General features: G+C 37.6%; 3 protein-coding genes and 1 long non-coding RNA gene across 8 annotated transcripts; 2 read left to right on the top strand and 2 right to left on the bottom strand.

Annotated features, from left to right (window-relative positions):
- Positions 1 to 1,542: 1,542 nt before the first annotated feature.
- LOC103716696 (autophagy-related protein 18c) lies at positions 1,543 to 10,616 on the bottom strand. 3 transcript variants are annotated; one of them, XR_005511173.1, is made up of 6 exons: positions 10,481 to 10,616; positions 6,730 to 7,593; positions 5,709 to 5,967; positions 5,187 to 5,415; positions 4,764 to 4,887; positions 1,543 to 1,808 (listed from the first exon to the last, which is right to left on the bottom strand). XR_005511173.1 is itself a non-coding variant. In XM_008804797.3 (5 exons), exons 2-5 carry the CDS (start codon positions 7,489 to 7,491, stop codon positions 1,721 to 1,723), a joined length of 1,233 nt encoding a protein of 410 aa, XP_008803019.1. In that variant the 5' UTR covers positions 7,492 to 7,593; positions 10,481 to 10,616; the 3' UTR covers positions 1,543 to 1,720. The 3 variants fall into 3 exon arrangements, 2 of the variants coding, with proteins under 2 accessions (XP_008803019.1, XP_038980811.1); XM_008804797.3 differs by lacking the exon at positions 5,187 to 5,415; XM_039124883.1 differs by lacking the exon at positions 5,187 to 5,415 and having other exon boundaries at positions 6,730 to 7,608; positions 10,481 to 10,609.
- A 7,935-nt stretch (positions 10,617 to 18,551) lies between these two features.
- Positions 18,552 to 20,967, bottom strand: LOC103716695. Its single transcript, XR_605570.4, has 2 exons — positions 19,627 to 20,967; positions 18,552 to 19,214 (listed from the first exon to the last, which is right to left on the bottom strand). It is a non-coding gene; the product is annotated as an uncharacterized LOC103716695 (long non-coding RNA).
- Positions 20,968 to 27,898: 6,931 nt separating this feature from the next.
- LOC103716692 lies at positions 27,899 to 36,487 on the top strand. 3 transcript variants are annotated; one of them, XM_039124884.1, is made up of 6 exons: positions 27,899 to 28,195; positions 33,355 to 33,531; positions 33,929 to 34,048; positions 34,333 to 34,512; positions 35,157 to 35,321; positions 35,461 to 35,695. In XM_039124884.1, the coding sequence occupies exons 1-6, from the start codon at positions 27,965 to 27,967 to the stop codon at positions 35,620 to 35,622; spliced, it is 1,035 nt and encodes a 344-aa protein (XP_038980812.1). In that variant the 5' UTR covers positions 27,899 to 27,964; the 3' UTR covers positions 35,623 to 35,695. The 3 variants fall into 3 exon arrangements, with proteins under 3 accessions (XP_038980812.1, XP_038980813.1, XP_008803017.2); XM_039124885.1 differs by having other exon boundaries at positions 27,900 to 28,195; positions 35,457 to 35,612; XM_008804795.3 differs by lacking the exon at positions 35,461 to 35,695 and adding an exon at positions 35,702 to 36,487 and having other exon boundaries at positions 27,903 to 28,195.
- Positions 36,488 to 42,955: 6,468 nt separating this feature from the next.
- On the top strand, positions 42,956 to 45,257 carry LOC103716691. Its single transcript, XM_008804794.4, has one exon. It carries the CDS (start codon positions 43,935 to 43,937, stop codon positions 44,859 to 44,861), a length of 927 nt encoding a protein of 308 aa, XP_008803016.1. The 5' UTR covers positions 42,956 to 43,934; the 3' UTR covers positions 44,862 to 45,257.
- Positions 45,258 to 51,754: the final 6,497 nt, after the last annotated feature.

A 51,754-nucleotide genomic window follows, 5' to 3' on the forward strand; every position in this document is an offset into this window, starting at 1 on the left:
CTATTTTCGACCGGTGGAAATTGAACTTTCTCATGTTTTATATGAGTTTTTTCTTTTCTATAAAATATGGAAATCTTATCCCTATGGAAAAGTTACTTTTCCAATTTCTTTTTCTTTAAAAAAACCAACCAGATATGAGGTATTTCTTCACTTTTTTGTTGGCCATATTTTTCTGCTTGCTCCTACAATCCAAACGAGTCCTTAGTTCCATAGAAGTAAAAGAGCCCATTAATTTCCAATCAACTAAAGGAATTCAACTTACCCTTTAAAATGGTTTTGCCGGCACGTAACAAACCAATAAACAAGAGTGTGGCAAGCATAGAGCAGGCCATAGATTATTGGATTCAAAAAAGCTAAACAACAGCACCGCCACCAACACCCTGCTGCCCCAAAGAAATCACCTCGGCCTAAAGGCAGGCAGAAACAAAAGATAAATTTAGGAGGAAAAGGCAAAAAAAAAAAAAAAAAAGCCGGAAAGTATTTTTTTAGGTTTCTTAGTTTTGTATAAGTACTCAAAATTTCTTCGACGAATAACTAATGTGGGATTAAATACACGCTTGTACAAGTCTTCACATACTCTCCCCATTTAAGTCTTAACGTCCTCGTCAGACTAAACGTTCAAATCCATTCAAATCTAATCACAACCGCCACAATTGATTCATGGTCAACCTCCATGAACCCATATTATAGTATCTCCCAGCCACATAGTTTATGGGCCGAGTTCACTCTGATACCATTATTCATATGACTTCCCCCAAAAAAGATAGCAAGAAGATTTTTTTTGTTTATTTATTTCTTAGTCCTGAATAAGTACCCAAGATCTTCTCGGCAAATAACCGACATGGGACTAAACACAGACTCGCACAGATTCTTACACATAGATTCACAATATAATTGATAATTTTTTAAAAAAATGTGAAAGCTACCAAGGTAAAACTCCACCTTGTTTTTTGTTGTTGAGTAAACTACAACTTTTATTTCAGATAAGCTAACCAGACTGAATGCAGTCCAAATCCTGATAAGGCTCATAAACTTTGATACCAGACCCTGAACTACTATACAATTGAGTTAGATCAGGTCTAGTACACTTTTTTGCTAGAAAACAACATATGCCCGAAAAGATTTAATGGGTTCTAACCAAAAAAAAAAAGATTTGAAGGGTCTACCATCTTTGAACCTGTTCTCATCCCACATGCCCCTGGGTCTGGATTGGGCACATGTAGGTCCCAAATAAGGTCCGGATCCAGGAGTCTTAGCGACAGCCACCTTATTACCATAAAGTAGTGCAGTTGGAGTTGGCCACTTAGGCCCTTTTCAAGTACAAGCGTCCATTTGAACAGCCACTATTCGCTGCAAGTCTTGTCTACTTCAAGGTGAAAGCTAACTCGCAACTTGCTTGAAGAATTCTGAAAACCTACCCACACAGGCTGTACCACATTATCATAGTCACTCCAATTTGGATCAAAATCTCGGCGTAACTACAGCGCATCATACGACGTAGGATGGTACCTTATCATCTGAATTATTTAGAACATGAATAGATGGACCTAGAATATAATCAATTGATGGGCTCTTCATACTTCAGTTGCTAAAGTAAAACTTCCAAGTAAACTGCAACACATATCTACAGATGGGCATATAGACAAATTTCATCTCATAATTACATTCAGTGAATTGGGCTGAGTTTGCTCTACAATTTTCATGAGGCAATGGGTATTGGTCAGTGTTTGCCAGCCTTCAGAAACCGGTTGTATTCTTGCTGCACCATCTCTCCTCCATTCACAAGATCAAAGCTGCACCTGTAGAAGCTGGAAAAGAAACAACAAAAAATTATAAGATATACTGAAGTAGGACGAAAAGATACAAAGACCATTTAAAATACAGTAGGTAATGGCTTTCCATTTGGAGTCATTTGTCGTTTATATTAAGATATTTATTGGGTTAAAGAACAAAATCACCGAGGCAATGGCTTTCCATTGGACTCGGGGCAAACTCGGCACCCCCTAGCAAAATGTTGTCATGCAAATCAAAAAACATCAGAAATTCTAAAACATAAGAATACAAAGTCAATTAAATTGTAGTCTACTGCATGCAAGAACAACAAAAATAACCTCAGCTGTTGGGGAATGGCTTATCAGTCATGTCTGCATTAAAATTTATGCAAGTTCACATCTGCTTTTGTTAGCCGTATACTTTCCCCCACTGCAGCAATGCTTCCTAGTTTGTGTATATCATAGTGCGCCCACTCTATATATTCACTCTATGCATATCCAACATTTAATACTATGAGTTCCTGGTGCATCAAGTTCTTCTTGGTCCCATCTGTGGCATCAGTTCCCTACAACGGAAGAACTTCTGTTGTTCCACCTAATCGTAGTAGTTGAAAGGCTTGCATGACCCTCTATCATTGAGTACTAATAGAAGTAGCGCAAAAGTAACAGGCTATCATCTGCTAACCATATTCTATAGCCCTTTATCTAATGCAAACTCTCTTTCATCGTGGGGCTAAGCCAACTGCCAGACATCGCACATGATCCTACACCATGAGAAGGGGCTCCAAAGGTGAGTACCTTTTTTTCTGATGGAGGTAAATGTCTTCTTTATGTCTCTCAAATGTTCATAAAGATATAATGGGAGTGCACCAATACAGAAAGTATAGTTAGATATAGACATAATCAAAATGAAAAGTAAAAAATTAAAAATAAAGAAATGAATTGCATCATCACTTCGGCCCAACACTTTATAATTGTCCAATTTGTCGTAATTGATCAAACCACTTTATATTATGGTGCACTAACTAAAGACCTCCACAAGATATCACAACCATCCATAAAATCCACCTCCCCACCACCCCAACCAAAAACTCTGATAAGCAACAGATTCATAATGCGTGTCTTATTTAGTTCTGAATATAACACTTTGAGATAGGAGCCCCCAATTGACAGTAATACCTCATTTATGCAGTTAGGCGCAGGGAACAAAGAAATATACAGACAGCTCATTCTAGGGGAAAAAAGCATTGGCTCTTAAAAATGATTGCCATTATTATATCCAAACTATCCTCCACCTAAACTTCTTGGACTACACCAAGATCACATTTCAGACATGGCTTGGGTAACCCTGTATTGCATGCTCATCACATGCGCCTAAAGCCACCTGATTAACTACAACTCACCTCTATTTTCCTTATTAACCATATTACATCCTAATAATTTCGTGCACATAGGAGCATTTCCAAAAACTTTTGACCCTCTGGCATGAAGATTCATTCAATGGAATCAACAAGATCATCTTTTGCCAAGAGCAAAAATGTGTTGTAGGTACTATTTTACTTTATGGAATTCTGCTAAGGGCAAAAGATGTTCCAGCAACAGAGAAGAGGGCCTATGCCAGCTGTCAGCTAGCTATCAAAATCAACCAGCAGATTCAATGTCATAAAAAGGGTTATTAGGTACTATTTTACTTTATGGAATTCTGCTAAGGGCAAAAGATGTTCCAGCAACAGAGAAGAGGGCCTATGCCAGGTATCAGCTAGCTATCAAAATCAACCAGCAGATTCATTGTCATAAAAAAGGTTATTGGCACCCTCTGCACGGCTTCTGGCAAACACATCTTGTACATTCAGGTTTATTAACCTAAAGCAAGGGAAAATCTCAGCTTAAAAAAAAATTTAAGATAGATGGAAACTAACTACAGGTCATATAGCATCTGCACATAGACATGAAAAACACCTATATCACCTAACATAACTTTCATAAGTTTCCTGAAGTTCTGATTAAATTATATGCATTTTTGTTGACTCTTGATGCTTTATTTAGAATAAAACCCAATGACTAGTGCTTCATTTGATATATGGTTGTTTGCCCCCTTTTTTTGGTTGAACTGGGACTTGTCGAAACCAAACCAAAATACCAGAGTTAAGGATCAAAGTTTTGTCTCTTGTATCAACACAAGAGACTTTACCCACTTGCATCATTGGCAACCCACATGGTTTGTTTTCGTTCCAACATTATCTGTATAGCAGTTTAGCAATGATTGAGAAACAGAATGAATCCCTTTAGTTTGCATTAGTTTGTACAGGGATGTAATTCCACTTCTCTTCCCATGCTTCTTGTCAATAAGGTGAGGCAAGCATACCAAATCTCCCACATCCAGTAAGCTAAAACTAAGATAAACTTTCTGTGTATCAGTTGGTTTTGGCTTTAAGATCATGCTGGTTGACTTTCTCTTTGGAACAGGAGTGGGTGGCTGTGACACAAGTAATGTTGATTCATAACTACGATCAGGAGTCGACGATATTTGTTAAGAAATTTCGACTTAAACTATATACCATAACCTGAAGAAACCAGATCCTAGAGAGGGTAACCAGATCACATGGATAACTTTGTGAGAAATTCCTTGAATATAGATTTCTATGTACTGAGAGAAAGTAAAGCTTCAATGAAATACCAGAAGAGATGTTGCAAAATTTAGAATATGGATCACTCACAGAAGATTTGGATTTTTGGTTATTGTTAGCACCATAATTTTGGTCTTACAGAGATAACAATACATGTAACTTATTTGATGAAAGTTATTTTTTTGAAATGATAAATCTAAGAGTTCTTTTTCTTTTCTTTTTTAAGAGGAAATGTGTCAAGGACCCAAGAGGATTCATAAAATCTAATAGTTCAAATGGCCTCATAGAACTTAAAAGGTGCTTATATTGACATAAGAAATAATTTGCTAAGCTAAAACGAAAATAAAGGGAAAAAGATCTGCACCTGCCATCCATGCCAACAATTACAACAGTGTTATGAGCTCCAAATGCAGCAATATAGCGTGTGGCTTCTGGTAGGTGAAATTGTGCAAATGACCACTCAGAACTAAAATACTTTGGCAATACCCCTGAAAATTTTCAGTACTCATGAGATAACTATCCTTTCTCACAGAAAGACTGCATGCTTATACAGTAATAATGAGCAACATCAAATAGAGATACTGACAAATAGCTAAAACTGGCTGTCACATTTCAAATATCCTATTAGAAAGAAAATCAATTCTGTGCAGCTCATGAATCAAGTTTTTTTTTTTTCTTTTTTGTTTTTGTGAAACAGTTTGTCTTCTTCTGAAATCACAGATTAGAAAATATAGAAATGGGTCAACTGAACAGTAATCGCTAATTGGTTGACAAGAAAAAAGTATACCTGACTTATGAAAGATGCAGATTTGGAAGTTGGAATCGGGCCAACTTAGAAATATCTCTACACTACTGAAGCAATAAACAGTTGAAGGTACTTTATCATACTGGGTTTGAAATATGATATTTGAGATATTTTTACAGGCACCGCCATTTCCGGTGAATACCGCTAAGACAATGGGTCAGGTTGAGCACATTAATCTTACAAGAAGATCATCAGAATAGGGTCTGCTTTCCTATAACAAAAGAAAGGATTAAGGATAAATGCATACACATTTTCCTATACATTAATGTAAAAGAAGTCAAGACCAAGTTTACTGATGTGAACAAGAATTGCATCTTTGTGGGGAAATTTTTTACTGAACAAGCTTTTCTTAAAACATCCTAGCTGTACAACATCAGAAAAATATCTCAAAGAAATGGTAAGAAACCAGAGTATGGTTCAAGAAATTCTACATTTTCTTCCCCGCCAGTTTTGTAGATAAAAAAGAAAATGAATATATCATACAGCAATATTATCTCTTCTAACCTTTCATAAAGGATAATGACGAGCCAGGGTTAGCACCAGTGTTTGGAGATATGAGGGCATCAAGAGAACTTGAAGAGTTCTGATGGACCATTCCTGGGCCTTGACCAAAAGTTTGATGGTTCGATGCATCCTCTCCTACTACTCGAACTCTAAGACTGAATATATGAACAGTCCCTTTGTCACTAGAAACTGCTAACCACTGTACATTGGGAGAGAGAGCAATGCTGTATATTTCAGCTTTATCAGCTCCCCTCCGAACCTACACCATCACCAAATATGAGTTAAATAAATTAAAAGAAAGTGCATGATGATAGCAACAAATAATTCAAGTAGGAAGATGTTAGGAAAAAGAAACAACTTTTGCTATATATCATAGTCTATCTCTAGTTTAATGGCAAGCAGCAAGAGGAAGAGGAAGATATAACATTGAAGTCCTTTATAGTCACAGATATATACATTGAGATATTGACTGCCCCATTAAAACCAACAATTACAAATATTTGCTCAAGACAGCAGCCAAACTTAATGTAAATTCTGACTTCAAAACTGTGAGTAAAGCCCATCATGTACATAAAATATATAGTTGGCTTATGCTTATCAGGCCTTGTCCAAATTATATACAGGCCTGTTACTGAACTAGTATTTACTTGGGGCCTCAGGTTGAGCCTGAGCATACACCTTCCCTAGTCTGGCCCATATTTTCACAAGTAAAGCACTCATTTGAGCTATGATTTAAGGGTGCTAAAGTGAGCTTGCAACTTAAATAAGTCTAGTCCTGGACTTTTCCAATAAAAGAGTCATTAACAAGACACTGAGAGATTCTTAAGGAGAAGCAGAGGACTCTAGTTGAAGGCTTTCTCATGCTTTGATCAATTATATGATGCGATCATACATGAATTTTAACAAATCTAATGATTCAAAAAGCAATTTCTATATAAATTAATCAGGAGATATCAAAAAAAAAAAGGAGAAAAAAGAAGAAAAAAGAGGATCGATTCATAGCCAATACATGGCAGTCTACCTCTTGTAGGCGGGTTCCATCCATCGTGTTAAATATCCTTATTAGTGTGCCCTTTACACTTGCTGTTGCAAGAAGAAGCCCATCCATAGTCAAGGTCAAGCAAGCAACATGAGAATCATGTGCACTGATAAACTTAGTCACCTTCAGACCAAAGTGTTCAATACGAACTTGCCCACTGTGAAGACCAGGGCAAGCCAGAACAGAGGTATTTGAATGATGTGAAAGGCAACAAAGCCCCTTCGGATTTGATAAAGTCTCAATCTGGTGAAGCAGCTTTAGATCTAAAAAGTTGTAGACATATATCTTGCGCTCAAGAACCACAACAATGCGGTCTCGCCTCAATTTTACAGCCCTGACATCAGATCTGAATGCAAATTCACCAATGCACCGACTTTGATGATCATCCCAGATCATCACTTTGTTTGGTGGGTACTGTGAGTTGGCTCCACCACCAACAAGAGCTAGAATATTGCACCGAAACAGCATTTCAACTATTCCAAAACCCCCATTCTTCAATTCCCTTCTAAAGGTTTCCTTGAAAGGCTCACAATTATAGATCCTAAAACCAGAGCTTGTGCCAGCAGCAAAGCACCCGTAGTCCTGATTCCACGACACGGACAACAACTCAGTTTCATCATCATTAGTAATATTCACTTGAGGTTGAACAAATGCTACAGGTGATTGCTGGGAATGTGGTGATTCCAGTGCGCCAAGCCTCATGGGTGGGAGTACTTCTTGAGATGTTGAGACCGTCGAGCTCATGAGGACTGAAATGATTCTCACCAGTGATGGACCCGGCCAAAGACCATCGAAAAAAAATACAATCTAGAACTCCTCAGAGGCTGCCTAAGGTAGACAAAATTCCTGCAGCATCAAGATCTAGAAGATTTTACATATAATTATAGACCATTTCTCCACATTCAGTAATGGCCCTTGCATTAAATCATTTATAATAAGATGCAATCTGCAGTTTAGATTCAATAGTAGATACATAGATATATAGACAATACAAAGTTAATAAATTAATTTTAAATAGAAAAGTCACTTAATCAACACATAGCAAGATGGTCTTGAGGGTGACTTGAAATTTTGAAGGAGAAAATACCCAGCTACTATATTATAAGTTAAGGAAAAAAGCTTTTCTAGAAACCCAAAACAAATATGCTAATGATCATGCTAAATAGCAGTTGCAACTACGTTCAAATTTGTTTGATCCTGCAAAGACAGAAATAATTTCATACATGACTTTCCTGAGTACCGTGTTATCTTAATACAAATAACGAAAGATAAACATGGTTATGAAAGAGGTTGTATGACAATATGGTAGGTGGCTTTGTCAATATATGTTGAAAAGTCTCAAGGCACACTAGCATTGTGCAGTGATGGGAGCGCCATTAACTAACCTCCACTTAGTGCATTAGCTAAAGATCAATCTCGGCAAATGACTAGATATGCGGATGCAACTTATGGTGGTCTTTTTGCATTGATAGCCTGTTCCAACAGTTCATGGTTGACTCAAAATGAAAGCTGCCCTTACGAAACTGGGCTTCAGTTGACTCATAACTATTGCTTGGCTTTAGCTCAAAAGGTATAATTGAACTGATTGACTTCATCTTGGATTTATTTCAATGATAAGATTCAATTAGCAATCATAGATTCTTTCAAGGACTTCTGATGATCAAGAATAAGTGAAGCCGATAAAAGATAATTCAACAATATTCATCTTACTATATACATATCAGAGCTTGGAGTCAGCACCTAGGGAATAATCACGCAAAACCAACTTAGCCAACAGAAGGGAGGGAAGGAAAAAGAAAAAGAAAGAACTTTTTATTGTCACTTCACTATTACCTAAAGAGCACAGCAATTACTAATAACTATGATGCTTGTGCCTCTTAGGGCTTGTTTGGTTTGCGGGAAAAGGAGGAAAAGTGTGGTCAACGGGAAAGTATTGAGATGCCTCTTGTTTGGTTGGAGTTTTCAAATGAGAGAAATAGAAAATTATATTTTCATGGGAATATGATTCCAACGTTTCATGGAAAAGTCTTTCCTATGAAAAACATGGAAAAGTTACTTTTCCATAAGCCGGAAATCACTCCATTTTTATTTTTTTCTAAAAAAGCCCTTCAGCATTAAAGAGGCATTAAAGACCTAATTTTTATTAAGGGTATAACAGGAATTACACATAACTTTCTCAGAAAAGTGGATGGTCAACCAAACATAAGCACTCTGAAAATCTATCACTTTTTCATTGTCAACCAAACATGCCAAAAGTACTTTTTCAGGCATCCTCTTCCCAAAAATCTGCTTTCCACGTACATATTCTTAGGAGGAAAAATGCTTCCCGCAAACCAAACGAGCCCTTAGAGTTTGATCTACAATAAGAGTCAGGTTCAACTTGTAACAACAACTACAGTCTAAACATCAAAAGTCCAGTTAAAGTTAAAATGTCAACCCAGAGGTACAGGTGGCTTGTTATGAGACCCAAAAAAAATGCTTTTATTACCCGGGCTTTAAAATATGGTCTAAAGCACAGAAACAAGATTACTAGATGAGGGCTGCTGAGTTTGTCTACTTTGACTCATACTAAAAGCCCAAGTAACAGTTGTTCTTTCATCTGACAAAAAAGGAGATCTAGCTTGATACTGTAACTGTTAATGAGGGTCTAGGTCGTATTAGGATAGGCCTTGGAGGATTGTAAGTTGATAACTAATAGCTTGAGCATGTAATGTGTTAGGAGAGTTTTAAGTCAATACAAGGAAAGAACTTAGAACTCAGAAGTGACAAGGCTGACCAAGAACTCTTAGTTCATCTAACTTACTAGGTAACTATTTCTGAGCATATTTAAATTTACTTCAAGAATCAATTTGGTGGTTTTATGCATAATTTGTGACAACCTTCAATAAAATTTTAGATAAGATAATAATTCCAGTGCTGAATCCAATAAGTACTGCTTCTTCCATCACTTATAGTCTTATTATTTCAATTATCCTTTCCACTAAAAATCAAATTAAGAGACTTGTAAAATCTGGTGGACTCCTCTGCACGCCATCCAGTTTCTTAAGCGAATAGAAGGTAGGATTAGAATTCATTAATGCTACAAGGTTGACAAATATCATGATTTGACAGATCAATGTGCATGGGATTGATCGCATATTTCTTTTCATAGAAAAAGATCAAAAGAATACGGCATCAAGCAAATCAAACTCTTCCATGACCCTTTAGAAAGCAATAAACTTCAATGAATCATCTGCTCTTTGCTTTGCAAGCTTACGAACTCAGGGATAACACCAATGAACAGAATAATTGAACTGACGCACGATGGCATGAACATGTATCCAAATTTGACAAAAAAAAAGTGATAGCTAACAGTAACCTTAAACGAAGGAAAACAAATGCGTCAAAACCCACCAAATATCCAAAAGTTATCTAATAGCTCCACGTAAACTGACCGAAGAATCCTAATCTCAGAGGAAAAAAAATCAAAAGCGAAGCGAAGAAATCGTCATTTTCCTGAAAAACTCCAAGACAGCTAAAAAATAAGATCAAAATGAAAACCTTGAGCGTCTGAAATGCAAAAATTAAGAAACAAGTATTGAAAAAAAAAAATCCAAAAGGAGATCTCACGGTGGCAAATTCGAAAAAATACCTAAAGATTTAAATGAATGCAGCATCCTCTGATCCAAAATTCCACCAAAATTAAACGAAGAAAGAGGAAAAATACAGCGAAGAGAGGGGAAGTTCTGAGTACCTGAGAAGCTCCACGGATCTCCAGCCCTTTTCCCAGAAGCGAAGGAAAGGATCCAAGCCCCGAGAAATAATACCAAGGAGGGCTCAGGATTTATATAAAAATTTCCCCACTCTCTCTCTCCCTCCCCGAGAAAAGGTCCTCCCTCTCTCCCTATATACCACGGAACGTAGCCCCGGAGAAAGGCAACAGCACTGGCGGTATCGTGTACCTTAGTTCCGTAGATCAGACGGTCCGCCTTCCGCTACCTGCGTGATTGATGAAGACGTGGTCGAATCGGTACCGTCAGAAGTGCTATGATTTGTGATGTGGTTCCGGTCACCACCCAGTGAGAGGTAATGACCGTATGAGGTGACACGTGGAAGGAGGTGATCATCTCAAAGTCCGGTCCAACGGACACACCTGTAACAGCCGGGAATTAGTTTCGGGTCTGAGACCCGTAACGGAATCTAACCCTTAATTAACGCAGTCCAGGCTGCCCCTTGTTAGAAAGTATGGGCAAGACTGGATCGGCCAAACTATTTCGTTGTCGCTACGGGATTATTGGATGGACCATGTTCATCAGCTCAACAATAGATCAGCCCAACTATAGAGCAACATGGATAAGAAAAAAATATACATATTTTCTACACTGCATGCACCATGCGATCATGCACGCCATCAATCACAATCGTTAATTTTTATGAATCTCATTTATCAAGTATGAATTCCGATGCATCACTATAGAAATGCGCTATTGTATTCCATGCAAGAATAATTTCTATACCACGTTATTCATGGCTTGTGTGTGTCGGACCAATCCACCACTAAGCTGGTGGTTTTGATCCAACTAATAATTTTAACAGGTAGGGATGTAGGCTACCATGCCTTAATAAGTTATCCTCATGTTGCTGAGAGCTATGATTCGAAGTTTGTCTCATTTTGTTTGTACAAAAAAACAAAAAGTGAGTATGATAATTGGACCATCAAGGTCTTTTTTGAGCTAAAGAGCCGCCATGAATGACATCCATTAATTGTGTTGATAACTCCAAGTTGAATTTAGAGTCCAAGCTGTTAGATGGGCGGTTTATGGATCTGTGATTAGAATCATGGAATATGGGTGGGAGCAGTATCCTCGAAGTTGCCCTGTGTCATTGTCTGTTCTTTTGCTATTCCTAGTCCAAGGATGGATATATGAGACTACCAATTAACCTTATGCAAAGGAAATACGTACATAGACTCTTTGATCATGTGGGAGGAAGCACTCTTAGTCAAACATCTTCATTTCATAAATCAGTTTTAGATGCTACTAGGACTGCAAGTAGGTCGGATTGGATCGAGGATAAGCACAACATAAATCCAATTGATCTTTAAATCAGGTCTAGAAGTTGAATCCAAACTTAATCCAATTCCATCTATGGTGGATCTGTTCGAGTATACATTAATTTTATCAGTTCATCATATTTTCATGAAATTAGGTTTAACAATAATCCTAACACAAACTATAATAACTATATATAAATTGGTTACCTAGTTATATCATTGCATATTATATAATAAAATAATAGCATTAACTACTTTGAAATATGGTCCTCAAGTATAGCAAAATAACTCGTTTTCTACGTGAAACCTTACTTTTTCTAATATCCAATAATATTGGTGTGAGTATAGAGATTGGTTTTGGGTTTGGATTTTGAATCTAGTAAATATATTTTGGATTTAGACATGAGTACTATGGCCAAATCCAGCCTGCTAGCACCCCCAATTACAGCTATTAAAATGACACCTAAGCTTAGTGCTAGTTTAAACCAGCTGTTAAGATGGCTTTTGAATTACTAATGGCTAACTTATTTCCACGGCTGCCTTTAGATTGGCAATTGAGTCGGTTATATATGCTTTGCATAAGCTAAGCTAGTTTCCTTAGTAGAACAAGCCTGCTTGCAGGATCTTAAGTTGAGCCTGTGCTATTCATGAACATACGTTTCTTTTTCTATGCATCAGCTTAGTTACACGTGATGATGGTATTCACATCAGTGCAGGTGCAATTGCATCAACACATTGTTCAACGGCAGATGTCCAACTTAATGTGCATGCCGGCATAATCTAGATGACGCTTCCATTTAAGAAAGTAGATGGTCATGTATTCAGCCAAAGCAATTTTAGGGTAACTCGAAGATATCGCTAAGGTGAGGGATGCTGTGGCCTTTGAGGCTAAGCATGTATTCAGGGAGGCTAACGGGGCGGCTGACTGGGTAGCTGCATATGCAGCACACCATTCAGGATACGCCCTGTGGGCAGGAGAGCGGGAGTTGCCATCGGCACTTCGCGAGATTTTGTATTTTGATGTTCTTGGGTGCATTCGGACACGTGTTGTTTGAAGCACCCGTTTTAAGCAAAAAAAAAAAAAAAAAAAGGAAAAGTCACTTAGGTGTCTTGCACCAATAACTTTACTTCATTAAGCCCATCATGGGAGTTCTGTGCAACCTCTGATAAATATCATCAAAATATGGATTGGTAATCAAATAAGAAGGTCCACAAGTGCATATCGTGCCATCAAACAATGTGCACCGTGTATGGCACAAAATACACTCATGGACTAATTTATTTGATGGTTGTTCATCTTCTGATGATAGCTATTGAGAGCTGCACAGTACTCTATGATGTAGTCCATGCGCCGTAGAGAATCTGTGCTTGAAAATGGCACACTTCACGATGTCAGAGAATATACCACACCACACCACACGGAGTGACTAGAATGGTATGCTTTACTTAAAATCTTTTTTGTCCTTCTAGCACTTTGGTTTTGCAAAAATAGAACGAGCATTGGACGTGTGATGACTGAGGCTGATTCAAAAGGATGGCTATCCGTATGCTTCTCCTGGTCTGCTTGTGGATAAAGATGACAAACAACAAAAGTGTGTGTATATATATATATATGTCGTTATGAAAGACAGACGAAAGTTCTTTGCAGTCCATCAGAAATCCAAAACCTCGTTCTCGCTCCAAAGTAGCCATTTCCAAAGACCAAACACAACCGTATCCTCTTGTTTTACGCCAAAATCTGTAAACTTCAATGAAATTGTCCGGTTCTTAGTGGATTGCACCAAAGGCATACCCTCTTCCAAGTTTATATGCAAAGCCAAGTAACGAAACTTCTCTAGCTTTGGAACATCCCAAGCCAAGTCCCAAAATGGGTAACTCCTTGACATGCCCTTGCTCCAATTCCTCAACTGAGGGTGTACTGGTACTGAGATCAGATGGGAGCCTTCTCAAGCTCAAGAAGGGAGTCCATGCACGTGTGGTCATGGAAGCTCATGCAGGCCATAGGTTGGTACGTTGCTGCTCTGACCGGACAGTCGTGATGGGCTCCGTTCAGCTCGAGAGCAACCGGCTCTACTTCTTGGTGCCCGAGGGCTCCGAGAGATGCCAAGAGACCTACGAGAAGTTCTGGCGGGTGGGAGAGTCCAAGGGGTTGATGCCGCAGAAGAGAAGAAAGGAGGGAAACGATGGAGTAATGCATCTGGGCCAGGCTTGGGTGCCTGAGGCTACCGAGCTGAAGAAATATCCTTGGGAGCCAGCGTTGAAGACTATAGAAGAGGTTACCTCGCAATCATTGAGCGACCATGCACAGGAGTCTTTTCCAGCGGTAAAAGTGAATTAATTCACCGAGGAATCCGAAGCTTCTTTTCTGCAGCAGTTTCATTGATCTTTTGTTGCACCTTTAGCAAGGTTATATGATTAGATGGTGGATTTGACTCCATTCTTCTTGCCAAGAATGTGGCAGTGCATACTCGACATTACTCTGAAAGACCAGAAATGGGGGTGGAACCTTTTTTCCATCTTCCGTCGTCATTTTGAGAGGAATGTGGAATCTTTGCTTCGGCCTATTTTCAATATTTTCAGCCTTCATCAGTTTCGATTTCTTTGTATTATCTTGTAACTTACTTAATTTCTTCTGTTTAGTTTGTTTTCCTGTTCTTACCAAGTATTGATCAAATCAGATTTATATATGGAGAGAGATAACATTACTTAGATAAATTGAAAAGTCTATTTTGCTTATTTGTACTACATAAAATCACACTCCAATCCCTGCCAAGCTAGGCCCGATGAACTTAATTTGGATTGTCGTGGAAGATAATAATAGCCGCTCTAATGATTTTGGGAGTCATCATGCCCCTCTTTTAGAAATTAAAGATTCTAGATTTAAATTTGGGTGATGTATCTCCTGATGTGGGAATCTTAATAATTATAGTACGAATAGACCTCCCACTCGTTCTCTCTCTAAATAAAATTAAAAAAATAAAATAGCCACTCTATAACTTACCTTTTTTCGATTTTTTATAAATTCTAGATTTATACAATAGAGACCTCCCTCGCGTACTATTATCTATTTATCTTCATTTCAAAAAATTATAAAGAATTGCATATTTTTTTCTTGCAAAAAGTTTGCTTTTCCAGAAATTTAGTGGCTGCCCTACCATTGTGAGTTGCAAATCGGGATCCTTCGTACTAGAATAGGTGTGCTAATATACTGTGATAAGTCTAATATATTGACTAAAAACTAAATATCTTTTAAACACAAAAATCTCAGATACCAAGTTGAGTTTGGTGATTGTATGTGAGGCTTGAGAACCATTTCATCTTTGTTGAAGAGACTTAGGGGTTTAATTTGGAGCGATGCATAGTTCACCCTTCATTTATTTCCAGCCAGCTTAGCAGCATGTTGTTTTGCTAACCTAATCTTATATACTTTACTCCTAATTACAAAACAACTGCCATTACTTTTATATAACGCATAACTAAAATCCCTCAAAAACTTTTTCAAGAAAAATTCAAGTCTTAAATCTACTTGTATATTAAAACAAAACTACAATAAATAAATTGGCAAGGGCACAAAAACATGGATTTCTCTGTCCAAAGGTAAAGATATCAAGCTCAAATTGGATGAAGATATAGGGTGGATAAAGGATCTCCGACAAGCTCTAGAGATATCTTCCCGCTAAACAATGAAAGAGAAGAAGTGAAAAAAAAACATCCAGATCATGCTCTTACAAAAACTTATGCTCCTTCTTTTGTTTTTATTCTTTTTAAATATAATAAATATAATTTTTGATAGAGGTTGCATTGCTTAACCCATTTGACTCATTTAACTTGATTCAAGTCATTATAGATTGTATTTGGTTACCTGTTTAATAAGGTAAGCAAATCCAGGCTTAGATTTTGACCACTTAATAAAAAGGTTACGTTTGCATTAACAGATTTTTGACCTATTCTGTATCTGACCCGACCCATACCTGGTTTGAGCAAATATGATTGTCATCCCTAATTACTACTAGGCTACCAGAATGGGAAGATGAGCATCATGGTGGTGCGAGGCTCACACAACTGCTGCCACATGTTCATGCTTGATTGAATGATAGGGAGAGGCCGCATGTTACAATAAAACTAGTAGTTAATAGATAGTGGTATTTCCCAATGTTAAATTTTCTATTCACAAAATAATAAAATATTATGTATTTTGTTATATTTAATAATTATACTATAATTTATTATTTTAGAAATAATAAAACTAGTACTAGTTATATTTTTTCCCTCTGGAACAAAGCAATAAATTAGCCACAAAAGTTGAAATGCTTCAGCAATATCAACAGCATTATCTCAGGACAGAATATTTTGGAAATTGGACTGGTGGTAATCAATCTCCAGCCATATCTCCCACCTTCACCCTTATTTCAAAGACAGAGACAGGCCACCACATCCTGTCTCTTTGGGCCCATCTCCCTTGATAGCCGTATGGCGGGCAGCCTGACTTCATACAAAGACAGATCTCACACACTCGGAACCACTGCTTAACCCTCTGCTCCATGGACTGGAAATCCTCTTATATGACCCAAGTTGGAATTCCCCGGTCCATTAATGAAAGCCCTCCCACCTGCTTTGCCCAACCAATCAAATGCTTCGCAATGGATAAGTGACATGTCTTTTTCAACTCATTCCCTAAAACCATACACTTAATTTCAGGAAACTTCCGGCTTCAAGTGGCACATATATCGAAAACTTTTGAAAACCCACGGCAGCACCTGCTCATACAGTGTCTGTTCTTGCACAGGCATTAAACTCAGTTCTACCAACACATATATCTATGCTTACGCATCAGCCTCATGATGGCTTAGCTCTCCTTTTATTGATTGCTGTAAGAGAATTCTTTGTCTATACTTCATTCCATGTAGAAGAGACGCCATGGGGACTGGTATTTGGTGAAGTTTCTTTGTTGCTTTGTTGGTTTCTTTTCTTAAGCTTCTAGTTATAAAATCGTATTATACATTACCTTTTTTTTTTGTTTTGAGGAATAACGGAGGATGCATTCTTTTATTAATCAATGTAGAATGTAGAAAGCTGGGAAGAGAGAAATAAGGACATGAGGTTTTACTGAAGTTTAAGAAAACACCCATCAGATAACGACTCAGTTCGCTAGATGGAGCCTGAGCGACAACACCAACCCTCAACATACAATGTCAATCCTCAACTACCACATCAGCTTTGTGAACAGAGCATTGCTATGACAGGAAATTTTTTTTTTTTTTTTTGAGGGAAGGGGAGGCTGAGCCGCCCAATTTATTGAATCTGTAAGTGAAGTATAAATGCACAATGCGAATGCAAAAGGAGAATAAGTGACAATCAATGAGAAAAAGTAGATGAAATAGCAAGTAATATGATGAAGAGAAGATCGCACCCGACTGATGGTTGGGAGTTAAGTTCAACTTCATGTTGGTAGTAATACTCTTAACAAAATCTTTCAACTATTCTTTTTAGCTTATAGTTAAGAAATATTTATATATTAATAAAATCTTGCCAACTAGTCTTAGTTCAGCTTGTTCGAAGTTGGAAGAATTTATATATTATTATAACTTTACCAGCCAATCTTAGCTTAGCTTGTTAGAATCCCCTTCCACTTAGGCAAGATCGAGATTTTGAATCTTGGTAGCGACATCTCCATCATACTTTCCGAAAAATAATTATAAGTAAAGACGCACATCTTGTGCTAAGCTGGGTGCATGATAAACAAGGCCCGCATGTCTGCTCTTTTGAGACTTGTGCTCACCTTATTCCTTAAGCTTACTTCGACTGGATCATGGTTTAAATTTAAATACGTGGATTTGGAAAAAAGGAAATCTCCTGTATCTCCCATGAGGAAAACTTTTGCAGAGAATAAAGGAGGTTCCATAGAATCAAATCTTCGTAGCTGCCTCCAGAATACACCGTCTCTCCAAATGCAAAACACTTTAATATGCTGATTAGTTGTCCTGAAGGTTCAAGCAGTGCTCTTTTGCGTTGCGTGTGGCCCAACGAACTTTGATATCTCTCCCAGTTCTGGAGAAAATTACAAGTTGCAAGCAGTTGAATTGTGGACTAATCTGCAGGGATTTCATTTCATGACCAACCTCAACATTCGAGCAGAGAGATTTGTAAATGGGTTCTATGAGAACTTAAGGAGCAGAAGGCAGGAGGCTCACTGGAAACCAAGCCAAAGGTTCTACCAAACTCAGAGATGTCGCTGTTGAAAGCAAGCTAGCGCACCACTCGATAACATCCAGAAGCTATTAGTAGCTATCACTGCAGAAGATAAGTTGATGGAGTACCCGACGTTCTAGTACCCCGGACGTGATTATTTGCATTTATTCAGGTGAAATGTGGTTCCATTTAGATCAAATTTAATCTAGTCCCACTTAGCCATCCAATCTATCTCTAAACGAGTTTCTTACCACCAGGATGAAAATGTAGAGCTTTTACAGATCTCAGAACTTATTATTCATATACAAGCACCATGATACCTGAAAATAACTGTTATAACCATTTGAACAGTAAGTCATGTTTGAGATTTGCAGAACTTCTACATATTAAATGAATAGGAAAAAAGGTGAGATTAAAGAACCCAAGTTTGAGACACAATTGTTCGCATGACATCTGGCTCGAAAAACAGTGCACAATGAGTGGGGGAGTTTGATAGAATTCTAGTTTAGATGATATCACCTGAAAATACTCTTGCCGAGCCCCTGAATGGGTTATAATATATAGCTGAAAAAAACCCATGGACTGTAAACGTAGAAAATCCTTAAAGTACAAGGCAAAACATGGGCTAATAAACCCTCCTCTTCCAGAGAAGCTTCCATATATAAATGGCATGCCTTTTATATAGGCACCCTATCTCCACCAGGCTTTTCATAGAGACCTCATCCATACTTGGCAGTCCCTTACCCTAAATGACCCCATTTCTTATCTAAAAAGCAGAATAGTAGAATACAAAACATGGTCTCCAAGAAACTAAGCTAATCTCTTTTCAATTAGACAGACACCCAACAGCATACTGCAATTAAAAAATATACTTGTACACGGGCTTTAAAGGGAACCTGATACATTATACAGCACGTACTCTCAGCATAAAGTAAAATAACCTGTTGATCTGTACTTTCACCACATAATTTACACAAGAAATCAACCCTTTGTGTTCTCAACTTTCAAGGCAATGTTCAAGAGAGAGCAATGGCAAGTGAGGGGCGCATCGGCAGGAGTGCATCCATGTATAGATATGTGAAAGAAAAGCATTTTTCATCAAATCTCAAAGAACTTTACGCAGCATAGGTATCAGCCAAAAAACAAGGGAATCAGCTCAAGATCAACAAAGTCATAGCCCTGAGGTGATGGTACTTTCACTGTAGATTAGAGCAGTAACTCGGTCCTTCCTCAACCTTTTCCAGACCTGCAGTTGAAGAAATACTAATGTTGGACCTTTAAAAAGCCTACAAAGGTGAGACTAAAATAAAAAAGAGAGCACTTGTTTTGATGACTTCTAGCCCGGAAAAGCCCCAACCCCCTTCTTCTCTTCCCACCCTCTTCAAAACACACATATCCAAGGCTTCTCTTCCCACCCTCTTCAAAACACCCATATCCAAGGCTTCTCTTCCCACCCTCTTCAACACAAATTTTCAGGGTGGGACAGATACAAGAAGTGGCTGCCAGTTTCTATTTTGAAATCCGAAAATAGAGGGGGAATTGAGGGTTCCCCACATATGTTACTATAAAAGAAATGCAAAAAAGGTCACTAGCAACAAAAGTAGAGAATACTTCAATAAATTTCTAGTTCCAAGCTACCACAGTCCTATGTCACTTACAACAAAATAAAGACGCGAAACACACCCAGGTGGGGAAGCAAGACTTCTTTTTAAACTCTTTGCTGACTTCCTGGGAGGTTGCCTGTGAGCTTGACTGAGATTAGAGAAGAGTATAATATCATTCCTTTAATAAGAAATAGGGTATTCCAGAGAGAGCCTGTAGAAAGAATTGGATTCATGCTATACATAACTTCGAACAAAAGGCATGTAATTAGAATCCATAAAGTTAAGAATCAGCTGGACCCTCCAGTAAAAATGAGTAAGATCTTTGGGTTTCTTCTTGTGGCAAAGGAAAAGAGAGTCACCAACCACTTGTTAACCTTCTTAGTCCTTGGATGCCTAATCCAGGAACCTAGTTCCTCTTGTAAGATCTCATTTTACATCTCTCTCTCTCTCTCTCTCTCTCTCTCTCCTTGTAATACATTTTCTTTCCCTCCTCCTTGTAAATGTCTTTTCTTCTGGGGCAACTGATGACATGATGTTAGATACATTGGAAAAAACATCCACCAACAGAAGCTAGTTACTTCAGAAGAGAGGATGAAGAAAAGAGGCACCAAAGTAGGCAATAGAATATGATAAAACACTAAATCAATAGAGTACTGAGAAAAAGAGAAGCAGGCGCGATTTGCATGGAAGAAAGAAAAAACGGAAGGTTTCAAAGAGGAGAAAGAGGGAGCTCCCTTCAGTCCAAGCATGGAATGGAAAGGAAGGAATAGCTCCCGCATCATTCACTCATTCACATAGTAGCACAAAAGTTCTTCCGTTTCTGTTGGTGAGCTCGAGTAAAGTGGTGCTATAATTTCTACTGAGTGTTTGAGTGAATGAGTCGGCAGCTGATTCCAACCCCAGAACCATCCGTGACTGGACTGAAGGAAGCTCTCTCCAACCCATTTCTCAATTCCTCCAATGGAGGAAAGAAATAAGAAATAAAAATGCTCGCTCTCTCAAAAAAAAAAAAAGAAAAAAAGAAAAGAAAAGAAAAGAAGAAGAGGAAGAAGTTGTATAAAAGAGAACATGTAATGTGAGCTATGAGTATTACTTGCATAAGTTCTAATCAATCAACTTTTTCCTCTTGATGCCGATTGTAAATTTACCTACCAAAATAAGTTTCAACTAAAGTAAACATATCAGTAACAAAATGTCTTTCTTTACGCAATTAAATGAAAACTAAGAGAAAGATAAGGATTTCACCACTGCAGAATATATAGCATCCGAATCAGACACCATGCAACAATAGCATGCCAAGAACTACTACATGATATTATTCCATTTTTTTTTGTTTTGAGAAAAGAGATCATTCCATTTAAGACTTTGTCATAAAGGAAACACTCCTTTCATGATCCTGAGCACCTGAGAAATATGGGTGATGTCGCCACCAGGGTTTGTATCCTAGACCTCTTCCAAGTAGAGAGGAAAGCCAACCATCTACGCTAAAGCTGGTAGACCATGATCCAAAGCACCTGAGCCTTGTAGAAAAAGTCATCATGATCTCTCAAAAATATAACATGTCAACGCCTTATTGTTGATCGCAAGTTCATATACAATAGCAGTTCTAAAAACAGATGATATACAATAACTCAAAAAGTTGAAAAGGCTGAAGCCCAAAAACATAGAAGAAGAAATGATCAATCTTCGAGCACGATTCTAACTTCAATCTATTGTTCAAGTAGTTATTCAAAGAAAGAAGTTCAAACCCTAACCAACAAAATTTCCGACAAATATAAGATAGATTGCCAACCTACATCTTCTATACCTTGAATGGCAAATTAAAAATACAAGAGTCCAGCAGCTATTCTCTCATTTGGTTGGCACCTCCCCACTAAGGGCTAGCCTTGGAGCAGGTCTAGGTTTCAAATCCTCGGTGCTGCTCAAAAGAAATAAAAAAACTCAAGAGAAGACGTGTTCACCTTGGAACCACATAGAAATAACATATCAAACTCTTTAAGCGTAGGTCAACATATTGTCCTGAATCTTAACAAAAATATGTAAAAGGAGCTCGACCCTTTTTCTCCGAGGGAAGAAAGAGTGGAACAACTAGACAGTCCATATATTTGACAGATAACAGAAGATCATGATCCCTTGCGAGAGATCTTTCAACAATCTTCCAACCACATACACAAACAGAAGAAAAAAATCACAAAGCAAAGTAGATGAACTTGAAGCTAAACAAGTCTTTGTGAGCGGGGGGACAGAGAAAGAGAGAGGAGAGAGAGGAGAGAGAGGAGAGAGAGAGAGAGAGAGAGGAGAGAGGGGAGGGGGGAGAGGGAGAGCAAGGGAGGGAGGGATCTTGCCATTTTCTTGGAGGTGAGATAAACCTCCAAAGAAACCTTGATCTCAGATGGTCTAAATGGTTGGTGGCTGCTGTTCGGCCCCCTCTCCGCCAAACCCTAATTCCCATTTCACGCCAAGCAGAGCTGCATATATAGAGGGAAAAAGAAGAAAGAACCAGAGCATCTACATAGATAAACTTCTAAAATTGCAAAGAAAAAAGAGCTATTATAGGATATGCCAGGAAATAAAGATTCTTTCCATTTTAAAACCCTTCTGAATACCAAATATTCCAACAAGGCCGATTCTTATAATACTCTTATAAAGGGCTATAGTTTTAAAGCTTCGTGGTACACCTCCAATAATTCTTATAAAACCAGATATCGACCTGCAGTATAGCTAAAAGAGAGAGAGATTACAGAAAGGAAAGAGAGCAAAAAAGAAGAGAATATAAACACACAAGACCCATACCACATGCCAGTCCAAAAGAACCAGGTAGCAAAACAAAGACAACACAGTCTACAGTAACCAAATCAAAGATAAAAGAGCTTAGAGAATTTTTTTCTCTTGGCCTGTTACTGCCCAAACAGGGAAAAACCCACATACAATATGAGAAACAGAAGAGAGGTAGGAAGTCTATAAATAAGAGAGAAGAGATCGTCGGTTCAGTTCATGGGAGTTAGAGACGAGGAAAGCGACCGGAGGCCGCTGCCAAATCTAAGCACAGGTAAAAGCGATTCAACTGAGGGGATCTCTCGAGTTATCTAATCTTTGGAGCAGATCTAACGGAGATGGGGGGTTCCCAAAAAGTCCAAAGCTATGTTCACAAACGCTTTGAATACGAGCGCAGGGAAAGCTCAGTGGGTGTACCGCCCCTTTGACTGCCTTTTCTCTCCGGAATGGGCGGGTTAAACAGTACTAAGTGGAGTTTGCCTCAACGCCTGGGCCCAGAGAACCCAGAGCGAAGTGGAGACCGAAGTGGATGGTGAGAGAAGGAAGAAGGTTGTAGCCTTTTAAGCCTATGGAACTTTGAGACTGATCACCATGTGAAAGAAAGGGTGTGGTCACAGATTTTTTCCACACTTGCTCGGGTTTATGGACTGAACGTGATAACGTTGTCTCTTTTATCAACCTCTATACCTCTGGGCAATAATGTTGCTGGGTTTCTTTTATGACCTTACTGTTTTTCTGGGGTCCGCGAGTCACCTGAGACGCACGGGGATGTCTCAATTTTATTGTGCTCGCTGAGCAACACCATGGTGGTTTGGGGCTCTCCCCTATTATAACCTTGGCAAAGGTTCAAGGAGTGAGTAGTGACACCAGTATTCTCTTCAGTTACATGCTCTTTAATTCTTCCTCGTTTATCTAAATAATCCTGGAGGCTAGTTGTGTTGTTGTTGTTGTTGTTGGATGAGGTGAGGGGTTGGGTAGATGTTGGCTTGATCTTTAGCTGTGATTGAAGGCCAAGCAAGTTTCAGATGTTTGGCCAAAAGGGATGTCCCGTCTCCCACATTGAAGATGGGAGTGCACTTGTCATTTAGAGATTGCACCCTTGATATCAAAAGAATAAACCTCCACCTTTCTTTGGTTATGTATCAGTACATCCACTTTTCATATAGCAGGTTAGTACTACACCAACGCTCAAATGTATGGTAGAACACAAGGAGAGAGATAAATATGAGACTGCGCGCATAACTTTTAGATTTTTTTTTTTGAGGGGTAATATGAGACTGCCTGAAACTAGGTTGCTTTGTAGCACTTTATTTTGACTTAAAACATATATTAACACTTTCTTTATTTTGGATTTAGTTTATATTATATGTCTAACACCACCTTAATTAATCGTACCGAATATATTGTGTGTGTACGATATATGATTGTACCAGTTGAAACGATTTTTTTTTTTGTACATCAATGATCATTGATTTCATCTATGCTACCATAAAAAGCGAATGGTCAAGGATCAGCTATCCCTAGAGCATCACTAGTTTGAAAATTATCTTCCATATTTTTTTGTTTTTCGCATGCTACATTAATATCATGCACCACTAATATAAAAGCAAAAAAGTGTTGAAAGACCACAAATATATGATCCTTTTTTTTCCTGAAATCTCATCTTTCCATCAAACAATCCTTGAGGTAAGACTTTATGTCCCTATGGAGAAAGACTTGCATAATATTTTTCTTTTATTTGTTATGCTACCAAATTTTTCGCTTACATCTACATGTAATCATATTCTTGCATATATGGATGAGAAAGTAAGGGAGTGAAGATGACGAACCAGCCAAGCAGCACATATACCCCATTTGCAAAACTAATGAATATGTGCAGGCTGCTATTTCTGAATTCTTCCTATGTTTCCAACGAAGGATAAAGAAAGCCTTGGGCAACTACACTTCTTGTCAAAAAAAAAAAGAAGTACAGGACTGGAGATCAGTCCAAGTTTTTGCTTAGCGACAGGTAGTTCAGCATAAAAAGTGCCGTCGAAGGACACAACCATGGAGCTGTCATTAAGCTCCAGCACTTCATGGTTTGTCATGATCTCAGAATAAAGTAAATTTTTGAGACAGCTGACTGAGACACCTTGGATTGTGGATCCCCGGATTGGACCAAGTCATTTCACAATTAATTTATGCATACAAGAGAAGTTGATATGGAGCAAGATAAGTTGAGGTAATTCAGACGAAGAGAAGCAGATAGACGTCGATCATCGCTTAAAAATAGAAGTTAATGTGGAGCAAGGTGATTAACTCGAGCTGAAGAGATGTGAATATATGTGAGGACGTGCATTTAGTTCTATATCGATTATTCATTGGATAGATTTTAAGTAGAATTAAAAAATTTATATAATACCATTTTGAGTGAGGTCTTAAATTATTACAAATGGTATCAAAGTGAATTACTCGATCCATAATTTATGTGGATAAAAGGACATTGCTGCATAGATCCATTAGGGCTGACCACTAGACGATTATGATATTCGTAATTAGATTTGAATAAATTTAAACCCTTAGCCTGATGAGGACGTCATGGCTTAAATGGAAAGAGTATGTGAGAACACATGCGGGCTTGTGTTTAGTCTCATGTCGGTTATTTGCTGGATAGATCTTGAATACTTATATAGGATCAAAAAATCTAAATAATACCTTCTAGCTATCTATTTTAGATGAGGTAATGGGTTGTTACAATGTAAACAATTTTGTTGACAATATTTTTAGATATAAATTATTCACAAACATGATGGTTGCTTTAGGCTAAGTTTGCTTATTTGAAAAACTAAGGAAAAAGAAAAGGAAAAAATTGTTCAAGGATGAGGAAAAATCTAGACAAATATGAAAAATTTGTTTCAGTAACTCATTGGTTTTCCTGCCCAAACGGCTAGAAAGTTTGACATTAATTTTTCAGGATTTTTTTTCTAGAAAACGAAACACATGCAATCTTGTTTGACCTTTTCTTTTGTTATGCATGAATTTAGCTATCACATAAAGGAAAGCATTTGCTTGCTAATTGCTATGATTTTAGGCATGTACTAACTCGGTTGTGAAGCTTTTTTAGACCTGCAACAAAATAATATTAAAGTTAGACCCCTTATGGCTTAGTTGGATATTTGTATAGAATTGGGCTGAAAATTTTACGAGATCTGGGAATTAGGTTGTCTATTTAAGCATTATCATGTATCAACCAACAATCATCCAATCCAAATCCTATGGGAAAGTTTTTTTTTTCCTCCTTGCAGCCCAAAGGCCAGGTTCTAGGCTGGATTTAGAAAACTCTAATTAGAAAATGTAAGCTAGGTGGTCTATCAAGTTTGATTCGTACAGAATTTTCAGTCTGATTCTATAGGAACATCCAAACAAAACCTTGAAAATGTTGAAGCTGAGACTAGAATAAAAAGGAGAGAACTCTTGCCCCTCAAAAGGGTGGGCTAAACAAACTATGCTAGTGGAGTTGCCTGAAGAACTAAGCCACCTGGACTTAAGTCAAGGGATCATAAGGAAGAAGGTTATAATAGCTGTTTAAGCCGATCGAACTTGACTAGGCTTGTGAAACATGGCCCGGCCCACCAGGTTCCTTTTTCTTAGGACTCTAGCGACTTTAATTTTGATGGCAACTAAAATTCCACTTTAGTTTAGGCAGATAAAGAAAATTCTACCTAATTAAAGTCATAAAAATAAACAACTTCAAACAAATAGGAAAACTGAAAAGTGGTTGTACAAGATCATACCAAAAAAATTATGATACAAAATAAATAAGCAACTAAAAATATGATTTGATCGAAAAGAATAAAAAATTTTTTCAACCTGTTCAATTCAAATATCTTTAAATAAAATTTTAAAACATAAGAAAGTTGGCTGACATAGGGTTTAGATCTTTTTTTATTAATAAATCATAAAACTGAGTTATAAAGCTTTTATTTATACTAGTAAGGCTCGCACTTATGTAATTCGAATTTGATTCTTCTTCTAATTAAAAGGGTTATGCTTTTCTAAAAATAAGCAGGACTAAAACCAATAATTACCAAAAAACTAAAATCTTACCTAACTTCTATATCAATTTTATCTTTAGCATTTTTACCTAATTCTTCCCAAATTAGAAGATATACTTGGTCAAAAATATTTTTTTAAAAAAATATTTTAATGGACCTATAGGACTCAGATTGAAATTTAGCATTGACTACTTGATGCACTGCATACTTCAAGTGGTGTCACATCATAGAGATTAAAAAATTATCTGATTTCAACAAACATTTTTCAGTGGGATGTTGTATGGGCAAGTATTGCTGTCTTTTCCATACCATTTTCGGATGAGTTGAAGAATTCATAATCCTTAGGTAGCTCGGTTGATAAGGTAGAAGGCGACTCATCAAACTTGACTGAGCAAACTCTAGATGCATACACGGGCATGCCATCGACATTGCGTTAGTCGGAAAAGTGTGGATGATGATGTAGAGTAATGTTGATTTAGATACTTTGACTTTTAAGGACTTTTGCCACCGTTCAAATGATATAAAAATTGATGGAGATATAACTTTAGGCTAGGATGGAATGATGTAGCATTAAGATACTATAGAGGTGTAGCACTCGACTATGGTAAGGACATAACATTGATTATAGTAGAAAGATAAGTTATGCCTTCTCCTAAATTAAATAATTAAATATGGCTTCCATAAGGTCGGTGTCACAATTTAGCCTTTCGACATACGAATCTCCCTCATAGAATCTATCTAGTCCTTTCTAACTAAAATAATATACATCAAGTCTGATGATGCTCCTACATCAAAATACCAACCATAACCAAATAAAAAATATAATAAATTATTTTTTTATATTAAGATCATACCAAAAAACATTCGTTCTCTTTCTCTCACTGCCATTTTGAGAGAATAAATAAATAAAAACTAAAAAAAATAAAATCATATTGCAAATAAATAGAGCGGATACCATAATAAGAAATTAAGAGAGTAAATAAATTAGAAATATCATAAATTAACCAGAGGAATACTAGCAGAATTAGATAAGAAAATATTTAATTAGATATTTGTCAAAATAGATAAATATGGAAAGGTAGAAATTTTATATTTTTTGAATATATTATTTTTAATATATATTATAAATAAAACTTTATATTATTTTTTTGGGATGCACATGCTCTAATAGTAATAGGTGATGGACAGAATCCACGATTGAACAAAATCTCATGTTTCAATCAAATAATCCTTCCTATTCCCCACCCCAAAAGAGCAGAAAATCCATCCTCTTAAGCTATGATCGAAGTCATTCACAAGCCCAAGCCTGAGCGGGTCCGGACCAGTTGGGTTAATAGGCCTAGTGGTCTCGCTCCTGATCGCATTAAATTGAATCATCATCACCGTTCATCCGGTATGGCGCTGTGGTGATCCATGTATGATGAGATCCCCACCAATGACATTCGTGCGTTCCGTTAAATGAATGGGCGGCCCGATTCGGGGGCCTTGCACGCGGTCCGAGCCTATAAACGCGGCGAGAGTTCATTTAAAGAAGCGGAGTTACGGGTATTCCGGTGCTCCCTTCTCATCGCTTTGCGTCGGCTATGGCGTATCGGAGGAAGCACGGCACGCACAGGGCCACCACCTTCGAGGACTTCCGATCTGCACCGGCGCCGGAGGACTGTTTGCCGTCGCCGTCGCCACCGCCGTCGTCGCTAGCCGCCCAGGCCATCCGCGCCTCCGCCGCCCACCGCGATTCCTCCCTCTCCTCCGCCTATGGCGAATCCGCCTTCTCCTCCGCCTACCGGGAATCCAATCGTCCAAAGTCCCCCAAGGTTCTTCCCATTTGATCTTTTCTCTGTATTTTCTTTTGGTTCTGGGGATCCGATTTCGATCGGATCGTAGCCTCTTTGTACAAAGCGAAGGGAATCGGATGTTTATTCCCGAGTAGATGATTGGAATCTCAGTTTATTGTGAGATGTTTGAGGAATTCGTTGTTTGGATTTAGTGAGGTGGTTTTTGTTGTTCTTGTTGTTGTGGAAGAGGATCTTTTGGTAATTTGAGGTGCCATCGGTCGAGATGCATCTTGATTTTAAGGAAGAATAAAGGCAATTGATGAAAGAACAGCTGGAAGAGGGAAGCTGATGGATATTTTGGTTTCATAAGTTAATTCGAAATACAAAAAGATCCTAAAAGCAGAGATGCTTATTTTGGATAGTAGTCATTTGTGATATTGAAAGTTTGCGAAATTTTAGTATATTTACAATAAATTATTTTGACGAACATAGGGAAAATACAAAGGGTTGGAAATTATGGAGATCGACTATATGCAGTTGTGTTGATGGTGAAATGTTTCTGCTGTTGCTGTCTAGACGAAATGTGCTGTTTTGGCTGTATGCATCCAAGTGCTCAGGGAATTAGTCAATAACTCTGATATTTATTGCTTGATCTTTTGGACATATGATCTTTAGTTAACTTTAGGTTAATTGTCTTTGCAAACAAAATTATTGTGACAAAAGATTCCCTAACATAAACTTTGAGCATACATCCATGCTAATCCTGTGATATTGGATTTTGATTCCCTATTTAGTTGTAAAAGGTCATTTTTAGTGGATGTAAATAGGTTATGGGATAGTTATGTGATGAGAATTTTTAGTGTTCTTGTCATTAAGGTAATGGATACTAGATGTTAAAATTGATGGCAATAGATTCATCAATTTGGAACAGGTGGTCAGTTTGTGAAGTGTGAACCTGTTTCAGTGAGACTTTTTAGTTTTTGCATGTGATCTCCCTGTGGCAACAATTACCCCTGTTTACTTAATCAGCTGATAGTCATATATTCTTGATATGCACAACTATACTTCAAGTTGACATTTGAGGATGAAATGCATAATATTGTATGTTAGAATTATTTATTTATATTTATGTCACAAATTGTGCACATGGAAATAGGGTCGTGCATCAAAATTCATCGTGGCAGGACTGCTTACTCTCTGGTTGAGATGAGTTTACACCATAATTCTCCTCGGTATGTGCATTCAAGGATGGTCACGTCTTCATTGTATGATTCCTTTATTATTCATGAATGATTTAGGAAGATATGCAGCGCTGCAGTAATTTTGATAGTTCATTAGATATGTATGAAAGGACAATGATGATTGAGAATTAGTTTTACAAGTCTGATGTCAGTCTCTCAGACGGGAACGAAGGGACTAAAAAATTTGTAATATGTGGGGCTTAAATCAGCTTCTGATTTTGGTGGACCCAAGCCATCATACCTTTGTCGCATGTAATATCTGTATCATGTGGTCATATTCGAGAAAGTTGTCATTGTTGGACTAACATACAGATAATCTAATTAAGGGTATGGTAAGTTGTAGCAAGTGCAATGGTTTGGAATTCAATTTAGTGCTAGTGACATGAAAATGAGGGCCAAGTGAACCATCACAAGATTATCTAAATTTCCTTAAATCTATGATGCAAAAAATGATATTGAAATAAGATATGTGATTTAGTCATGCTTTATGATTAGTGTATGTTAGTAAGCTTAAATGCGATGCCAGCATTTTTATGGATAGGTTTGTTGGAAAATAAAGAGTTTTGGGGCACAAAGGATGGGCACAGTTTAAATGAGTGTTTACAAGTAGACCCTGGTAAAACAAAGGGGGTCAAAGTTTAGTACATCAGTTGAGTCTTTTGGAATTTTCCCATCAAAGGATAAGGTAATGAACAAAAGACTAAAATAGTATATGTATGAATAAATAAGTTAGAGGAAGTAATATAGGTAAAAGTGACTCAAATTAGTATCAAACTAGTAGCACAATGTTTATGAGTTGTTGGATGGAAGTTGTGGCAACATGTTCATATTTTAGATGGGAACTTGGATTAAGACAGTTATGGTTAAAATGGAAGGAGAAAAAAAAGTAAGGTTGCTAGATAGATTCCTTTTTTTTCTCTCACGTAATTCTTGGTAAGTTATCAAGGTAAGTTGGTACATTTGTAAAGCTTCCATCATACTGGAAGAACATTTGTTTGTAGCAAAGGCAAAAAAAGGGGGAATGGTTATCTGATTGAATTGTAAGTACTAAGGATGGAAATGAGAGGACTGACGACCATGTTTAGGTAACTTGACCCATTGAATGTTGAAACTCTTCAATGTATTTTAACCGGAAGCTCGCCTGATCTGAACCACAATTAGAAGTAGAGAACAAAGGCAGGGTGGGTGTGAGAGAGAAGAGAGAGAGAGATAGATAGAGAGATAGAGAGAGAGATACTTGGGGAAATGGCTGAATGATTGGAAGGGTGGGATTTATTTTTGGGATAGTGTACATTTGCATATTGGTAGGTGTGCAGTTTAGTTGTTTTTGCTCAAACAGGATCTAGACTAGGCTATGCATGTGGAAGACTATCATATTGCTAAAAATTGCAGGTCAGCAATCAAATGGAAAGGGAAGTTGAGGAGAGATAACACTTAGCACCATTTCCAAATGAAACTAAATAAAAAAAGGAGCAGAGGAAATCCAATGATTTCATATCCCCCTTCTCCTTTTCCATTCTTCTCGAAGCACTGACAGTGAAGGACTGGCTTCCCTTGTCTATGCTTTCTCTTCCCTTTTCTTTTCCCCTTGCATCAGAGTTGCTGTCACCACTGTAGCAAAGGTGGGGGAGGAGAGGGTGTGGAAGAGAGCAGGGAGGAGAGGCCAAGGAAGAGGCAGGAGTAGGTGGGGGAGGAGAGGTCACGGGGGAGGTGAGATAGGGTGAGGACATGTTGGGGGAGGAGGGGAAGGGGCTGAAGGTGGTCAAGGAGGGTTGCAAAAAAGCGTGTAGGAGAGGTTGTCGGGGGAGCGTTGGTTGCAGTTGGCCTTGCGGAAAGGATTGCAGCTTGTGTTGTAATCTAACTTTCTGGTTTATTTAGGAATTAGCGTGGCTGGTAGTATACTTGAGTTGTTGGAGTTTGTGTTGTAATTCATGAGTTGGTTGTGTCCGTGATGGGTGAGAAATTGTTTCATTGGTCCTGCCTCGCAAGATGGAGTTCATTCTGACTATAATGGAGATGCAATTGCATGGCTGCTGGCTGCTGTTAGTTGTTGCCTGCTAACTGCTGGTTATTGATGGACATCTATGCGAATTTACAATCCTTGGCTGTGACCATTTTACCTCTAAGCTGCATCTCGGGAATTCATTGTGGTTTTCCACCTTTAATTTGGACTTGTTGCTGGAAGATGCTTTGAAGAAATCATCTGATTTCCTGGTTGCGGTTCAAACTTTCGCTTGCATCAAGATTTTTTCAGTTTTGATGGGAAAGCAGCTGAGTGTCCTTGCTTCCTTGTTTTCCTTTTTTTATTTGTCATTGTCATCTTCACATTCTTTGCTGCTTGGTTGTTTCTGCATCTTGATCAACTTCCTGGTGAATTTTTAATAGCAATCATAATCATAACCATGACCAACACACCTTAACCAGGTCCTCTTAAACAGGATCCTGATTCCTTTATTTATTTATGTGTATGGTTTCATCTTCAGTCAACCAGTTTTTTTATAAACTTTTCTTAGCAATATCCTCCTGGTATGTATAGGTCATCTTCACCCATCTTGATCCTTTTTTCTTTTTTTTTTAATTGAGATTTATCTGTTTAGGAGCTTATATAGTTCCTCATACACATACTATTTTGTATAAAATCAATTCAACTCTTTGCTTTATATGTTGTAGTAATTCATTTTTGGCTGAAGTGATAATTCATTTAACTTGTCAGTTTTGTAGTTGTTTTTTTATAAGATTTTCCTATTGGTCTTAAAGAGTAAATCACACTATAATCTATAAGCTATATTGAATATCATATATTAATTGCCTTCTCTTTGTCCTTTCTTCTATATAATGCATATTAGATATTGGGAGTGATTATCTTGGAATATTTCTTGCTTACCAATTTTAGTTAGGCCTCTGGTTCCTCGGGGGCTTAAGCATACCTCAACTTTTTTCTTTTTCAACAGTTAAGGTAGAACACACTTTTATGCATGCAAGAACCATGAGGACATTTTACATATTTGTCAAGAATTAGTTATCTATCTATCATTAGTATTGAAGGAACACACTCCAATTGGATTATTAAGTCCAAGGAGATATGAGATACTGCTAGTTTTTCTTCTTGGGATGATGTCTATGTGATCATATGATGCTTTTGGAATCTAACATTCATTTCTTGCAAATATAAGATAAATTTACAAATTACCTTATTTGACATTGTTTATAACTGGAAAAAGGCATTTGAAAATTAACTGATTGGCTGATTTATTTTTATCATGGTGTTGTTTTTTTCTTATACTTCTGTGTGAACCTGGTAGTTCTACAGAACATGTTGTCTAAACTGCTATGAACTTTGGTGTGAATGGTTTTGAGAGAAAGCAGTACTGCTATTAATTGCTGTATCAGAATTTTTGAAAAAATGAAACTACTTCTTTTTCTTGTTCATCCTAGGTTTGCCATTCTGGTTTACTCAGCCTGATTGGCATGTCTAGTAATGATTTACTACGAGCTCAAGTGCTTGACTTGATGAAGACAATTATAGTATAAGAGGACCTCATCACCATCTAGATTGAATGTTATTCTTAGGTCTTTACCCAACCTCTTCTGTGTTCTTTGGACTAATTCTTATGGGACAAGTTTATTAAATTTGCTTATTTTTTTCAGAAGATTTGTGAAAGACTAAAAAAATAATCTTTTTTTTTCTCAAATTCTTGTTAGCTTCTTGTAAGTTGTGGTGGTAACAAGTTATTAGGTGTATATTCAGTTTTTTGTTTTGTCATGCTTGTGGAATTTTTCATGCAGGACGCAAATTCCTGTGAATGCGGACAAGAAATCCCTTTCTTTTCGGTTTCATTAGAAACTTTATTATGATGTGCATGCGGATTTGTTTGCTTCCTGCAAATTATGGTAACACTAATTTATTAGGTGTATATTCAATTTTTTGTTTTATCATGTCTGGAATTTTTCATTCAGGATTCAAATACCTATGAGTACACATCGATGAAAACCTTGAATGAACCTAAGCATGGATTTTGGGGGGTTTTGGCTAGAAAAGCTAAAGCAATTCTTGAAGATGATAATGCAACCCAGCAATTTGATGACCATGGCAGGAACCAGCTCCATATGTTTGACTCATCAACAGGTGGACAGGTGAGACTCGGAAAGAGAGTTCAAATTTCTCTTTTAACATTAAAATCATTGGACTGATATTGGTATGAATGAAATAATGGTCTGAAATTGGATCATCCAGTTTTTTGGTAAGAACGGTATTCAACTTGTGGGAAATCTGAGCCTGAAAAAAATTTAGTCTTTGCATAAATTTTAACATGTGATAGGCTTGCAGCATTCTGTATTTTATATGCAAAATATCCTTGTTTAAACTGGTTGATTCTAACTCATTTTAGTTACCATTATTAGGCCTAATCTTGCATTATTGTCTTTTTTACTTTTTCATTGTTTTGTGCCTTGTATCACTACTGAACCTCTTGCATTTATGGTGGTAGGATTTTAAGTTTTTTTTTTTCTGACTTCATTCTGATGATGGCAGTTCCATCAATCCTATTCTGAAGGCTACCGGAAGGCAGAAAAGCCTGCATTTAATAAAGGATCAGATTCAATTGCTTCTTCCCTTAATCACATTGGTGGTACAATCAGACATGCCCTTGAAGTAAGTTCTCTAAGAGCTCTTGAGTCTTGACCTTTGGTTTTGTCCTCAATTCCAATAGTTATTCAAGTCGACAATGGAATCTTGTGCTGGGCTCATATTAAATGCGTCCCTTCTTTATTATCCTGTGCTTATCAGATCATCTGGTCACTTCTAATTTTTTTTTAACTGCATATTCTTTTTTTGGTTTTCAAAAACTGTTTATGTTCTACATTCTGCAACTAGATCTGGATATTATGTTGAAATTTCTGGTTTACATTCTCAGTTCTGTGTTCTCCTTTTGTCAGGAGGGCCTGACAATTGTGGAGAATAGAACAGCTGATATCATTCAGGAAACCAAGAAGCTGCAAATTAGGAGAAAAGCAAGTGGTTCCAGTTCACAAGATCAGCCTTCAGATACATTGGCTCCGGATAATCTCTCTCAGATTCAAACTGACCAAGAAATACAACTGAAGGCTTCTCGCGATGTAAGGTGGCAACTGTGTATCACTGGATCCCATAGGAAACAGTCCTGTGTTTGTCATTCGGATTATTTTGTCAAATAATGCATCATACAGACCTTATCTTTAACATTTTTATGATTTGCTCAAGTTTTCAAATTTGCAATTCCAAGCATGTGTTACATGGAAATATTCTTCAAAGCAGTAAAGCCTTTTGAAAATGGGAAAGGTTCAGGTAAAGACTGACATGAACGCAGTCAATGCTTAAAACTGGCGTAGGTAACTATGCTTCATGAGTTAAGCTCATGCATATTGTTAATGGATTGTTCCCCTAAGAATCAGGAAGAATCCACATCTCTTATGTCCTTTCAGAATGCAATTTGCTCTCATCAATCGGCATATCTTAGCATAGTCGGTCTGTCCTAGTTTTGTCTAGCCCATCAAGGTACAAGTATTATGCTATCATGCAACAGTTTCTTGCTGCTTGGTACCTGATAATTGTTTCCAGTTTATTAAAATTTTGTAGCAGATTTGGCTTTGGAATTTTTTTATTTTCCAACAATAAAAAGTTAAAATCAAATATTACACCTTTGGTTTTCCTAAAAGAAATGTTACACCTTCGGTATTTTGCTTTTGCGAAATACGAAACAGCCTTTTGTTTATTGTTGCAGGTTGCAAATGCAATGGCTGCTAAGGCCAAACTTCTTTTGCGGGAACTAAAAACAGTCAAAGCAGACCTGGCTTTTGCAAAGCAACGGTGCTCTCAGCTTGAAGAAGAGAATAAAATCTTGCGGGAAAACCGTGAAAAGGGAACTCACCATGAAGATGACGATCTGGTATGCCTATTCCTTTATAGCTTTTGCAAGTCAAAATAACACCTCCAATTCAGAAATTTTTGTATTACTTCCTGGGTAGACGTAATACCTGAATTTCTGTATATATCATTAAATTTACTATTTCACTGCATGCAGCCAGGCTGCTTCGGCATTTAATTGTGATATTGTTCACTTAAGCACTTTTGAGGGAGATGGTTACATCAAAAAAATGGATATCTCCTTTCATCCAAAAAAAAAATGGATATCACATCTTGAGTTTTACATGGGGCTGGACAGCAACACTCATGCAGTGGATTTCTAGTGTCATTTTCCTCTCCCGAGATCTTATGACCATATTTATATTCTCTTTCCTGATGCTTGTTATCATGTGTCTGACACAGATACGTCTCCAGCTGGAGACGTTATTGGCTGAGAAGGCAAGGTTGGCAAATGAGAACTCGTTATATGCACGAGAGAATCGATTCCTGAGGGAGATTGTGGAATACCATCAGCTTACCATGCAGGACGTTGTCTACTTGGATGAGGGCATCGAAGAGGTCACGGAGGTCTATCAGATCCCCTCCCACTCATCATCATCTCGTTCTGCATCTGAATTTCCCTTCCCTGTCCTCTCTAGCACTCCCTCTCCTGCTCCAGACCCCACTATTTTATCATCTCCAAAGGAAATCTCCATATCAAGAACGCCCACCAATCCTACATCGCCTCCAAAGGTACTTGCAAAGCCTGTGCCTACAGACAGAGAGACAAGTCCATCACCATCTCCAAAGGCTGAAGGTTGCAAGCAGCAGGAGTTTAGTCCATTGTCATCTTCAATGGTTGAATGTCCCAGACAGCAGGAGAGGAGTTCATCACCATCTCCATGAGCTCGAGGTTCCAGGCAGCCGCAGTCTCCAATCCCACCTGTCTGAGATCTGAATGGACCGTTTATAGCCTTCTCCACTTGGGTGTGCTTGGCTTGTTTGTGCATGTAGAATTTCATTCATTCTTGATTGTATTATTTGTAATCGTGAGGCATCATTTATTTGTGTCATCCTTATTTATATGCTCATGATGATCATGTGGATTTTTCTTGTCTTGTGTGCCATCATCCATGGTCCTGTAACTGCTACTCAGCTTGGTGGTGTGATTCATGAGCTTTGAGATTCTAATTAATGTCTACTTGGGTTGAAACTAGGGGGACCAAATTTAGGCTACCGTTTACTATTTTCTGATTGGACCAAGGCTGCTTCAGGGGAAAAAAAATGTTGCTAATCCCACTGGTTCTTTAGTTGCTGGGATTTTTCTCCTGTTAATCTTGTGTCATTCTTTGGGCTTTTGCCCTTCATTATCTTTTTCTCTTTAAGGAAATTTATTCTTATACAGCCCAGATGAAGTCAAGTGAGGGTAACGTTTTGAACCCAAGTTGCTAATAACCAATATCCAGTGACTTTACCAACTCAATTAGTTGGCACTCTCCACTGAAATTTTAACCTGACCAATCTCCAAAATTTTCAACAAAAATGCAATTTGGGTTGAAGCATGTTTGGTTGGGCAAATTCAAGCTAGCTCTTTTGCAAAAACATTGTTTTGAGCTCACTTTGGTTGGGCGGGGAAAATAGAAAGTAAGATTGTTTTTAGCTACATGAAACCTCAGACCTGACCTAACTTGACATCAAGTCAGCATGCTTGACCTAATCCCAATCAAATCTAAACTTAATGGACTTGATCGGCATGCTCAACCTCCCACTCCAAGTTAGCTATTTATTGACCCCACATCCAACCTGAACCTACTGATTGGGAACGGATTGGCTTGGGAGAAATCCAGCCCAAATTTCATTCCTAGTTGAACCAGCCATATGTGGACTTGGTAATCATATTATCATGATTATATTCTTATGCATTTAGCACGAATCTCCAGCACTGACCAGCGCATGAGTAAATGGTGACTTGTAAATCTCCTATGGGCAGGTATCATCATAAAAAAAAAGCTCATATGGGCATTTGGGAGCACTTTGTATCCACAGTTGGAAATCCAGTGTACTATAATTTGGTTAGAGGTAAAGATTAGAATTCAAAAAAAAGAACCCAATAAATTCAGAAAAAGATCAGGAAAAAATACACAAAAAGAACAAATAAAATAATAAAAATAAGAAAAACTTGCAAAATATTTGTATACTTGTTTATTTCAAAATAAGTATAGAAGAGAGAACAGAATAAATGATAGTAAAGAGAAAAAAACAAATTGACAATATAGTATCATTAGTTTCTAACTAATATTTTTTTAAGTAGTCATATATAACTCATGAATGAACCAAACAATCTAAGAACAATTTGAGAATACTTTAATTTTCCGCATTGATTTGTTTATCAATAATATCTCAAAGCATCATTCAACTAAGAAAAAAAAAATAATTCAAACCTTACGCACATGAATAAGGCTAGTTTGGCTGTGAGTTGTATAAAATTTTTGGTTGGTATTTTTGTGTTGTAAAATTAATTCTCTATCTTTTTTTTTTGATTTACTAATACTAGTTCTGGTGTCCCTCCATAAGTTCATACTCACATGTGTATGTGTTAGTTTCCAACAAGAGTGTCACAAATACTAGTTCTGGTGTCCCTCCATAAGTTCATACTCACATGTGTATGTGTTAGTTTCCAACAAGAGTGTCAAAAATAATACTAAGCATATGAGTTGGTTCATTTGGCGTTGGCTGATAATATTAAGCCTTAATTTTGTAGATTAGCTCCATCTACTCCTATGGCATTATGTCTAGCTTATACTTACAATTAGTTTGTAATCAATTTGCATCATAATAAGAACATTGTATTCAACACTATACACACCCACTCACATTTTTATGAACTGATTGCATATGATCTAGATAGCATAATTACCTACTCCGACTACAAAAAAAATCAGACATTGTCGAAGCTTTTTATTGCTTATATCGACGCTTATAAGCGCCGTTAGTTTTATTAGCGATGCTTTATAAATTGTTGCAAAAGCGTCGACAATGTGAGCGCCGAAAAAAAAATGCCGACGTAACAAAGCGTCACTAACTACCGACGCTTATTAGTATCGGCATTTAGCAATGCTTTTAAGTATCGTCTAATAGCAATGCTAAATCGCGTCACCAGTTATATTTTATAACAATACTTAAAGCGTCGTTATATTTTTTTTAGTTCAAGTTTTAGCTGTGCAGAATCTATGATATCATCGCATAATATTTACATAATTTTGAGTTTTATGGCCACAAAAATCTCATAATATTCTCTTTCTGAAAGGACAGTACTAAATCCCTTCCCACTAAGGCCTTTCATGGATGTATCCCATTGTGTAGAGATACTCCATTGAGAAAACTAGCCAAGTTAATGCATCGAGCAAGGTCCAATCTTGATGTCCATGGATAATGTGGAAAAGAAAAAGAACAAAAATCTTTTAACCTCCAAAGTTCAAACCACTAGAAATTTGATTAATAAGTAGTTACTCATAAATAAGGAGACAAAGGAAGTGCATACTCACCTTAAGCATTTTGAGGCTAAATCTGAGCCCTCGGACGGAAACATTTGAAGATGTCGCCTTAGAGCCCGCATGAGGGAGACATAAATGGCATCCATTAACGAATTCTGGACATTGCAGTTGAGTGACCCCACAAAATCATCAAATCCAAAGGGACTCAGAAATAATTGGATGTTGAACGATCTTAAGAAATTATGCACGAAGAGTAAATAATTGATCGCTTCCTCAGGAACAGCAATATCCCTAGAGGATGGAGGCAGAGGTGTGTAAGATTCCTTTTAAGCATCGTCTGCTCTTTTTCCTACCCAAAAATTCTTAGCGTCCTACAACATTTATAAGTGTCGTCTTACTATTTGCTTTCGACGACGCTAATTAGCATCGTCTTAGTTTCATCCCTACCGACGCTACTTAGAAGCATCATCAAATTTTGGCGCTGGAGCCAAAATTATCAATGCTTCTATCTAAAATCAGCATATATATGTCGGCAATTTTCCATTTTTTTGGAGTGTCGTATCCTTTTTAGAAATTTTTGAAACCATTATTTATGATTGAAAGTCTTAAATTTTTGAAAAAAATAGCAATAAATGAAAATACGCACATGTAGATAAGATAAAAGTTATGGTACTTATGATTGATTTCAATAAATTAGAGGTGCAATTTAGACATTACTCAAATAACATCATTATGATGCTATTCCCTATGTATTATAGTTATTTTGGAAATCGGATAGTTGCAATATGCAACATAGATCCAGCTGGTCAAAATATTGGGTTATATAAATAAATAAATCTGTTTATAGTACATCACGACCCTTTTGATCATCCATTATTGTGAAGTAAAATCCAACTATACAAATAGAAAGTAGATGATTAATTGGATGTCCAAAAAATAGTATTTTTATTTTCTTTTAGTAATATTTAGTCTCACGTTACACACTTATTAAGACATTTATATTTCTTTATATTTTTTTAATAAGTAATTCAGAGCATCCAAGTCCCAACCATGAAGGGAGAGTAAGTAGTGGAGGATTAAAATCTATTTTTTCATAAAAAAACGAAATATGTTATGTAATTAAGAGATTTTTACTTCTTTTTATCTTTTCAGAAGCAATTCACGGCATCACGAGAGCATGAGCCCATCCTCACAGCATGTGGGCCCAACTTTTCTCTACCAATCATCCAGCATCACGAGGGAGTAGATCGCAATAACACCAGCCTATAGAAACATTACACGTGTCCCAATCAGACAAAGAGGCAGCCCATTCTTAGAGAACAAAAATCTATTCTTAGATCATCAGAACGACGCGCACCTCAAAAAGTTCTGTCCACAGTGACATCCAGCCCATCTCCGGGCCCACACGACCGCCGCCCCCATAGCGTGGCCCCGCTCGCCACGTGGCGACAGGAGGCCGTCGAAGATATCCTCGAGGCGCTGCAGCCTTTTTACGTCATCCTCACTATCCCTTCCCCCGATTCCAACCACCGCCCTCCATACAAATTCTTACGCGACCATCACATCCACCGTCCGCCTTTCCCCTGGCACGAATCGTGAAATCACGCATAAAAAATTTTCTCGGGCTGAGATGGGAAACGATGGCGCCGTGACGTCGCAAAAATCTCGAGCATCCAATGATTGGACCCTTCCCTTCGGGTACAAGGCAAGGGAAATGGGTCCACCGTCCATTAGATGGACCTTCGCGTACACGGAATCGGGCACGGTGATCGAATGGTCCCCGTTTCCTCATTGATGGGATTTAATGCGACCCGCCCGTGATGGTCTACTGTAGAAATTATAGGGGCGACAAGGCCCAGCGGACCACATCTCCCGACTCCTGGTGCTCCCCCCCCTTCCCCCCAAAAAAAATTAAATCAAGAATAGAAATTTAATAGTCGTGAGCTGGCAACAATTATTTCTCAAAAAGCCATTACCTTTTTATTATCCGGCATGAATAGATATAAGGAAATGTTCCATTTTTAACCCTGATAAACGGTCATCAAAAATCATAGGGAGAAATATGCGGCAGGCTTCCAATTTCAGCGTATTTTCTCTCGTGCTTATCTTTTAAAAAAAATCTAAAAATAAAAACCTTCTCCTATTGACGAAAGTAGTCAGATTCGTAACTAAAAAATTAATAAAAATAAAATCATACTTAGTAATTTTTTAATTTTTAAAATATATTTTTTATCACTATACACTACATAGCTCAATGATATACACCAAAAAAATTAGTCATCTAACAAGTCAATACATATATCTAAAAAAATGATACATAGCTTACGGAATATGATGTTTGCCAATACACGGTAGGCGATAGATAATACACAATCAATAAATTAATCATTTAGCAACCTAAATTATACTTTTAAGTAAATTAATAAATAATTTTCAGAACATATATAGTCAGATGATACACACTCGTCAACTTCATGACACATAGTGTATATTTTTTTATGTACACTCAGTAGTGATCCAACATACAACTCTAAGTAAATTAATACACAGATATTCAGAACATATTTTTTTACTAGTACACATTATATAGCTACACACCAAACAAATTAATCATCTAGTAAGTTAATACATATCTCCAGATAAATTAAAAATAATTTTTAAAATATACGTTTCATCAATACCAATATATATAACACAATTTTCAAACTTTGTCTAATATATGATATTATATACATACTATTTTTTACCTTCTAAGAATTTATAGATACAAATATTTTAGAAAAGTGAGATGAATTTGGAGAGAAAAAAATTTGAAAAGAAGATAAAAGATCTCATGTATACGAGAGCTACTGGACGAGAAAAAAAAAAAAAAAAGGATGAAGAGACTTGATGAAAAAGAAAAAAAAATGTGTGAGATTTTTTAGTTATTATTATTTTTAAATAAAAAAATTAACGACTAACGGTAGAATTTTCTAACTTTTAATTTTTTTTAAAAAAATAAATACTAAAAGAAATATGATAAAAATAAAAAGCACGCTCTGATTTTTGCTCCAACCCCCTCGTCTCCATGGGTCAAATTTATGTTCTGCGGCCATTGATGAGCTGGATTCGTGGGCCCACCTTCCATAAGCCATACAATTGTGATCGGACGGCTGTGATCGAGACTTCTAAGATCTGGACGTCAACGCAGTCGAGCGCTTGGAGCTGGGCCCAAAAGACGAGACGGAGACGTGTGAGTCGGGACAGTTACCTGTTACCTGGCGAGATGATGTATCGATGAGCTCGACAAGACGTCTTAAACGAGAAAAAAAAAAAACAGGGCCATAATTACTCGCCTTAACCTCATTTCTCTTCCAGGCTTCCCGTTGAGGGGAGGGAGGGACTTCGAAGAGAAACCCCATGGTTTCCGACTCTGCGTTCGCACATTCCACCCCTAACCTTAGTTTATTTTCTTCACTCTCTTCTCGAACCCCATCTTCGAATAACAGGAAAAAGGGTCTAAAATCCCCAGCGAGCAAATGTTGCAGTGAGCATCAAAAAAGTGTCCAAAAAAGTATAGCATCAAAAAAGAAATAAAAAAAAGAGATGACCCTCTTTATAAACTATATCTACCGTTACCATAGACAGCACCAAAGGAGCTCTGAACCTGGACTTGGTAAGAGATTTTTTATCAGAAGAGAGAGGAGGAAGAGGGATGGGATGGGAGGATTCGAAGGGGATCCGAGGAGAGGATTGCACGCGGAAGAAGGGGAAAGGGAGGGATGGCTTCAGTTAAATTCCAATACTACCCTTTTACTTTTATCTTTCCACGTCAGCTATTCCTGGTTTTGGTCCTTTGAACGGGTTCAAGTTGCGATTTCCAACGTAGTCTCCTCCTTTTGGTCGAAGTCCAAGTGCCCAACTGAGACGGAGAACTCCATCGGGAATTTCATAAAAAGGCCCCTCGATCGAAAAAGGTTTCTCGAAGGAGTCCAGAAAAAGGGCCTCGGATCGAATATAGACGTTACGAAAAGGGGTGAGAATAAATATTCCCCCGAGGCAAAGGCCAAGCCGCCGTTAAAGCGCGACGGCGACGCTTTCGTCCCTGTCCGACAAAAAGGGGAAAACGGGGGGGCGTTTTGTGAAGGTTAGGGGTAGTTTTGGAATCCGGTCATGCCAGTGGGGTTTATATGTGTTTTTATTCTGCAACGCCTCGTGATTTCTTCGTCCCCCCCACCCTTTCTCCTCTCCGTATTTCCAATTTTTTCCTTACTTCTTTTGGGAGAGAGAGAGTGTTTTGGAAGGCCCTGATCTGCCCTTGATCTCGCGAGAGCGTGGGATTGGATCCGGAAGCGATTGCGTTGCGCTCCGTGGCGTGAGATCTGCGGAGGTTTATGCGTGGAAATCGGCTTTCAAGGCGAACATTGCTGCGGCTTCCAAGTGATTGGGTTTTTTTTTTGGGTAGGGGGACGGATTTGATTATTATTATTATTATTTTGGAATTCACGCGGCCGGAGTTGAATTTAAGCTGATAGGGGTCTCGATTTGCCGACATTGGTGAGGCTGGAACAGCGACAGGGACTGGATTTCTGAAAGCTATTGGGTTTTGAGTTAGAGGGTTTCGAAGAGAGAGATTTTGGTCAAGGAATTGGGGTTTCTGCTCGATTTTTCGGAGGTTTCGTGGAGATTTAGGTGGACGAGGCTCCAAATTCTGAGGCATTGCTACAGACAGAATCAGTCTGGACGGTGCTAGGGTTTCGATTGAGCGGGATTCAGGTACTTCGGATAAAGTTTAGTTTCTGCGCATTATCTCTACTGTTTCTTTGATGAATTCTTATGAATTACTAGAGAACGAGTCCCTGGCTTTAGAAGTTGGAAGCTTTGTTGGGTTTCCTCTAGTTTTCAGTTTCTGAAGTAATTCTTGAGTAATTTTAAAGCATTTCTTCCACCTTTTGGCTTCGTGCATTGCCATTTCAAGGCCTTAGAAATGAGGAGGGTAGGAGCATGTTATAGTCTCTGAATCAGTTCTGAGGTCCTCTTGTTTTGCCCCAGTCCCTCAGAAAAACGAAAAAAAAAATTGATAGAAAGAGGGATTTGGGGCATTATATTTTAAACCATGTACAACCATCGGAGATTGGCTAAGGTTATCAATTGAAACAGTCTTCAGAAATCTTAAAGCATCCATGGAGTCCATTCAGCATTTCATGATCATTCTTGTGCTCATTGGGATTCTATCGGCGTACCAATATAAGGCCCAATCGAGCGGAGGTTCCATGACACCTGCAAGATCACTGGATGCACTCCTTCAGGACTATGCTTACCGGGCTTTTGTTCATCCCCACACTGGAAGACCCTATGATGGTCAAGTCCCATCCAATATTACTGGCATCAAGATAGCAGCATTAAGGCTCAGGAGTGGGAGCTTACGTAGAAAGGGAGTTCCGGGGTACAAGGAATTCCAAATCCCCACTGGAGTCATCGTGCGGCCATATGTCAAAAGGCTTGTCCTGGTTTACCAAAATCTGGGTAACTGGTCCTCTACTTACTACAACCTTCCTGGCTACACTCACTTAACTCCTGTGCTCGGCCTTCTTGCTTATGATGCAGCAAATCTGTCTGCCACCAACTTGCCAGAATTAACTGTTGTTGTTTCAAAATCGCCCATATTGATTAATTTCACGGATGCAAGACCAGTGCCAGCTGGGCTGAGTGCCAGATGTGTGTATTTCAATTTGGTTGGCTTGCCAGTGTTCAGAGAATTAGTGTCAAGCAATGTTTGTTCAACATCCCAACAGGGTCACTTCTCTATTGTGGTTAATGCCAGCAGCATTGCTCCTCCTCCTGCACCAAGGCCTGGTCACGCTAAGGGTAATAAGTCTAAGGTGTGGAAGATTGTCGGTGCTGTCGTTGGCGGGTTCATTGCTTTGGTTCTCTTGGCATTGCTTGTGGCATGGATGTTTCGTTACAGACAAGAAAGAAAGATGGCAGATATGGAACGGCATGCTGATGTGGGAGAAGCATTACAAATGGCAAGGGTTGGAAACACTCAGGCACCAGTGGCCTTAGGGACACGGACACAACCAGTTCTTGAGAATGAATATGTTGCTTGAGTTGTTGCATAGAATGAGTACCAAACTGGTGTCCTTTCTTGGCTGGTATGTGAGGAACAAAATGAGGATTTTCTTTCAAATATTTGATATGTACAGAATGCGTGCACAAGCATTGCCATGTTCTTTTGCTCAAGTGCCGGCCAAGAGGATGATTTTCTGTGATATTGGTTGGGTTCTGGGCTTGGCGTTTATTTAAGATCAGATCACACATTCTTTTTTTCTGTGTCAATGGTAGCATGGTCATGCAGGGTGAAGTTTGAATTGTTGTGTAGACACATCATGCAGGAGATGGTGTTTCTTACTATGCCTGGTCTGGAACTGTTTTGATTATTTATTTGGTAAATGTATTTAGATGCAGCGTTCTAATAAAGATGAGATATTATTCTTTTCTCACTATCTGGTGCCTCTGTGATATGCTCATGTCTTCGTTTCTGGTTTAAGATCGTTGCAGTCGATTCTTGTAAGTTGTAAGTATGTTCTATCAACTCACTTTTTCAAAAGCTGTGATAGGTATAGACCAAAATTAGAAAGAAAAGAGGGGGGAAAAAGCTTTGGTTGCAATTTTCTTGAAACACTGTTAAGTTTTTTAAAAAATTCCAAATCATGATACATTTATTATTCTCCTTTATTTGATTCAAAAATGTTTAGAGTTAGAATTTAAGGTTTTCCAGAAAGTTTTTGTCCATCGCAAGAATAGAATTTTGCAAGAAACTGCCACGAAATTTTCATCCTTTGCTATGCAATTTTGAACTTTATTGGATGTCCTCATAACTGCTACTGTGAGAACATTTCTTTGCATGCGGATTCACTTGTAAACCAGCACTTTTGCATTTATAAACTAAACGTGTGCATTCATTTTAAGTTCAAAACCGCCTCTTTGCAAGAAAGGACAACATATCTTATTTCTGCAAAAACAAAAATAAAGTGGACTTTTCCTAAATTTTGAAAGGAGAAAGTTCAAATTTGGGAATAACTATAAGATGATAGGAAAGCAAAATGACAAATTTGGAAGCAGTCTCTGATTCCATAATTGCTAAGATTTTTATAAATTTTCATTACTACAGCCTAACGCCACTCAAGAAAGAGCAAAATTACAAAATTTATGATTTTGCAGGTTTCCATACACATATTTCTTCATCCTTATAGAGGGGTTGTATTTCTGTCTTTTTTCAATTCTAAATTTTTGAAACTTACAATTTTTCATTTAGAACTCTTGATTGTTATAAGCATGATGAAGAGAAGAAAAAAATAGTGAAGATTTTGGAAAACCCTAAGATTCATATTTTACCTAAACTTGATATCTCCTTTTCAACATCTAAGGTATTTTCTAAATCATAGCTTCACTTCTAGGAGGATTCTTTTGGGGCAAACATGAGTCGGTTCTTTGAAATAAAATCACAATGTGCTTTTTTTTTCTTCTGAAGCACATTAGTAACCAGGCTTTTTAACAAATTTTAGACAAAAGAAGAGGTGATTATTTGAAACGCTACCAAATTGCTTTGTAACCTGCTTCTTGTAAGCAAAATCCGGATGAACTTAGAAGAAAAATGAGGATGGGATAACGAGCAGATGTATCTAGAAATTTAATAATAAAGAGAAACAAACATGGAAACATTACTCTAGACTGTAGACAATGCCAGAAGCTTAATATTACAAAGAAACAAGCATATTGGATGTTTATCTTAGATGGCATCATTGACAAGCTGGCCAGGGTATATTTGTGGTCCAACAACACTGTAGAGCTTGGGAATATAAAATCAAAGCTTAGAAGAGGTGGGGGATCTTTAGGTCTCTGTACACTGTATTTGGTTATTATTTTACATTCTGCTTCCCAATTCTCAAATCACTGTAATATTTGCACTACTGATGGACTGCCTAATGCCCATGCCCAGTATTGTTGCCTTTATGTTTTAATTTTTATCTGATTTTGCTTTTCATGTTTCGGAGCCCTGCTGGTTAATCTATTACTGGAATGACTTGCAATTTTTTCAGAGATTCTTAATGAGATGCATCCAGCTTTCTAGCTAGCAGTCTTAGGAAAATGAAATAACATCCTCACATAAATTTTTGAATTTATAAGGTAAGGCTGCCATCTTGGCCTATCCTGATCTCATCTGTGGGGCTGAGTATGGTAGCACATCTAAAACTATTGTTGCTTATACTGGTATTTCATAAAGCCAATGAAGCAGCAAGGTGTCGAGTTCAAATCTGATGGTGTCTCCAAGATTAGCATAAGTTAGCGGCAGGGTTGGTTTGCATGTTAGTTTGTGTGAGTTTACATGATTTGTGCTAGATCTAATACAGCTTCTCATCAGTGTTAGGTCTAATATATCTCATAAGTGATGTGGCTTTTTTCAGTTTAACATAGTTCAAGTGGGTGTCTAGTATAGTTTAGGTAAAGTATAGCTAAGAATGTACTGTTTAACTAGCATACAAGCTATCCAGCATTGCCTTTGAAGTGCCTGTTTGCAAGCACCGTATTAGTATTACTCTTGATGCTTCTCCTTCACAAAATGAAATCAAGCAAATAGGGGGTGTATCAAATTCTCATTATCCCTTCTGTTTAACCAGTCAGAGCCATCTCAGGAGCCAGAGTTGGAATGAAAAATATGATCTCAGCCATTAGCTACATGTTTTCTTCTTTGAAATAGTAGTCTCCTCTACCAAAACAAACAAGGCAGGAGACGAGAGCCTTTGGAATGTTGACATACGAGTTAAGGGGAATAAATCACCTCACGTCACTTTGTTGGACTACCATGCGACAGCTATTCCCCAACTCTTTCTTTACTTTTAATTCTTGGTCTGTGTATCATACATGCATATTGATCTATACATACATATCATACATGTGTGTGTACACTTATCTTACATACTTTTACCTTTTAATTCTTGGTCTGTGTGTCATACATGTATATTGATCTATACATACATACATACATATCATTCATGTGTGTGTGGTGTACACTTATCTTACATACTTGCGCTTGCTGTATATGTTTTGGTCAGCAGGCCCTGAACATTAAATGGAAGGCTAAACAGGGGCTGGGAAGTCATTTTACTTTTTCATTTCGTTTAGAATGAATATAAAGAAATTGTGGGAAGTTTAATGACCAAAAGTCATATTGAGGCAGGCGCCAGAGATTTAAAAAAAAGAAGAAGAGAGAGACAGATTTTCTATTTTGTCAATTTTTTTTAGTGCGCGTCTCAAAAAAAAAAAAAAACCAAAATCGTATATTCTTTCTACTGACGGAGTTATAGTTATGTGATTAAAAAGAATAAAAAAAATTATAGTACATATTATATATCTAAATAATACACATCAAACAAGTTAGTTATTTAGCAAATTAATACACATATTTAGCTAAATCGATATATAATTTCTAAAACATGATATTTATCAATACATATTTCCAAACAAATCAATATATGTTTCTAAAATATCATATTCACCAATACACATTATATGATTGGTGATACATACTCATCGACTTTCTGATATATATTGAAAGCTTATCTGGTACACACTGAGCAGAGATCCAATACACATTTTTAAATAAATCGATACATAGATTTTCAGAATATGCTTTTTAACGATACGTACTATATGACCAGATAATACATATTAAATAATTAATTATTTTATATTTATTTTTTTAATATTATGAAATTGACGGACTTTTATTTGATTTTTAGATATATATTTTTTTAAGATGAGTGTTGAAGAAATATGACAAAATAAGAGTACCTTCCTATAAAAATATTATATGGTGCCTGCCCATGTTATTTTTGTTCAAGTTTAAGTGGAACATGCGAACAAGCCGTCTCAATGCCAGTAAACAAGGTGACATTGACAATTAAACCTCTGAAAGCTGACCTCTAAAAGGGTTGGATACGTTTAGATCACGGCCACAAATCCCAACAACCTTCTTAAACTATTTTTAAGAACAACCCAACATGCCCCGAGTCATCGTCAAAGTTGTCGGCGAGGCTAGGCGGCTATTTCACCCAAAAAGAACACGAAAACTTAAGCGACCTGTCGAGGGCGTAGAGGTCATAAGCCAATCTATCAGGCACCCAAACGGAGATTAAAGTCTAAATGGACTGTTTCAACCGTCAACTCTTAAGAAGTTGGCTTCTTTTCTTTAATAAAAATAACTTCTCTCTCTCTCTCTCTCTCTGTGTGTGTGTGTGTGTGTGTGTGTGTGTGTGAATAAAATTGTTTAAAAGAGCAACCCGTAGAGCCAGCTGAAATTTGAAAACAGAATTCAGATGGGAAGCTGGTTTTGCTTCCCTTTTCTTGTTCAATTGCTGTGCTGGTGAAGTTGTTCGGTAGATCGCTTGTAGTGCAACTGCACATCCCACTCTCAACACAATCTTTTGATGAACTATCACCATCTTTAGCACAGAGCTTTAGGTAATGCTGGTATCCTTATTTGGAGCAGAAAGTATGAAAGATTGTTTGAAGGAAAGCTAACATCGCCTGATGAAGTCTCTCAAAAGACCACCTGTGCATTCTTTTAATCTGTGAGTACCCACTCTCATTGGTGCAGTTAACTTCGATGGGGCAGTCACGAATTCCAAGTTTTGAGACCATGAAGGGCATATTTTTATTGAATACCTCTCTGTGCAGTCCCACAAGCTGAACTCTGAGCTCTTTGGGAGGGATTGAATGCTCTGAAAGAATATCACAATACATCATCTATCGAAATATCATATCTTGGATTAAAGACTTCAAGTTGGAGTAACAGTCTACTCATCCTCTATTGCAAGATGTGTGAAGATTCATGGATTAATTCCTGCTCATTGTGATCACATTTCTCACATTTACTGAGGAGGAAATCTGACCTGCTGACTACTGGTCGGCAGGGAAAGGTGCTGAGGGCTTCTCAAATTCTCTTATGACGTAACTCATTTACCTCCCAATTTATCATATACTCGGAAATGTACTTATTTGAGATGCATTAATAAAATTCTATGAGGCGCCGTCCCCATCTTTTACAAGAAAAAGAATGAAATATATTTGACTCAACCATTTGGAGGCATTAAAATATTATTTTTATTCTTCCTTAGACAACTTTTCTTTACGGCATCATTAATGTAACACACTTGGTTGGAGCAGTCAGATTTCTCAATCAAGGGTCCTAATCTAAATTTTTTCCTGCATAAAATGCTTTTTAAAATAATTAATTAGATGTCTTAAATATGTTGACATGGTTAGTCAAGGGCAAACATAATACTTATTTTTAAGGCTGGCAAAAACAAAACAGATGTTTTAAGGACAAGGAGGAATGAAGATTTGCATCCTAAATTTGGAGGAGGTTCTAAAAGCATAAATTTTCAGCATCATTCCCACCCTGTTAAGAACAACCCTCTATGAAGTTATGCATCCAAACACCAAAAATGCAACTCGTTTTCTTTGCTCTATAAGATGAAGATAGTTAATGTGCCTTTACGAATTAATGCAACAATAAATCCTCTTTCTCGTTATCTAATCAAAAACTTTTGCTTTGTTCCACACCAGTATACATGATGCATGCATGCATGCTAGCGACGTTGATGCAAGAAGGAGAAATGCTGGATTGGATTTCCACCAATAAGATTAGGAGACTTGATAGCTAAACTTATTAGAATTGAACTAGATATTTTTTAATTGGAGACTTGGTAGTTACACTTCAAAATTTTCATTTCAACTATGACATTACTTATATTAAGCATTCAAGGCTTGTATTTCTTAGTATATTTGGTTAAATCATATCTTTGCTTCAATGAGCAGCTGACCAAAAACATAAAATGATGCCAAGGACACCAAAGGCCACCCAAGAAACGTGTGTATAGAGTTGACGTGGTTAATTTTTAATGGGATAATTGCTGGTTGCACTTCAAATCTTTCATTACAACTACGAGATTACTTATATAAAACATTCAAAGCTTCCGTTTCTTAGATCTGATATTGCTTCAGTCAGCAGCTTCCCAAAAGCAACAACCGATGATGATGACACCAAAGACCACCAATACTGCCTGCAGGCTTGTTGGATCGAGCATTAATCATATGCTGGTTGCGATTTAGATGCCAGATGTCGTATTAACATATGGTGCAAGACCCTGCATGGACAATAATTAAACAAGAACTCACCCATGAATCTTCTGCTATACATGTCAGGCACAAATCAAGCAAAATCAAATCACTCAAAGCAATGTCGCCCAACCGGTGGGTGGCTTGCTGTTTTTATATAACATTAGACTAATCATTGGAAGTTCAACTTTAACATCACAAACCCCCAACAAGGCATGGAAATCATTTAATCTGAGGAAAAGGTTGAGTAATTTAATATCCATTCAAATTAAGAACGCAATCCAACATTCTCCGAATTAACAACTTCGACTAAACAGGGGTTTTCATACGCATAAATACGAGAAAGCACGAATCAAAAACAGGGGACGAGGTGCCTCAAAGCACATTGGCTCCTGTTCTTGCAGTGCCCCTCCTTAAATCACTCCCTGCACCAAGGGATCAAAGAATAATACTGCATGCATTAGAAATGCTGCATACGTGCCTACTGCTGGAAATGGGCCAGGCTCATACTTGTAAGCTTGATTTGGTTCCAAGACTGCCTACGAGCTGCTCCTGGGGCAACCTCAAGCTAAACTTTAAAAAACAATGATATAACTCTGATTCTGGAACAGAGAAATCCTAATCAATTACAAAGTAATAGAATGTGGAAAAAGAAGAAAGTCCAGCATCACCCACTTGCGAGTTCACTGGTGTAAACCGTGATAAATTTCAGCTCATCGATTATGATGATGTCTAGATGATGATGGATCCCTACAGAGGTGGCAGTCCTTTTTCAAGTAGCACCATATGGTTTTTATGCTAAGATCCACCACACTTTTGC

The sequence above is a fragment of the Phoenix dactylifera genome, chromosome 3 (assembly GCF_009389715.1).
Source record: "Phoenix dactylifera cultivar Barhee BC4 chromosome 3, palm_55x_up_171113_PBpolish2nd_filt_p, whole genome shotgun sequence".
NCBI lineage: Eukaryota > Viridiplantae > Streptophyta > Magnoliopsida > Arecales > Arecaceae > Phoenix > Phoenix dactylifera.

Coding starts and splice junctions, on each gene's coding strand:
- LOC103716696 (XM_008804797.3), bottom strand. CDS start 7,491: ATGAGCTCGACGGTCTCAACATCTCAAGAAGTACTCCCACCCATGAGG. Junction 4,888..5,708: donor GTCATTATCCTTTATGAAAG/GTTAGAAGAGAT, acceptor GAAAATTTTCAG/GGGTATTGCCAAAGTATTTT. Junction 1,809..4,763: donor ATTGTTGGCATGGATGGCAG/GTGCAGATCTTT, acceptor TTTCTTTTCCAG/CTTCTACAGGTGCAGCTTTG.
- LOC103716692 (XM_008804795.3), top strand. CDS start 27,965: ATGGCGTATCGGAGGAAGCACGGCACGCACAGGGCCACCACCTTCGAG. Junction 34,049..34,332: donor CAATCAGACATGCCCTTGAA/GTAAGTTCTCTA, acceptor TCCTTTTGTCAG/GAGGGCCTGACAATTGTGGA. Junction 34,513..35,156: donor AACTGAAGGCTTCTCGCGAT/GTAAGGTGGCAA, acceptor TTATTGTTGCAG/GTTGCAAATGCAATGGCTGC.
- LOC103716691 (XM_008804794.4), top strand. CDS start 43,935: ATGGAGTCCATTCAGCATTTCATGATCATTCTTGTGCTCATTGGGATT.